General features: G+C 45.9%; 1 protein-coding gene, 1 long non-coding RNA gene, 1 other non-coding gene and 1 pseudogene across 8 annotated transcripts; 2 read left to right on the top strand and 2 right to left on the bottom strand.

Moving 5' to 3' along the window:
• Positions 1-1786: 1786 nt before the first annotated feature.
• Positions 1787-34847, bottom strand: LAS1L (LAS1 like ribosome biogenesis factor). 6 transcript variants are annotated; one of them, XM_059679607.1, is made up of 14 exons: positions 34355-34847; positions 33401-33526; positions 32134-32203; positions 31250-31331; positions 30162-30443; positions 29837-29883; positions 28887-28996; positions 27073-27158; positions 26678-26728; positions 26185-26391; positions 25692-25839; positions 16079-16587; positions 11215-11365; positions 1787-8013 (listed from the first exon to the last, which is right to left on the bottom strand). In XM_059679607.1, exons 1-14 carry the CDS (start codon positions 34594-34596, stop codon positions 7911-7913), a joined length of 2214 nt encoding a protein of 737 aa, XP_059535590.1. In that variant the 5' UTR covers positions 34597-34847; the 3' UTR covers positions 1787-7910. The 6 variants fall into 6 exon arrangements, with proteins under 6 accessions (XP_059535590.1, XP_059535589.1, XP_059535593.1 ...); XM_059679606.1 differs by lacking the exon at positions 1787-8013 and adding an exon at positions 8223-8510 and having other exon boundaries at positions 34355-34832; XM_059679609.1 differs by lacking the exon at positions 1787-8013 and adding an exon at positions 8474-8610 and having other exon boundaries at positions 34355-34838.
• A 2998-nt stretch (positions 34848-37845) lies between these two features.
• Positions 37846-43804, top strand: LOC132224414 (uncharacterized). The gene is made up of 2 exons (XR_009450675.1): positions 37846-42545; positions 43038-43804. It is a non-coding gene; the product is annotated as an uncharacterized LOC132224414 (long non-coding RNA).
• A 6149-nt stretch (positions 43805-49953) lies between these two features.
• On the bottom strand, positions 49954-53271 carry LOC132224412 (cyclin-dependent kinases regulatory subunit 2-like; annotated as a pseudogene).
• On the top strand, positions 52330-52493 carry LOC132225452 (U1 spliceosomal RNA). The gene has a single exon (XR_009450949.1). It is a non-coding gene; the product is annotated as a U1 spliceosomal RNA (small nuclear RNA).
• Positions 53272-61057: the final 7786 nt, after the last annotated feature.

Below are 61057 nucleotides of genomic sequence, written 5' to 3'. Positions count from 1 at the left end.
TTCAGAGTTTCAACTCACTTTTAAAGTGAAATTACATGCTAATATTTGAACACTGCTTTCTTAGGCAACAGAGCAAACTATTTCCTTTGCACTTTTTTACTTATCAACATTTATTAAGAGTTGTTAGCTTTTAAATCTCTTCACCTCAGCAATTTAGGGATCAGATTGCTGCCATCTTCTGCAGAATAGCTGATTGATAAGCTCAAGTTTCAAGCATAGTAAGTGTGTTCTAGACAAGCACAAAAGAGTTTGACCAGGGCTAAGGAATTTACTACCAGAAAGATGGCCAAACTCATGTGGCATTAAATGATGAACACAAAAGCTGCACTCAAGAAGGGTCTAATGGATGAGCTTTGGACTTCTGATCTATGCAGTATTCAACATCACAGAATAAAATGTAATGGAGGACAGTGCACAGCCATGTAATCCACTTTCTCCTACTGTCCACTCTTTGGGCAATGAAGTTGAACATTGGTGGAGCAGAATTTCTTTAAGAAACACAACCAGGGGATTTTCTAGATAGAAAAAGTAGCTTCCAAAAGGGATGCTACATCTTTTCTAATATCTGGCTCAGTTATGCACTTCAAATACATGTCAAGAGAGCAAACTTGCCCTTAGATAATTCTTAGATGCATTACTAAAGAAGGCAGGACTTTGGGTTGAGTGGCATCATTTGCACAATTTGTTATCTTGCTCAGGGTGGGAACCTTTATAGCTAAATGCCTCTAAAAGAGGCATTTTTAGTTTTTCTTTTTTTAAAGCTGCACTAAATGAACCCCCTTTTTGAATCTATTGTATAGTTCAGCATTTTGAACCATGACTAGCTCACTATTTCATGAGCTGGATCTTAATAATTTCTATGGTCGTTTTTTCATAAAAGTTAAGAAGGCCTGGCCTTGGCCTTTTGTTTCTTCATGAGAAGGTGTGACACTGCCTATAAATGTTTCTTACTCTGAAACACTCTGAATGTGAGGCTGTAGTCAGGGTTGTTTCTGGTGGTTTGATAATGGCTTGCATGCTCTTTATTGGCTTTCCATAACTGTCCTAGTTGATCAAAAATGTATAAACCAGTGTTTCCCTTCTGTTAACCATAGCTTCACATTCATGTCCTACCCTCTGATTTTTCCATTCCCCAGCATATTGAGATGTAAAAGTATTTTCTGCCATGTAGGTCCATAGAGAGTAACAGCTGCCACTGAAGTGCTTCCTATTTCACACAACCACCATTTCATACTTTCAACTTCTTGCACCTTCTAAATCTGTCCTGTCTAAATCAGGGTATTTGACAATTTTAGAGGACTCTATTGCCTTTGTGCCAGTAAATTCATCTTCCTACCAAAATCATCAATGGCACCACAGTGTCCACTACCTGCACAATTTACCAGGAAGCACAAGATTAATCTTGTCAGCTGCAATTCATCTTGAACATGTTCATGTTTAGTAATAAAAAAAAGTATTAGCTCCTCCCAATGCAGGAAAAATTTTTAAGGCAGAATATGTATTTATTTCCTAAAAACAATTGTCATTCTCTTCTCATAAAATGTGTATGAACCAAAGCTGCTAGGAGCAATGCCTAAAATAACCAGAAATGACCTTTTGTTGATACAAATTGTATCTCTTTTTTTCCTGATTGTATAGTAACACATGTACAAAACTCATCTTAAACTAGGTTTGGTACTGACTTTCACCATGATGTTTGTGGCACTGTGTGTCACAGGGAAGTAGCCCAGGAGACATGAGAGAGCTTTTATTTCCAAAGGGCAGTAGTAGTTCATAGACAAAGACAGTTTTTCAAGGCCTCTTTATTACTATGTGCACATTGTATATACAGTTTCAAGCATTATATTGCAATAAATTCTCCTTAGCCTATTAAATTTAATATGTCCTTGCAAAAGGAATTTCGTATACCAAGTGTCAGTATTAGTGAATCATTTGCAAGAATTGGTAAGTAGAGCTATACAATTATGAATGCATAAATCCAGCTTGTTTCTTAGTGACGTTATTAGAGAAACATTTTCTTTACATTGAGGCCTACACACTTCTTGACTTTTCCATTGTGTCTGTAATTATAAAACAGCAAATTCAAAGAAGCATTGGAACCCCCTTGGCTTCCTTGATAATGAAATCAAGCTTCCTTCATGGACCTAAGTGGGTGTGCTTCAGGATATTTACCTCAAAGCACTCAGCAGGGGTTACTGCACAGTGTTTTGTGTGGTTTTCAAGCAGTAGTACATTTTGCAAGAGGTGCTTTGCAATTTTAATTCTTCCTCTGAGTTTCTGAACTCATGGAAAGTCTACGCTTGTTTAGACCTTAGATTTTGTAGATTTTGTTGTTGTTGTTATGTTTTATTTCAACCTGAGGAAGTGTGACTCTGGAGTGGCATGTTCAATCCAGGGAACCTTTTCAAAGGTAGCATACAGCCACTACACTCTCTCTTAAGGTGTAAGGTATGGAAGGGAGAATGACAGATGCCTTATGGAAATGGCCTACAAACTTTTCTTCTAAGTAATTATTTCTGTCCCTCTCTCTCTCCCTCTCTCTGCTAGTTTCCAGGAGAATACTTCTAAATCCCACTTTTTCTATTTTAGAATAAATTGTCTTTATACAATATTCAAACATTGATACCATTAACCTTTGACACTGGGTTTTCTTCTAATATAAAAAAATTTGAGATACCATTCTATTTATGCTATACAAATGCCCCTTTTGAGGGCCAATTTCTTTCTTCTTTCTTTCCCTTTCTTTCTTTCTTTCTTTCTTTCTTTCTTTCTTTCTTTCTTTCTTTCTTTCTTTCTTTCTTTCTGGAGGATATGTTTTTATTAATTTGAGAGATAGAGAGATAGATAGATGAGAGAGAGAGAGAGAGAGAGAGAGAGAGAGAGAGAGAGAGAGAGAGAGAGAGAAATATTGATGTGAGAGAGAAACATCTATTCGTTGCCTCCCGTACATGCCCCGGCCGGGGCTCAAAACTGCAACCTGGGTATGTGTCCTGACCGGGAATCAAACCCATGACCCTTTGGGGCACAGGGAGATGCTCCAACCAACTGAGCCACACTGGCCAGGGCTGAGGGCCAATTTTAATACACTTTGTTTTACTCTGTGAACCAGGTCTGGAACTACACAGGGAAAGTAATGTTAAGCTGTCCAAAGAGTCCTGCTCAGGTCTCCTGCTAACCCTTCTCTGCCTTCCCCTAGTTTGCTTCTCCTCAGTTCTGACACTGAGGAGTATATAGTCTTCAAATGAAATGACGTTAGTTCTCATTGTAAACCAAACCAGTATATTTTGGGAACCTGCTTGTCTAAAGTAGTCAATGCCTTTGAAAAGACTCAGAATGTTCACTATCTATTATATTGTAGCTAGCTATATATATAGGCAGATTGACTATTTTCCATCCTGGTTTGTGAATCATTGAGCTATAGTAGTTTGCTTTATCTATTTGTAGGATTAAACAATACTGTTTAATGGTTGTAAACTTTTATAAAATCTCTTTGGGTTTTTTGTTTGACCCAAACACAATGTAAGTCTCAATGACAAAATATACAAAGCTAACCAGAGGTGAGTGAAAACATATTCTACCCCATTTTGTCTGACTCTATAATGCATGTGCAATGCTTTGCAATATGTACTTACTAGCATGAATGTCTATGACTATGAGGTTTTAATTTGTTTTGCCTATAATAGTGATGGAAAATGGTGTATACTTGACAACAATGAACTGTAACTACACTTATTTACTGCATAAACTATTTGTCTACTAACCAGTAATGGCTTTGTTTCTTTAAGAACAACACCAAAAGTCATACCACACCTACATATATACACACTCTGGTTTGCTCCTAAAATGATTAAATTTCTGTCCTTGGAACTGGCATCTTGACATAAGGTATAAGGAGGGGGATCTTCCCAAATGAGTTCAACTGAATTTTATCACAGTAGCAGTTTTTGTCTACTAACACAGCTCTAAATGCTAGTCAACTGGAGATTCCCTCAGGCTTGAGTGGGGCAAGGCATCCACTGGTGGTTCAGAACAAGGTGGAGAACTCAGATTTGAGGCTTATTTCTGTAAAGAACCTATAGTTTATCCCCTGAATAGCCTCAGTGTCACAGAGGCATCATCTGCTGGGCCTTAGAGCTAGAAGCCTCCTGGCACTCTATACTTCACAGAAAAGTCACTCGGGGAGTACTCAGCAGCATCAACTCTATCAGGTTATAGGTGTGGGAACTGAGATTCCAAAAAATGAAGTAATTTGACCAAAGCTGAACAGGGAGTTAGTGGCAAAGCCATGAATGAAACCCTGACCTCATTGCTCCAGGCCAGTGAGCCCTTTATCACAGGGGTGTCTGCTCTTCCCTCAGTCCTCTCTGGAGCCTCCTACTCAGTCCATTCCTGACACTCCAGGCCAGTCTCATTATAAAGGCAGAGGTGGCCACAGCTGCAGAGCTCAGCCTAGAAGCCTTTGGGAGGGGCTATTCGTGAATCTGAGAATATCTTTTCTTTTTTCTTTCATCATCTTTCTTGAGATTAAGAGTGCTCATCTCTCCCCACCCTCTTCCTCTCTGTGTCCTTCCCCTTGCTGCCTTCTCACACATTTCTCAGGCATACTTATGGCAAGGTCTTACCGAGTACCAAATAGGGGCCTGGCCTATACTGGGCTAGAGAGAAATGAAGAGGAGGAAACAGTTCCTGTTTTCTGGAACTTGCGCTCTATTGAGGGAATGAAGTACACTTAGAGTAATAAATGAATAAAGACTTTCATTGTTATAGGATTGTACACCTGAAACTTATATAATGTCATTAACTGATGTTATCCTAATACATTTAATTTTTTATTGATGAGAGATTTGTTGTTCCACTTATTTATGCATTCATTGGCTGATTCTTGTATGTGCCCAGACAAGGGATCAAACCTGCAACCTTGGTTTATGGAACGATGCTCTAACCAACTGAGTTACTTGGCCAGGGCTAATACATTTAATTTTCTAAAAAAAAGACTTTCTTGGAGGGCAGTAGCAGCATGAGGGTAGGGGAAGTAATAAAAATAGAATTTCAGGAAGGAACAATTCAGTGTTCAATGCCTCTCCCTAATCATAGGTGGAAAATCAACTAGTCTGACCATAACCCATTGTATGTAGCTTACCTCTCTGGACTCAGGACCTACATTTTCTTCACATAACGCATGTTCCAATCATCCTGAACCCTTCACAGGTGCCCCAACATGCCATGCTCTTTCTTATCCCCTCCAGACTTTTGCCTTCTTTCTAATCCTTGTTGTGACTAGTACTCTATTGACTTTGAAGACACACTGCTAACATCAACTCCTCTATTAAGCTGTCCCACCTCCTTGTCCAAATATTGTTAGTCCTCCCTCCAGTGGGCCTTGCAAGTATCTTGAACAATACCTCTATTTTAGTACATGTCACTCTGTTATAATTGTGTTGGCACAGCAGACTCCCCCACAAAACAGGAAGTTCCTTGGGGGCAGGAATCATGAAAGAGTGAATCTCAATTAGTGTTGTTAAATAATATAATCTATGCTCCCTTTCCTTGACTCCCAACTCTGTTCCCTGTTAAATGTGTGTAGCTGAAAGACTTTCTAACCAATCTCTAGTCAGAAGGAAGAGGTCCAAGGACATTGGGCTAATGTCCTTCCTGGCTGGTCCTTCCCCACCCACCCCCCACTCAACCCCATCCCTGCTATCTGAAGCAGCCCACCCAGGAACCTGGCTCCACAAATCCCAGGTTTTAGGAGGATTTCAGCCAACAATGACCCTTGCCTCTTACTCTCCTTTGACCTGGACTAAAAATGAGCTCAGATAGCCTGCCCCTCATCTTTAGGTCAGTCTTTGAAGGCCAGGAGAAAGCACTTTGTCCAAGGATATATGAAGACCTGAGTCCTGAGATCAAGACCCACCAACTCTGGTATGAATATATATCATTCATATATACAAAGCTTTATATCATAAGCTTTATAGAGCACTTTCATGTTATCTTTTTTGATCCTTGCAACAAGCCTATGAGGCAAACAGTATTCTCCTTCTACATATGAAGAAACTGTAGCATTATTTGCCCCGGGTTGTTCTCATTAAGTGATAGAACTTGCCTGGAACATAGGTCTTTGGGTAGCTTTCTACTCAGTGCATCTCAAACTTTACCATGCATCAGAATCATGTGAAGGGCTTGTTAAACTAGATTGCTGCCCATCTCAACCTTTCTGATTCTGGTTAGAAGTGGGGTTAAACATTTGTATTTCTAACAAGTACCCAGGTGATGCTGATTTTGCAAGAAATGTGGATCTATACCAAGCTATTAAATTGTTCTGTGCCCTTAGGCTAATTCCTTCCCTTTTTGTCTGCCTCAGTGTCTCAATGCCTAAAATGAGGGGTCTAGATTAAAACTATGATCTCCAGGCCCTGGCCAGGTAGCTCAGTTGGTTAGAGCTTTATCTCAATACACCAAGTTTGTGGGTCCAATACCCAGTCAGGGCCCATACAAGAATCAACCAATGAATGCATAAATAAGTGGAAAACAAATCGATGTCTCTCTATCTCAATGCATAAATTAGTAGAACAACAAACTGATGTTTCTCTCTCTCTCAAATCAGTAAAGGAAAAAAACTGATTTCCCAACTTTTTAGCCACCAAACCCATTTTACAAAAAATTTAAAAATCCTATGTAGAATACCAATACATACATAGTAGATAAAATTCAGGCTGCTTTAGAGAAGTGGTGGAGGGAAACCAAGAACTTGCAGCACCACCTTCTCGTGGAGCAGGTGCTGAGCTATCTCCCAGAGTACTTTTGCAAGTCTCTTGACCAGATATGGCCTAGATGCTTGAGGGCTCCTGCAGCTCTGACATTTCAGGATGCAAAAAGACAGCATTTGTCATTGTGGCAGGAGAGGGAAGATTAAGAGAAAAACTGACAGTAATCAGTGCAGGAGACTGCTTGGCCCGTGCTTAATGCTTAGGTCCACACAGCACAGGAAATCTTAACCCCGTTGGGCTGCTGACCTCATGGACCCCTTTAATAATTGGATTCGATCTGTGGACCAGCCCTAGAAAAATTATATACACATAGCCACAGAGACATTCAGGATATCCTTTAAAAGGTGTTGAGCAGTCCCTAGAGGTCCTAACTCAAGTTAAAACCCTTGACAGAAGGCTCTAGCATAACATTTTCATTAAATTCCTCCTTGGCATTTTTTAAATTGATTTCATAGAGGAAAGGAGGAGAAAGAAAGAAACATCACTGATGAGAGAGAATCATTGATTGGCTGCCTCCTGCACGCCCCCCACTGGGGATTGAGCCCGCAACCGGGTGTGTGCCCATGACTAGAATCAAACCTGGGACCCTGCAGTCCGCAGGCCAACACTCTAACCACTGAGTCAAACCAGCTAGGGTCCTCCTTGGCATTTTCATAGCATAATCCTTCTCCATTGTTCCTTGGCTCAGCCACTTCTTGGACCAGCTTCTTGACTGGAGAGTTGCCTGGTTCTGTCCCTTGCTCCCCTCCTCAGGGCCCAAACTTGGCCCCACAGAGACGCTCACTGTCTCACACAGTTAATTACTCTCCCCAGACTTGGGGCAGGAGATACTATAGCTAGACTTGACCTCAGTCAACCACCACCCTGGAAATTTCACCCTGAGAAAAACTTGGGGTAGCATACCACAATCCCTTATGGCACTTATTGGTGACTGTTCTTTCTTACTGGGAAGAGGGCTCTAAGGAGTGAGAACATGGTTTATCCATCCCTGTCTCTCAGTGCTCACCACAAGGAAGTTCATTCCATATTTTCTAGGCCAAAGGAGTGAGAAAGTAACGAAAAAAGGTTACTCTCACTTTTAACTGCTGTTTGGTCCCCAGTGAGGGCAGGCAGGGAAATGAGTCAGAAGCCTGCTGGGTAACATCAGTAAGGTTGGGTCTTCCTGCTGTCTGGGAGGTTCTGAGCAGATTTCCCTGATGCTGGCTGGCCTGTATGTCCAGCAATGCCTCTCTTCTGGGGCCTACAACTGAGAGCAAAAATGATTTGAGTCAGGAAGAAGGTATGAATGGAACCTTGTGATAGAAACAATCAGGGGTGATGAGTCCAAGGGGCCCCAGGACCCAGCTCCTGCTCAAAGCCCCATTATGATCCCGCTTTCTCTGGAGCCCACAGAATAAAGGGAAAACTATATTGGTCTGCCCAAGCACATATCTCTCATCTCATAAACACCAAAACAACAGTTGCCTGTTTATTGTTTTTCAAAAGACAACAAAAACAATCAAAATGACATTGTGGTAAACGCTGAGCTGATGTGGCTGCCAAAGACTGTCTCCCAGGTTGTTTCATGGAACATCAGGTGCACTGAGGGGTGGGCTCCTGCCCCAACAGAGGTGGTACTCGGGTGGACATCAGAAGAGCTGCAGACCAGTTTTGAGCCTGTGCAGCTGACCTTGGCTCCAGAGAAGGCCCTCCAAGTTGTTGCTGCCGTTGCTACTACCGATGCCACAGCTCAGGCCCAGGGTGCTACGAAGAGGTAGCACAGTCAGGGAAGGAGGCAGCTCTAGGCTCTAGAAGGCCTAAGGGTGCTTGATTGTGTATCTATGGGAGTGGCCCACCATCCTGACTGAATTTACAAAGAAGAGACTAGAGCAAATCTAAACCACTTCAGATAACCCCCAGAAGTGGCTCTGTCCTCCCCTCACTTGAGGAAGGGGAGGAACAGAACTTTTCAAGTGAAATTTTATGCAGAGCCCCAGTATATAAACCAGACTAAAGCAGAGATATTTGGGTTGAGGTAGGATGGGGGACCAGCACTACCCCACCCACAGGAAGATATTAAAAGTGCCTACCATAACAGGCCTCTTCCAAGGCTCTACAGCTTGGAGGCCCAGAGAACCCTAGGCTGGATCCCTCCCACCCCAACAGCTAATTAAGGGGCCCAAGGCCAGGTATAAGCTATAGGACTAGGCCCAGCTCCCAAGCCAGGATTTTAACATTGCTTTAGGGAGATACTGCACCCTCCCCTTCCCTGGCCCTGCTCAGAAACTCTGGCTTCCCCTGCTTCCTGCAGGTCAAAGGACCTTCCAGGTAGATGAGGACAGCTGAGAGCAAAGCCATCATCCTCTCCTCAGGCAGATCCATGGTTACACTAGAGCATCTAAAAAAAAGTTACAGATGATTTAGTCCCATCCCCGCCCATTACCCACCAATTTACAGACAAGGGAATTGAGGCCCAGAAATGAAAAGGGACTTGCCTAAGCCACAAAGCCTTGGGGAAAACCTGGTACAATGGAAGAAGCCTCCCTACTATAGGGGGTGTGGGAGCTGGCCCAAATTAGCTCCCTTCTGGAATTAGTTCTACCTTCCCACACTTCACCTTTAGTACCCTGGTGTTCATCAAGCCAGTATTACCCAAGGGGAGAGGAGATCTCTCTCCGACGTGTGGACCCCACTCTCAGCTACACACTATGTGGCTTCCCCAGCTGCCTCCTCCACTCTCTCCAAGTAGCCTGCTATCTCCTAGCCTCGGACAGTGAGTTCATGACACTGCCTTGGGCCTGGCTGGCTGCTGGCCTCTGAGTTCTATAGCCCTCTCCCCAAATGTCTAGAGGAAGAGGGGTTCATCTCCCAGGGAGTGGGCAGGCAGCACAAAAATAGACTCTTAGTTTCAGGGGCCCACAAAGGTCTCTCTCTGGTACTCACAGGAATCCCCCAGTCACAATGGCCCTGCATTCTGGAATATACAAGCCCATGGGATGGGCTTCTTTGTGTGACCACCAGCAGAGCCCCTCAGTAAGGGCTGCGTGTTCCTGCCTCCCTGATGACCCAAGAGTTCCCACACCTGTGATACAGAGGTGAGTCTCGAGGGAGAACATGAAGCTCTGTGCAGGCCTTGCTACCAAGATGCCTTTACAGTGTGGGAAGGTCTACTGATTACTCTGTGCACCTTCGGACAAATCCCTTCCCCTTTCTGGGCCTTAGTGTTCTCCTCAGAACATGAGGAAATTGGATTAGAGTATCCATTCTTGACCTTTTGGGAGTGGTTGACACTTTAGAGCAAGCATGTCAAACTCGTGGCCTGCAATGCAGCCCAAAACGAATATTTTTGTGGCCCAGCCAATATAACGTTATGTAAGAAACGTTTTAATAAAAATTTCGTAACTTAATTTTTACAATATCCTGTTATATATAATTATTAATAATGAACTACAATGTTTGTTAATGACTGATTACTATAATTATGTTGCATTCATTTCCTTTACATGCTTATGCGCAGGCTCACCATGTCTCTCGCTAATACTAGCAGCGAATATTTTAGCAGCTGATTGCCATGCCATTAGTCTTGTACTGACTTGTTTGGTGTGCGCAACAGGAAATATTTTGCTTTCAGAAAACAAGAGAAATATTAATGTTATGCTTTTTAATTTGTGCAGTTATTCAGTGTCTGTTAAGTTAATGTTCAAGAAAAAATACTTTTATTAAAATGTTATTTTATGTTAACAATTACTCAATTATTTCAGTCTTTGTATTCAGCATGTCTCTATCAAAATAAACCTATGTTTTGCCATAACCGGTTTGGCTCAGTGGATAGAGCATTGGCCTGCAGTCTGAAGGGTCCCAGGTTCGATTCCGGTCAAGGGCATGTACCTTAGTTGCAGGCACCTACCCAGTAGGGAGTGTGCAGGAGGCAGCTGATCAATGTTTCTAACTCTCTATCCCTCTCCCTTCCGCTCTGTAAAAAATCAATAAAATATAGTTTTAAAAAATAAATAAAAATAAATCAATTAACCTATGTTTCTATGAAAATTGAAGCTTTTGTTTTTTTGCAGCCCACATAAACTTAAACCTTGTTTATTTGGCTCGTGTAGCCTTTGAGTTTGACATGCTTGCTTTAGAGAATCTGCTGAAAGCTTCAGAGCTCTCTCCTCCCAAAATGCTCGTGTGTGCGCACACACGCACACATTTACATATGGACAAAAATTTGATGCAATCTGAGAGAGGAGCCAAGCCAGTTCTATGTGGCTGATTCACTGGCTCCCCTCACTGGGAGCTGGGAGCCCTTACAAGGGCCCAGGAAGAGACTGGAACTATACTTAATTCATTTAGGCCCTGACTGGGGACTGGTACCTTCCCACTCACCCCACTTTGTGTCTTCTCCCTCCCTTCTTCCTGTCTCCCGCTTGCAGGAGACAAAGGGGTGAGAAATCCTGCTGTTATGGACACTTACCCTATCTTGCATGTTGGAGGTTCCAGCCGCTGCTCTAGCACAGGCTGGTCCAAAAGATACATGGTGTCATAATTCTCCAGCATAAGCTCTGCTGGGTCCTCAGTCTGACCTGGCATTCGGCCGATGGGGAAGATGCCCCACTGCACATCTTCTATGGAGCAAAGGGAGGAGACAAGTGCAGGTTGATTAGTTAGTTCTCAGACTGGTGCACAGGCCTACCTCCCCAATCTACCCACCCATCTCAGTGAGTCCACTCAGCATAGGCTCTGTGTATCTCTAGCCTCATTCCTTTCTACATCACTTCTCCTGAGCTCCTCTCCACTTTAGCACCTCCCACCCCTTCCACACTCCCCCATACACCCTTTATGGTCCTTCTTCCTCTTTGTGTTCACACACACACACATCACCTCCACCGACCCCCGCCACTCACACAACATGCACATAACTACAGACACTTTTGTTCCTCTCCACTCTTCGCTTACGTCTGCAGGAATGTCCCTACACACAACATCTTCAGATCTGGCTATATCACTATGTAAACCTCTCATCCTCACCCCTATTTCCACACACACACAAATCCTGGAATCTAGATGCCCCAGAATTTCCGCCACATCTCCTCCCCAAACCCACAGACACCTCAGAGCATCTGAATGATCTGGATTTCCTACATATGTACACACAAACTCGCTGACCTGCTTGAAGGCCACACCACTTCTTAGGCCTTGCCTTGTGACATTTACACACCACCTCAGCATGGACTCCCTCTCAGAGATATTATGCTCCCCCTGCTCCCTGCAAGATCTTACTTCCCCCAGCTGCACACACAAAGAACACCCCGTCTCTAGGGAAGGGCTGTCTCACTGCATATCCCAGCCCCCACCACCACCTAAGTACACACAAATACCCAGACCAAGTCCTCTGTTCAACAAATGTTCTGTTTCACTCCCTGCCTCCTACACCTCTCATGCACAGGCACACAACCCAGAATATTTTTAAAAAGATTTTTTATAGGTTTTTATTGATTTTAGAAAGAGGAAGGGAGAGGGAGAGATAGAAACATTGATGAGAAACATTGATTGGCTGCCTCCTGCACGCCCCCAGTCTGCAACCCTGGGAATCGAACCATGTCCTCCTGGTTCATAGGTCAACACTCAACCACTTAGCCACACCTGCCGGGCACAACCCAAAAATCTTTTTTTAAAAATATATTTTATTGAGTTTTTACAGAGAGGAAAGGAGAGAGATAGAGAGTTAGAAACATCGATGAGAGAGAAACATCGACCAGCTGCCTCCTGAGCACTCCCCACTGGGGATGTGCCCGCAACCAAGGTACATGCCCTTGACCGGAATCGAACCTGGAACCTTTCAGTCCGCAGGCCGACGCTCTATCCACTGAGCCAAACCAGTTTCAGCCCAAAAATCTTAATGTCACTGCATCCCCACATGTGTATGCACATAGAACAAGCAATGGCAAAAGTGAGAGGGAAAAGTTTTAATGTTCTAGCCTTTCCATGTTCACAAACTATTACTTACCTCCCCTACCCCACATGCTCCACAGAAAATGGACTATGTCAGGCTCTCTCCACCCACTCTGCTCTATCACTTACATACCCTCTACATAATATTATACTAAATCCCTGTCCCCATCCTTATAAAGGGTGTCCCAAAATTCACGCAAGAAGTAATTTTGATAGAAAACACAGGTTTATAATTAAAAATTGTAAATTTTTTATTGATTCATAAAGTATACAGTATAGGGTTATGTATGGAATAGCAAACTGTATTATCATGTCGCGATAGCGAGCACCATTAACTGTTATTGCCTGAGCAGCCGCATTTTTGAAGAATGGTCCGATGATGCCTCCAGCCCAAAATCCGCACCTAACAGTGACACGTTGTGGATGCATTTGTTTCTCAACAATCACTCGTGGATTTTCTGAACCCCAAATGCGACAATTTTGTTGATTAACCAAGCCATCAAGATGAAAACGAGCCTCATCGCTGAAGATGATTTTGTTCGAAAAATCAGCATCCACTTGTTGTTGTTCCATAATCCATTCAACGAACGCTATTCGCTGTGCGTGGTCAGTGGGCTTCAGTTTTTGAGTCAATTGAACTTTTTAAGCATGAAGATGCAAATCTTTCATGAGAATACGCTGTAGAGAGCTTCTTGAAATGTCCAATTCTTGACCACAGTGCTGAATTTGATGTCCCTGGACTCTTAGCAACACTCTCAAAAACTGCTTCGATGCGGCTGCTCAGGCAATAACAGTTAATGGTGCTCGCTATCGCGACATGATAATCCATTTTGCTATTCTATACATAACCCAATACTGTATACTTTATGAATCAATAAAAAAATTACAATTTTTAATTATAAACCTGTGTTTTCTATCAAAATTACTTCTTGCGTGAATTTTGGGACACCCTTTATCAGTACATCCAGTGTTTTCAAGCGAAGCTTTTAATAGTGAGCTTCTCCAAGTAGATCCAGTTTCTGCCTTCTGGGTTTCCCTGGTACCCAAAGAATTTTCCCTGTCACAATGCTCCTAACATTCTGGAAAGTACCAACCCTGGACTAGCTTTTTCTAAAATTTATATTTTTATTGATTTTAGATTTTAGAACAGGGGTCCTCAAACTATGGCCTGCGGGCCACATGCAGCCCGCCGAAAACATTTATCTGGCCCGCCGGGTGTTTTTGCCGCCGCTGTGTGCATAGGAATTTGTTCATAGTTTTTTTTTGGGGGGGGTTTTTTTATATTTTATTGATTTTTTACAGAGAGGAAGGGAGAGGGATAGAGAGTTAGAAAAATCGATGAGAGAGAAACATCGATCAGCTGCCTCCTGCACACTCCCCACTGGGGACGTGCCCGCAACCAAGGTACATGCCCTTGACCGGAATTGAACCCGGGACCCTTGAGTCCGAAGGCCGACGCTCTATCCGCTGAGCCAAACCGGTTAGGGCCATAGTTTTTTTTTTTTTAAACTATAGTCCGGCCCTCCAACGGTCTGAGGGACAGTGAACTGGCCCCCTGTTTAAAAAGTTTGAGGACCCCTGTTTTAGGGAGAAAGGAAGGGAGAGGAAAAGAGAGATAGAAACATCCATGAAAGAGAAACAGTAACACTGATTGATTGGCTGCCTCCAGCACGCCCCCTGCTGGGGATTGAGCCCACAACCTGGGTATGTGTCCTGAGCAGAAAGCAAACTGGTAACCTCTTGGTGCATGGGTTGACACTCAACCACTGAGCTATACAGGCGGGGCTGGACTAGCCTTTTATGTTACCCATAGAAGCCCCTCAGAAAGGGCTATTCCCCTGCCTGCCTATTTCCCCACCCCTGGCTCTTTTACAGGAAGGAAGTTATGTCTGTCTTGATGCCCTACATTGCCCTATGCATACAAAGATACCTTTGTATACAGGGACCCTACCCGCATGTCATTGACATGACGATCCTTCCTCCCCATCACTAACATCCGCAACCATGTCTACGTCACTACCCCTGCCTCTGTAGTCTAACACCCTTACACATATTCCTTCAGTGACAGCATGAACATACACAGGTGATCTCTGGATGGCTGTCTCACTGCCTGTTCTCATGCCTTTCCATATACTCCACCTCATTGCTGCCACTTCTCTGCCTCATACAGATACCTCCTGGCAACCCTGCCTCCTCTTCCAAAAACATGCATGACTATGTGTGCATATATACACAGAAGCATATGATCTCTTTTCACAGCCTTTCTCACACACACACACACACACACTTCCTGCTTCAATTCTCCTCACTTTTGATATTTACAAAGACCCACAAACACAGACCTCCTTCCCCTGAGATATTTGTCACTCTGCCTTGGTTTGTCCAGCACATGCAGGCACACAGCCATTCACACACACATAGACATAAACATATTCTTTCACCCCTACCATTCAAAGCCTTTATGCCCCAGCCCTTCCATGCACGTCCACACAAGGGCAAAGGTTCCACTTTTCCCCTACGTTTCTTCACTGCCTCCCCTCTCTCTCCCTGTTGTTTCCCACCATGCCCACCCTACGCCACCCCAGTCCCAGTTGTTTTCCCTCCCTCCCTCAGTCTCCATAACAAGACTTTGTCCCACATCTATGTATGTATGCATACACACATGCCCCCACACACACACCAGACTGTTCATTCCTTTGGGATCTCCCTGCTTTAAGATTCCTGCTCCCTAACCTAAATGAGGGCACTCAAAACACCACCCTCAGGAGAAACAGATTCATGTTCCCCCACTTTATCACACAATTCTCCCTGCCTTCTCCATGTTTTGTTTAACTAGCTTGTGTACTCATCTAAAAACCATGTCACTCCTTATTTCACTATTCTGATCTTACTTCTACTTCCTGACTTAATGCCTCTGGGTCCCTCCTTTCTCATACACACAGCAAAATCCTGTCTCATCACCATCCAGCCTCCATGTGTACATACACATTCCCATATACACAAAAAGCACTCCTTTGTCTCTCTGTCCCTGCACTACTGCATGACGTGAAAAACACATGCAGAATCAGACATATATCTACCCTCTACCTCTCACTTTCTCCTCTATGTTTTGCTGCACAGGGCCATACCCATACCATCCCCTCTGAATGTGCTCTTTGCATGAAGTAGCTGGCAACATGACAGGGCTTAGGTACCTGGCACCTACATACTGTCCTAAGGGGGAGGGAAGCCAGCTGTCAACTATATACTAGGCTGCCTCCAAGGCTTGCCTCACACGAGCTACCTTCTGCTACTTTCCATTTCTTCTCTAGGATGGAGAAAAGCCTCAAGAGGCAGACTGAGAGAACAGATGGGTGTGGGGACAAAGTGTATATCAGGCTTCTTACCCGAGCTAACTTGCCATGCAGAACCCTGCAGAGCTCCTCTTTTCTGAGCCAGGAGCCTGGCATTCTCGACAGTGGGGGACTCTTCCTCCAAAGAGAAAGTACCCAACTCCATTCTGTCTTCCTCATCATCATCTTCATCATCTTCATCATCATCGTCATCTTCATCCTCCTCCTCCTCCTCCCACTTCTCTTGGTAATCATTTTCCTCTTCCTCCTCTTCTATCTGGTCTTCTAAGACCTCATTCTCCTCCATCTCATCTTCCTTGACATCATTAAGGTTTCCCTTCTCCTCCTGCTGCTGGGCTTCTCCTTCAGGCCTGGAGTCGGGGCCAGAGGGTTTGAGGCTCCAATACAGGCTGTCCACTGTGTATGCAGACTTTCCAATAGGGGAGGCCTCTGAGCCATCCTCCACCAGGCTGTTTTTTCCATTCTGTGTATAAATGGAACAGATATGCAGCAGCTTCTTCTGATCCTCATCTGGCAGGACCTGCCCCATGGCTTTGAAGATGCTAAGCAAAGGAAGGGATGGGATAAAAATGATTCAGAACCTCAAGTCACTACATACCCACTACTCCAGAGTTTGAACTTGTCTCTGAGCTTCCACATTTGCCTCTAAAAGGCAGTGTAATAGAGCGAAAACAAGACTATGGACCCTGAAAAAGATTTGTGATTCATCTGTGTGGCTCACTTCCATTCTCAATAAAATGAGGACAATAATGGCACCTGACTGATAGAATGCCTGGCACAGTGCTTGGCACATAGTGGGCATGCAATAACTTGTGGACTGAAAGGTCCCAGGTTCAATTCCAGTCAAGGGCATGTATCTTGGTTGCGGGCACATCTCCAGTAGGAGGTGTGCAGGAGGCAGCTGATTGATGTTTCTCTCTCATCGATGTTTCTAACTTTCTATCCCTCTCCCTTCCTCTCTGTAAAAAATCAATAAAATATATTTTTTAAAAAATGCTATGTAAATATACAAACTAGCCAATAGGCCTATAGGCCTGGACATAAGAATGACATATCTTCTGGTCTATCTAAGCAATCTGTCCTGAAATCCAAAAATATGCCTGTAAGTGTGCTAGGCTCCTTCTGAGTGGAACAAAAGTGTGATCCCTCTGTGGGAACAACTACAGCCAGCCTGGAATGGCTAAAAAGAAAAAAAAAAGCAGCAGTTGACAAGACAAATCAGGAATGGAAGGGATGCCAGATGAGCACTGCGGATCTCTGGCACTACTGGAGCTTGGGGGAGGATGAAAGCACAAGGACAGCAGGAGAGATCAAGGGAGGACTTCATGCAGAGACAAAAGTGAGCACACTGTGCTGTGTGCATGTGGGGAGACAAGCCTGGTTCAAAGGGGAAGGGCTGTGCCGAGGAGCTGCGTGAGAACGGGCTGCAAAGGTTAAGTGTGTGTATTGGGTGGAAAGGGTCACCTGATAACTAAGCACAGGTGAAGGCTGCGTTTTTGAAGATCACTATGGTGCCTGTGTGGAGGATGGCCACATGGAGGATGGCCACATGGGACAGCCTGGAGGCAGCGAAACCAGGGAGAGTTGGTGAGGGCTGACGGAGGGCACTGGCAGTGGAAGTGGGAGGGAGAGAAGCTTTGAGGACAAATAGACAGAGAGCAGGGCTTGATTACCATCTGGCAGGAGTCAGGGGAGAGTTAAAGATGATGACATGGTTCATACAAAGGATGGTGCTAACAGCAAAACAACAAGCAGACAGACCCACTGGGAAGGAGAGCTCTTGGTGAGGAAGAGGGTGAGCACCCCTTGCAGAACCTCACATAGAACCAGGCACCTGGTCACTGATGGAGGCATGGGTGGGTGGAAGATGGATAGTTTCTTCTAGGTGCATCAAGTTTGAACTGTGAGCCATTCATGGAAGGGCCATATAGTCTGAGGGGGCTGTTCTTTCTCTGCACCCCACAGGCAGACATATGAGTGGTCTCTGGTCACTGGTCACAGGGGGCAGGGCTGGAGGTTAGTGACTCTACTGGGAAACTGGGGACCTTCTCTGCAGGGCTAATTTCATGTTGTAAGGGGACACTGGCTCAAATTGAATTGATATTGGCTGGCTGGGGGAAGCTCTTGAAAAGCTTCCAGCCCTATTAGAGGAAAGGTCAGAGAGAAACTCTTTCCTCTCACGGTGGCCCATTAGTATGATTAATAATAAACATTCCCAGGTACTTGACATTGCTGTATCACTGCTGTTTATTATTAGCTACCTGATATCTCGAGCTGTCTAGTCTGACCACAGAGGTGCAAGGGTGGTATGAATCTTAAAATGCATCTCCTTTCTCGGGTTTGCCAGTCATAGGTCAGGTTGGTGGAAAGGTGGTGGACTTTGGACTCATGAGACATGTGTCCAAATCTCTGCCCCCAAATCAACAAACCATGTGACTTTGGATAAGTCATTTTGCTCCTCAGAGCCTCAATGTCTTTGTTATCTGTGAAATAAGGATATTATACCTCCACCTTCAAAGACTGCTATGTCAAATGAAGTAACTTTTACAAAAAACACAGCACCATGCCTGACAACTAATTGCCACTGGTATCTTTTATTTTTCCTCTGGGGAAAACAAAAGCCAAATTTTTTATGTATCTAATTACACATGCATTTTTGCAATATTGCTATCTAATGGAACACTGTAGAAAGAGCACAGGAATAAAGACAGTTTATCTGGATTTTGGCCTCAGCTATGACTTGCAGACTTGCTACTGACTTGTAGCATAACACCTGGGTAAATCCTGTTTCCCGATCTGTGTAATGAGGTGACTTGGACTACATTCATTAATTAACTGGGAAAAGCAGGACCTCTGCACAAGAAACCACACCTAAGTGAGCCACTATTACTGCTGGCATGTGTATGTTTTGGTTGGGAGATCTCTATGGTCCAGACTTTTCCCAGACCAGCAGCTTCCACTCTGCAGGTATTTAGGATTGAAAAGTACCTTGAAGGTCACCTATTCAAACCTTTCCATGCTACTCTTTTCACAGCCTCCCTCCATTACATACACATGCTGTGTTCCCTCTGGCTTTGAAACTTCCTTTATTCTTTTCTGTGCTCAAATTGCTCCAACGCCTCATCTGTGATGCTTTCCTGATGCTTCTAGGCCTTTTTGGTTCTCCTCCCAGTTTCCCACCCATCCAAATCACTTCCAGTCTGGAGCACACATACCTGGAGATTTGGCTCTTTGGTTCAGTCCCATCTCCTACAGGTCTTGCCCTGGCTGACTTTCTATACAGGCTTTTTTCTCTTATAAGCTACTACTTATCCTATCTAATAATAGACAAACATGGTAATTAACCGTACCTCTGACATGCTTCCCATTGGCTAATCAGGGCGATATGCAAATTAACTGCCAACCAAGATGGCGGCCAGCAACCAGACAGCTGAAGCAAACAGGAGGCTTGCTTGCGCCAGTGATGGAGGAAGCCAAGGTTCCCCGCCTGCCTTGCTGGCCTCTGAGCTTGCACTCTAAGCAACTATGTTGCAATTATAGAACCTAAACAAACCCCATGCTTTCAGCCAGCTGGCTGAACTGGAGTTGCAACAGTGTTTCAATTATAGAAGCCAAACAAACAAACCCTAGATTCATGCTTTCAGCAGCCGAGGCCTCAAGCTGGAGCTGGCTCTCAGCACCAGTGACAGCCATAGAAAGTAAATAAATCCCAGAATAAAAGAAAAAAAGAAACAAAGGAGAGGTTGGGAGCTTCAGTCGCCTGCCTGCCTGAAAACGGCCCTCAGCCCCTCACCCAGACTGGCCAGGCACCCCAGTGGGGACCCCCACCCTGAAGGGGGTGTGACCAGCTGCAAACAGCCATCATCCCTTCACTCAGGCTGGCCAGGCACCCAAGTGGGACCCACCCTGAAGGGGGTGCGACCAGCTGCAAACAGCCATCATCCCTTCACTCAGGTTGGCCAGGCACCTCAGTGGGGACCCCCACTCTGAAGGGGGTGCAACCAGCTGCAAACAGCCATCAGCCCCTCAGCAAGGCTGGCCAGGCACCCAAGCGGGACCCCCACCCTGATCCGGGACACCCTTCAGGGCAAACCAGCCGGCCCCCACCCGTGCACCAGGCCTCTATCCTATATAGTAAAAGGGTAATATGCCTCCCAGCACCGGGATCAGCGGAGCCGCAAGGCCTCCTGAACCCGGGATCAGTGGAGCCGCAAGGCCTCACGCCCCGGGATCAGTGGAGCCGCAAGGCCTCACGCCCCGGGATCAGTGGAGCCGCAAGGCCTCCCGAACCAGGGATCAGCGGAGCCACGAGGCCTCCTGGCACCAGGATCAGCGGAGCTGCAAGGCCTCCTGGCACCGGGATCAGCGGAGCCGCGAGGCCTCCCAGCACTGGGATCAGCAGAGCAGCGGGGCCTCACTGCCCCTGTGTCAAGCAGAGCTGTGAGGCCTCCTAGCACCGGGATCAGAAGAGCAGCGAGGCCTCACTGCCCCTTTGTCAAGCAGAGCTGTGAGGCCTCCTAGCACCAGGATCAGCTGAGCAGCGAGGCCTCACTGCCCCGGTGTCAAGCGGAGCCGCGAGGCTTCCCAGCACTGGGATCAGCAGAGCCACAAGGCCTCCTGGCCCCTGGAGCAGCGTGACAGGGGGCAGCACCCAAACCCGCTGATCTCCCTGTGGCTCTGTGTGTGACAGGGGGTGGGGCCACAACCTCTCTATCTGCCCTGCTCTGTTCATGACAGGGGAAGGAGCCCCAACCCCTTGATCGGCCCTGCTCTGTGCCTGATAGGGGGGAGCTCCCCAATCCCCTGATCGGCCCTGCTGTGTGTGTGACAGGGTGCAGCGCCCCAACCCCCCCATGGGCCCTGCTCTGTGTGTGACGGGGTGGAGCCGCAACCTCTCCATCGGCCCTGCCCTGAGTGTGACAGGGGGCAGTGCCCCAACCCCCTGATCAGCCCTGCTCTGTGGGTGACAGGGGGCGGTGCCCCAACCCCCTGATCGGCCCTGCTCTGTGGGTGACAGGGGGCGGTGCCCCAACCCCCTGATCGGCCCTGCTCTGTGTGTGACAGGGGGCGGTGCCCCAACTCCCCTATCGGCCCTACTCTGTGCGTGACAGGGGGGAGCTCCCCAACTCCCTGATTTGCCCTGCTCTGTGCATGACAGGGGGGAGCTCCCCAACCCCCTGATTGGCCCTGCTCTGTACGTGACAGGGGGTGGCGCCGCAACCTCCCCATCGACCCTGCCTTGAGTGTGACAGGGGGCAGCGCCCCAACCCCCCAATCGGCCCTACCCTGAGCGTGCCTAGGGGTGGCATCGCAACCTCCCGATCCACCCTGCTCTGTGAATGACAGGGGGCGGTGCCCCAACTCCCCAGTCGGCCCTGCTCTGAGCCCGACCAGGGGCTGCACCTAGGGATTGGGCCTACCCTCTGCCACCCGGGAGCGGGCCTAAGCCAGCAGGTCGTTATCTCCCGAGGGGTCCCAGACTGCGAGAGGGCACAGGCCGGGCTGAGGGACCCCCCGCCCCGTGTGCACAAATTTTTGTGCACCGGGCCTCTAGTCTTATCTAATAAAAGAGAAACATGCAAATTGACCATAACTTCGCTACACTCATAAGCCACGCCCACCAGCCAATCAGAATGACTATATGCAAATTAACCCAACCAAGATGGCAGCCGGCAGCCACGAAGCTGGAGCAAGCAGGAGGCTTGGTTGTCCCGGCGATGGAGGAAGCCAAGCTTGGCCAGCTGTGGGCTCCGCTCAGGGCAACAAAGTTTCAATTATAGAAGATAAATAAATCCCAGATACCGGCTTCCAGCCGGCCTCCACTGGGAGGTTAGGTGGCTGGGGGCTGTGGCCAGCCTACAAACAGCCATCAGCCCCTCACCCAGTCTGGTCAGGCACCCCAGCGGGGACCCCCACCCTGAAGGGGCTGTGGCCAGCCTGCAAACAGCCACCAGCCCCTCACCCAGGCTGGCCAGGCACCCCATCGGGGATCCCCATCCTGAAGGGGCTGTGGCCAGCCTGCAAAGAGCCATCAGCCCCTCACCCAGGCTGGCCAGGCACCCCAGCAGGGACCCCTACCCTGAAGGGGCTGTGGCCAACCTGCAAAAAGCCATCAGCCCCTCACCCAGGCTGGCCACACCCTCATGGGGTGAGGGGCTGGTGGCTGTATGCAGGCTGGCCACAGCCCCTTCAGTGTGAGGGTCCCCACTGGGGGGCTTGGCCAGCCTGCAAACAGCCATCAGCCCCTCAACTGGGCTGGCCAGGCACCTCAGCAGGGACCCCCACCCTGAAGGGGCTGTGGCCAGCCTGCAAACAGCCACCAGCCCCTCACCCAGGCTGGCCCGGCACCCCAGCAGGACCCCCCTCCCTGAAGAGGGTGTGTCAAGCCTGAAAATGGCCCTCAGCCCCTCACCCAGGCTGGCCAGGCACCCCAGCAGGACCCCCACCTTCATCCGGGACACCCTTCAGAGCAAACCAGCCGGCCACCAACCGTGCACCAGGCCTCTATCCTATATAATAAAAGGGAATATGCAAATGGACCCTAACAGCAGAACGACTGGGAATGACTGGTCACTATGATACACACTGACCACCAGGGGGCAGACGCTCAATGCAGGAGCTGTCCACTGGTGGTAAGTGCACTCCCACAGAGGGAGCTCTGCTCAGCCACAGCCAGGCTGACGGCTGCCAGTACAGCGGTGGTGGTGGGAGCCTCTCCCACCTCCTCAGTAGCACTAAGGATGTCCAACTGCAGCTTAGGCCTGCTCCCCGCTGGCAAGTGGACATCCCCTGAGGGCTCCCGGGTTGCCAGAGCAATGTCTGACTGCCAGCTTAGGCCCAATTCCCCCAGGGAGCAGGCCTAAGCCAGCAGGTGGACATCCCCTGAGGGGTCCCAGACTGCGAGAGGGCACAGGCCGGGCTGAGGGGACCACCCCCCCACCCACCGAGTGCACAAATTTTTGTGCACCGGGCCTCTAGCAATAATAAAAGCAACTACTGAGCCCCAAAAGGCAACAGAGCTCAAGAAAGACTGTCTGGCCCTAGTTAGTTTGGCTCAGTGAATAGAGCATTGGCTCGTGGACTGAAGGGTCCAGGGTTCAATTCTGGTCAAGGGCATGTATCTCAGTTGCAGGCTTGATTCCCAGCCCTGGTTGGGGCACGTGCAGGAGGCAACTAATCAGTGTGTGTCTCTTACATTGATGTTTCTCTCTCTGTCTTTCCCCATCCCTTCCACTCTGTCTAAAAAAAAAATTTATGGAAAAAATATCCTCCAGTGAAAATTAACAAAACAAAAGACTTTCTGACTCTATTGGGGGCATCAGGGGACTAAGAGGGTCGTGGCATCCAGATTCCCACTTCACTCATTTCCCAGGCATGGAGTTATCTCCCACAAAAGATAGCACTGTTGGCAAAGTCAGCAAAGTATAGTTTAGTTCAGCAACATTTACTGAGACCTATTTGGGGCCTAGATGTGTGTGGTGTGCTGGGGCACAGATGGCTAATGCAGAGCCCTTGCCCTTAAAAGGCATAGTCTGATAGAGGGAAAGAGACATTAGGAGAAAGAGACATGGCAACACAAAATCTCAGATTTGGGAAGTACTTGAGAGTCAACATGACAGAGTAGATAGTGCTGGTACCAAATGAGATAGGGAGCAGAAAAGGAAGACCCCTTTGGGGTTGGGGTAGGGAGTGAGATGATCAATTTTCTTTTGGTCAGAGTAAGGTGCCTGTGGGCCATCCAAGAGGAGATGTCTGACATGCTGTCAAATATAGGAGGTTGAACCTTGGGTGAAAGGCCTGGGCTAGACAAAGATTTGGGCCTCGGAACTTTATAGGAACTAGCAAAAAAGCACAGGCATTTCAAGGAGGGACTGGTAAACAGCATCAATGCAGCAGACACAGCAAGGAACAAGGGCCCACTGGATTTGGTAATTAGGAGGTCAAAGAAGCTCTGGGGGTGAAAGCCCAATTGTGACTGGTTGAAGAGTAAGAGGACAGTAAGGAAATCAAGATTTGTTTAATGCAGATTATTCTTTTGAGATGTTCTGACAGGAGAGGAAGGAGTGACAAGCTGGTGATAACCCAACAGAGGGATGCAGGGTCAAATGGAGGTTTTGCTTGAGTTGTTATTGTTTTCTTTTAAGATGAGAAACACTCAGGCACAATTATAGGTTGAAGAACAAGAGCCAGCAGAGCAAAGGAGAGACTGGGATGAGGACCCAACAATGCTGGCAGAGGTGGCTCCAAAGCACACATGGAGGGGCACACTCTGAGGCAGGGGAAGGCCACCTCATCCTGGAACTGGCAAGTAGGTTGAGTGTAGCCTAAGATCAGTTTACGAGGACTAGACCTTGGGTCGAGGGGGCCCTGCAGGATGCCTCCATGTGGTCAAGGAAGGTAGGGTGAAAGGGGGAGGGGCCTGAGGTGAATGGTAAGGATTTAAAACAGTCAGGAAAGAGAAAATTGGGCAGAAAACAAATACAAGTTCAGATAAGCAGAACTGAGGTTTGGCCTGAGATTAAAAAAATCATACCCCTGCAGTGGTAGCAATCTGCAGGGCTATGTGGTTTTCTCCAGCAGAGCTCAGCTCCCTGGGCTGAGGAGTGAGTGAAGCAGAGTGGATATCAATTCCAGCTTGGAGGTTTGCAAGTCAGATACACCAAAGAATGAGCAGAGCCAAGAGTGCTGATGAATAGCTGAAGTGATCAACACAGGATTGAGGGGAAGCAAGGTCAAGGGAGGTAGGAAATGGAGGGATGGAGGTTGGATGCAGGCAAAGAGCAGATGCCATGGAATGCGAGGATGAGGGCCAGAAATAAGGACATGAGGTGGTGGTCACTGACTGGGATACTGTGATGTCAGCTTTCAGAGACTGAACAGCTCTGAGTGATGGAAATGGGTTGCTGAGTGTCATGGAGAATGAAGATCACTGGAGTTGAGGAGCTGCAGAGAGTCAGATGGGTGACTCAAATGAAACAGATATTGCTCCAGAAAGAAGGAAGAGAATCAGGTGCTAAAGCCTCCCATGAGTGTGAGGGAAATGGCTCAGGGTGAGGAAGCGACAGAGAAAAGGGAAGAGAGACAACCACAGGTGTTTATAGGAACCAGTACAATATCCAGTTTGACTATAGTCCCCAGGGTGAATGGGTAAAGGGGAATCACATGAGGTGGGGTTACCATGATAGGTTGGGGCAGAAAGATCTTTGAACGTCATCTAAGAAACCTAGATGTCATCAGGAAGGCAATACAGAGCCACTGAAGGTTGCAGAGCACCTATGGGAGGTATACTTTGGGAAAACAATAGAGGAGACAGCACTAAGCTTAGAGTCAGAAGAATGGGTTCAATAATAAACAACAGCTACCATTTATTGTACACTTACTCTGTACAGGCCACTGGCTAACCACTCTAAGGGGGTTGTCTCATCCATTCTTATATTGGACTCAGCCAGGTCCTAAACTGTGTGACCTTAGACAAGAATACCCTACTCCTCTCCAAACTGGGACTCAGTTCTCCCATCAATTAGCAGGAGGGAGATGGGACTAGGTATCCTTGCAAGGGCTGGTCTGACTCTGCCATTCTAAGGTTGTGAGGCCCTGAGGCCTGCAGTGCCTCACCCTCTTAACAGATGGAATTCAAGAGACTTACAGCTGGAGGAGATGGGGGCTGGCCCAGCAAGGTGAACCCAAGCAGGACTCAACCACCCAGGGCCAGTCAAGGGTTGCAGAGCAGTTGAATAACCGCCAGCTCTTTCTTGCTTCCCACTGGACTGCAGAAAATCGGCGGGCATTCCGTCCTAAGAGAGAAGAGAGGACCTGAGAAGAAGGGACCAGTAAGCCCCTATCCAACCTTAAACTTTAAAAAGCTTGACTTTGTCCTCCCCACCCCACCCCCAGACTGCCCACTCTATACTGCTCAAAGCATTCAGGAGGCCCTTTGCTTCCAGCTCAGTTTAGTTGGCTCTGAGAAGAAAATAGGTGAAGGGAGATTTGTCCACTATTGCCACAAGGCCCTCTTAGAAAAACCTAAACCTCTAACAAAGGATGTGTCCACCTGGTGCTATTTAGCAGTGCTGAGAACAGTAGCAGATACTCTTGTCAGGGGTGGGTTAGGCCCTGGGGCTAGGACTAGTCTCCCTCACCAGTCTTGGTGTTAGCCACGATCAGTTCAACCGTCCATCTGAGGATGTAGGTGGGCCGGATCCCACTGTTCCCCAAGGCTGGCAGTTCGGAGAACATCCTCTCTAGCAGGGCCTGCATGAAGGTCTGGGAGTGCAGGCCCCTAAGCAGAGGCTGCCAGAATTGAGAGAACGGCTTTGGTACCAGGATATCATTGAAGTCCACGTTTTCTGGTTGTAAGGGTCACGCGTTGAAAGAGAAAGCGGAGGTGGGGGTGCAAAGGGAGACAGGAAGGGAGGAGGCAGAGGGAAGAAGAGAAGGAAGGGGAGGAGAGAGGAAAAAGAGAGGGGGCCCCAGCACCAACAAAAACAGAGATGCCATTGCAGAACAGGAGGAAAGAGAAGAGCAGAGCAGCAGGGAGAGAAACTAGTTAGTATCAGACAAGGAACAACTGACTCAAAACAGTATAAAAGAAGAAGAGCTCTGGTTCTAGCTTCAGCTCTGTCAATAACTCACTGTGTGACTCTGGGTCAGTACCTTCCCCTCTCGGGACCTCAGTCTGCCCATCTGTAACATGAGGATGTTGAACTAGATGACCCTTCCAGTTCTGCTGTTCTAGCTCTCTAGCAAGTGACTAAATCACAATTAAGACAGCACAATAATGGCATTGAGATTCCCCCAACCCAACCCAACCACACCTCACCCCACACAATTCCAGGCCACCTAAGAAAAGCCCTATAAGGGCTTATAAGTGAGGCTACCTGTTCTGCTCAGCCCAGTGGGGCTTCCAGAGGCTATGGAATGGCAGGAAACAACCTTTCACCCCCAGCCCAGGGCCACCCAGCCCACCCCTGATGTTACTACCCAAAAAACACAGGTCCCTAGGCAGTAGTGAGCCCCTAAGACCCTACCTTCATACTCTATCTGCAAAGCTGCCAACTGCTCAAATGTGGGGATGAGAAAGCCATCATCTAGAAAAGCATCCAGCACAGCTTCCCTGGAGAAAGATGACACTCAATTAAACAAACTGAAACCAGGCAGATAACCCTCTCCTACCCCCTATCTACTCCCAAAGCAGCTAGCTAATGCCTCTGGCTCAAGTGGCTAAAGCAGCATGGGGTGGGGGGGTGGAGAAGATAGTTGACAGTTGGATCTCAGGCTTCAGCCTCCTGGGGTAGGGGCTGGGCCAGAGACTGAGATCAGTGGGTTCTGAACAAGTGTTTACCAAGCACATGCTGACCTAAGGCCCAAAATAAGGGCAGCAGTGACTGAGCAAGCCTGAAAGCACAGATGGAGAAAAGTCTAAGGTCCACAGAGGAGTTAAACGTCTGGAGTAAAAGGGTCAAGGGATTTCACACATTAGTTCCTGTTCAGACTATGTCTCTGGACAGTGCTCCAGTCTCCTACCTCTCCACTTTTCCCGAGTTGCTCTCTTTCAGATCCTAGAAGCAGAAACTTTGGGGACTTCATTGCTAGACTGAATATGATCCTTATTCCTAGGGACCCCAAGAACCCAGAGCTAAGTTATAGAGGTTGAAAGTGTAGGCAGTAGGAGTAATTCCTCACCCCTATCTAGCTCCAACTGAAACCAGCACTAGCCAGCGATCTCCTCCAGAGCTAGCAGTTTCCCAAGAGAGGCTCTACTAGCTGAACAGGCCTAGAGGGGAAACAAGAGTTCCCAAAGTGTCTCAATACCTGGAGAGTTGTCATGCTCAGATCCCACCCTCCACCAAGCTAAAGAAGGAAATAGTTGTCTGTCTTTCCATCCATCTCCGATCTCCTCAGGTCATTATTCAGGAAGAGCACATAAAGCAGCCTACCAGCTGCCTACACAGCACAACCAGGCAGATACTACAGTATAGTGGCACAAGGATAGATTTCCCAACTGCTGAGGGGGCCAGCCAAGAAGCCCAGGCTGAGCAAACATTGATTAAACATGTTTGGACCTAGCAGTATCCTGGAAGTGAAGAAGACTCCAAGGGCAACCCCAACCTTCACTGCAGGATCCCACCCAGGCCTACTCTGCCACTTACATCCCACCTTCCTACCTTCTCTGCTCCATCCCAGATTCATTTGTCTCTCTAGCTGGGAAGGTATAGCACTTCTTCCGCAGGTTCTCAGTGGAAGGTTACCCAAACTTCTTTCTAGTTAAATTTAGGTAGAAAGCCCCCAAGAGCTAGGAAGGAGAGAAATGGATAGACACTGTCTGAACACTACTGGGGCAGGGGGAGTTGGTGGCCATACTGAATAGGGAGGGACTTAGTCTTTTGATGAGCCAGGCCCTGGGAAGGCCCCTCCTGTTTCCCCAACCACAACTATCCAGGGGTTGCTGATACTCTGATAGAATTTCAAAAGAAAAGACCAGCAATGCCCATCACATATCTTTTACCTCAAATTTGGACAAGGGCTAGGCAGCAAAATGGTAAGGATTAAGGCCTTTCCCTAGTTGCCAAGAGCTCCACAACCACTGGACAGAGAAGGCAGACCTACCTAGGAGATGGATAACAGTAGACCTCCTGCCTCTGGCCATTTAAGTGATTTAGTAGCTGCCAGGGCAGAAGAAAAAAGGTCATGCAGAAAGCAGGGTCACCCTATGGGGAATCAGAATTATCACTGAGATTTCCTACAGCAGAGGTTGGCAAGCTGAGATACAGAAACTCATTTCAGTGAGGCTGCTACACTCTACCCTAGAGAGTAGGCAGCCCCTGATTACTTAATTACACACCTGTTCTCGCATGTAATGCCTTTGAGTTCTGCCAGGATACAGTCTACAGGCGGGGGCAGTTGATTCCACACCTTAACAGCCTGAGGTAAATACCTAAATTTCTCCAGTACCTGCCAGCAAAGAGGGTCCTATCAGAAGGCTGGGTTAGCCAGGCAACCCGCCCCCAACCCCTCCATGATCCCTTCCCATAAGACCTCTCAGCACTTTCCTTAAGGGGCCAAGGCAGGACATACAGGAATGGGCTTACCTCTCCTCTATGGGACCTGAAACTAAAAATATCCTGAACCTCAAATACCAGATATTCTCCCCTTCCTCCTCCTCCTCCCACTCCTGAATTCCCTGTGGCTCCCAATCACCATATACCCTAATACTGAGTTGTTCATTAGGGGCATTTGGCTGGAGTTGGGCCAAGGGGTGAGGGAAATCAATGGAAGAAAGGTAATCTGGAGACACAAATTCCAATCCTGGTTCCATCGCTAACTGCATGTGACCTTGGGCCAATCCACTTATCCATGGATTCAATTTCTTCATCGGAGGAAAGGCAGGGTTAAGCTAAATGATTTCTAAGCTACCTCCCTTCCTGCTAAAAAAACGGCACCCCTCAAGCTTACCAGATCTAGTAAAGTTCTTGGGCACCATCTGCTGATCAGTTGCAGTACTGCAGGGCTATGCAATCACCTATGCCCAATTGCTCCCTACCACTCAGTGGGACAGATAGATTATCCACAAACTTCCATCATCTGCTCCCTTCCATCGGTGTAGGGGATCAGCCAACTGGACTCTGCTCCTCTTGTCTCCTTCCTAGTCCCCCACTCTCTTACCAAGAAGTTCCCTCAAGCTTTGCCATTTTTCTTTCAAATTCTTTCTCAGGACTTCTCTCAGGTAGCTGGCAAAAGGGAAGAAGTGGCTGGGGCAGGTGAAAATATGCCAAGTCAAGGGCACTTTCTTACCTTAAACTGCTCCTCTTCATATGATACCAGTAGTTCTCGGGCTCTTTCTGAAAACAAAAGAGGGAACAGATAGGACAGCCAGCCTAGCACCTTCTACTGATAGGGGATTCTGAGCCTTTCTCACATCATTTGTTGAGTAACTAGAATTCTTGCCTCTCCTACCTCATAGGACTCAAGGAAGATGGTTTGTGTCTACAATTCTTTTAAGCTAAGACTCACCACAACCCCAGACGAAATGCTGAGCATGGAAAATAACCAGTATTAACCCTACACCTGAGTCTTCCAGGTTCATGGATCCCTCTCTGCCTCACCTAAGGAAACTTACCATACAGCTCTTTATGTCTCTGAGCCTTCTCCCAATGTGCATCAATCTCTTTGTCACCTGTGCTGTCTCCATCAACCCTGACATCCAGCTCTGCACTTTTCTCTTCATCCATAGGCTTTGGTTTCTGTTCTGGGATGTCATCAACAATGTTGTTTGATTCCTCTTGGTTGTCTTCATCTGTCTCTTCCTTGTCCTCCTCCAACTCCCAGGTCTCTCTCAGGCTGTTCTCCAGTTGGCGGCACCAGTAGGTTTTCTGGAGCCAATCCAGAACAAAATAGCAACCTAAAAGAGGGGAGGAAGGAAGGCAGTGCCCTAGGAGCAGCCACATGAAAGTTCCTAGCAGGCCCCCAGCTCATTTTGCAAGCACTATCGGAAGGCCAAATAGAAAAGGTTTGGCTCCAAGAAGGCACAAATCTTAAACATCCAGAAGCAGACCTTCTTCCTCTCAGTAATCCCCATCCTTTGCTTTCTCCTGCTTACTATCACCTTTCCTAGAAAAAAAACTAATACCAGATTTACATACAGGAAGCCAAAAATGGTGCAGGGCTATCAAGTGGGAGAACAGGAACAGCCTACTAGGTAGTTAAATGGCCTTGGCCAAGTTTCCCCAACATGAAGGGGCTAGGCTGAATCGGGGGTTCTTACTTGGAATGGAGTGTCCAAAGAACTGCTGAGTTCCTACACTTGATGGTTCACACCTCTCAACCCACTCCCATTCACCTCCTCCTCAGGCATAAAATTTAAGGGGAAGCCAGAAAAACTCAATTCAGATCAGAACAGTGCTCTGCCAACCCATATTGGAGTCTAAAGCAAAAGAATAACTCAATAACATTAATCCTGTCTTCATTTTAAAATGTTGGTATTTTGTTCATTATGGGTTTTTCCACATTGAAATGTTATCTATCATGATTACTGAGCTTTTCAAGTTTGCACCCAAGATGAGTGCCTCACTTGCCTCACCTTAGTCCAGGCTCTGACCCCAGGTGAAGGCCTCCCTCCCTCTCCCTCTCCTTCTCCCTCTATCTCTCCCCCCAGTGCCACCCAACCCAGGATCCCGGGCTCATGATAGACATTCCTTAGGGATTCACCTCTACGGCAGTCATTTATATGAGGCATTTTCTTGTGGGTCAACTCATGGCGAAGTTCAACAATCCAATCCGGGATGTTCACCTGATTGTGAGGGAGGGTGTAAGTGCAGAAATTAGAAAATGTTAAAGCTGGAGGAGACCACAGAAATTAATTAGCTTGGCCTCCCCCCCATTTTACAGATAGAGAAACTGAGGTAGGAGGTTTCAGTCTTTCTGGCAGAGCCAAGATGATAAACCAGGTCTCCTGATTCTTTTTACCGTTCTGAGGAGGTAAACTAGAAAATAAAACGATAACTTGCATCCCCCAACCACCAACCACATTCCTCCAACAAAGAGATTCCTATAAATGAGCATCAAAAACCACCTTCTCCAGACTTCCTCTCTCTTGCCTGTACCAGTCTCTCTCCCTGGGTACCCTTACTTTCCTCCCTCCCTCCCACCCTTCCTCCAGGAAGCTTCACTTGATGGCTGAGAATCCTCCTGCCCTCTACGTACCTCACATACTCAGGGCAGGAATACCTGGTATTTTCATGCTGCCTGGCTGAGCTTATCTTCTCCCTCAAACTGTCAGCTCCCAGAGGGCAGGTGCTGTGATGGCAACCTCTTTCCTGGCCCCACCCAGTAATGCATTCCATTTGGGCATCTTGGCTTCACTGGGCTACTCCCAGAAAGATGGGAAGGCCAAGCCCACTGAAGATAGCACTCATAAATAAGGGAGGAAGTTGGCTTCTTTCAAGCTGAAGGCTGAGTCTCTGGGGTTCTTGCCTGGCTGGCTGGCAGTGATGGAATGAACTAGCCTTACTGTGTGCCCACATCACCCCATGCCCCATTTATGAGCTCTCCTGGGGAGAGAGAATTGAGCAAGACCACTTTATCATACGCACCTCCTGAGCCAGGAACCTGAGGGGGAGCCTGACAGACTTTGTCTTCCTCTCCGAGATAAGATTCACAAACCTGGGGTTAGGGGAGAAATGAGTGGCACAGCCCAAGTAACTGTTTTACTCAAACCAGTAGGGCTTCAAAACACCTTGCTGAATTACTGACAGCTTGCATTTCCACAACCTTTCCACTGACTGTTCTGTCCTGTTCTTATGGTTGGTGTCAGCCAGAGCAAGGATGGTTCCATACAATCCAACATTTACTGAGAGTCTGCCCTGTACTAAAGCCATATAGATGAATAAGACACTGGAAGAGTTCAGTCTAGGATAAATAGTCATGACATAATATAACATGTTCATGCTAGAACATTCTAGGTTTTAAGTGTTAGAACAAAGGACTGCCCGGCTGGTGTGGCTCAGTGGTTGAGTGTCAACCTATGAACCAGGAGGTCACGGTTCGATTCCGAGGCATGTACTCAATCCCCAATAGGGAACGTGCAGGACATAGCAGATCGATGATTCTCTCTCATCATTGATGTTTCTATCTCTCTCTCCCTCTCCCTTCCTCTCTGAAATCAATAAAACTAGATTTTTTTAAAAAGAGAGTAGGTCAAATGATATGGGGAGCACAGCTAAACAATGGAGAAGGTACGAAGAGCTAGGAATGACCTCAAGTCAGACAAGGGGAATAGGATGAGATGAACAAAATCTTTGAGATGAGAAAACTCAGTAGCAGCCTTTTCCCCAATGTTCATGAGACAGCTAGAACCACTCTGAGTCACTCTGTAAGTCAGGAACTCCCAGCCCATGTCTCCACTTCCACAACTCAGCAATCTTTCAGAGAAAGGTAAAGGGTAGTGCTAGGTTTAGATGAGGTAGGGTTGGAGAATCCACATTAAATCATGGCCAGGACACTGAACCATTCAGAAAAGTTCCTCTGGGTGAAAGACTTAAAGAGGAAAGAAAGAAATCAACGTGTCAAAGCTGGAAGAGACCTACAGGGATCACTAGTCTGAACTACCCCACATTCTAAGAAAGAGAAGGAAAGAAAAATGGAAGAGAGAAGGCTCTCAGGAGAAGAAAAAAAGGAATGTGTGTTGACAGGGAATAACAAAATCTGTCAAGTCAAGCAATCACAGGGTGACCCATACACATGGACACACAGGGCTTTTTCCTTCAGGTATCACCTGAAGCCAAGATTTGTTTGTCACATGCTACCCCACCCCATCTCTGCCCCCAAACCACCCTCCACCCCTACCCATGTAGGTCTTACCTGACCAATGCCATGCCATAGAGCAGTCTAAGTTCATCAGTGCCCAAGCCACCAGTTACATCCAAGAGCTTACAGCGTACCAGGTCAGCAGTAGAAGCCACTGCCAGGGGCAGTTCGTTGCCTAACCTAAAGAGCCACAGTCCAGCACCATCATAAAGGTCCCTTAACACTGGTCCACCCTCCACCTCAGAACCTAGGTTGCTGTAGATTATTCCAAATACAGGGATGTGCAAAAGTAGGTTTACATTCTGAGTATCCAAACCACAGTTTATTCCTGTATTATTATTTATTTGTTACTGTATTTATTTGTATTATAACTGTAAATCTACTTTTGCCCATCCTTGCATATACTGGCTCAAGTGTACATGAACAGACATAAATCAAGACGGTGGGAAGAGGAAGGGTAATGACCCTGGGATCCAATAATATACAGGGAATGAGAGGTTGGCTAGGTTACACAGACAACATCTAACTGCTATGCAATCAACCAACAATTCAGCATGGACACAACCCCTTCTTTCCCCTTAAACCCTCAACTCATTCTGCTAGAGAAGACTCTTATTTCCTTGAGACTTTTATACCTTGTCTGCTTCCAAATAAATCTTACCAACTGGACTGAGGCGCCCCATTCAAAAATGGTTTTGCAGGCAAGCTCTCCCGGAACCTACCTAATTCAAATCGGAAATACACCCTAGGATACTAACCTACTCCTTAAGCCCTGGCTCTCTGACACCCTCCCCAAGATGAGGAAAGGTAAAAGGTCGCAGATTTAACAAGAAGGTTGCTGAGGCAACACCCCTTTCTTTCCTCAAATAGGATTAGTGCAAGAGCTTGGCTGCGACTTTCCCACAGGCACTTGAGAGAAGCAACTCCCAAGCCACTCATAGGGAAAATAGGGCCTTATAGGAATTCCACAAAGGAAGGTGCCAGCAGCATGCAGGCAGGTTGCCTTACCTGCTCCTCCATGCTGTGATGCGGTTCAGCGCGTACCGCTGCAATTTATGGTCATTACAGAACAGATACACCGTCACCTGATCCCACTCGGCCTTACTGAGCCAGGCCACTACGATGCGCTGGGCCCAGAGGGGCGACAAGCTTTTATCTTTGACGAACTTCCCACACCACGCACTCCACACCAGATCCATCCCCCCGGAAGGCCCAGACCTGACCCGGCCCTGGTCCTGGATTCCCCCCATACACTCGGCTAAACGCTAAGCCTTGGGCCACGACACTCCTCAGAAACTTCAGCTCAACACGCTAGCCTCACTTCAAACCGCCACCGCGCCAGCAGCCAATGGGACAGTGTGACCTCCAACGCAAGCCCTCCTCCCAGCGTTAGCGTGACAAATCGGAACGTGAGAGCTGGGTACCAGCTGAACCACAAATTGAGGGTAAGTCTTCGTCAGCCGGAAGTGTTCTTTCTCAAAGTAGCTGTACCAACAACAAGCCTTCGGCCTCTAGGTTCCGCTGATTTCCTGGTTGCTAACAGGTCTCTCCATCCCAGATCCGGACAGAAGTCTGGAATGCAGGAGGAATGTTAGTTTGCGCCCCCTTGCGGGAAAGAGAGAAATTGTGACTGTCCCATGTACTGGAAATGTGCTTATGAAGCAAAACTACAGAATATCTAATCTTAATATATAAAGAGGTAATATGCAAATTAGCAAATTAGGCCCGAAAGGGGACAACCGTTCACGGGTGGGCGTGGCTGTAGGGCCGGAGTGGCACTCCGGTCTAAGCGCCATTTCGTCCTGCCCAGGCAGATTCCCCCGTGACCCTCAGCCAATCCCAAAGCCAACCTGGGGCTTACTATTTTGCTGGAGCTGCTCCCCACACCCCCACCCCCTGCACCAGGACCGCGCTGCCCGCAGCAAGGCGCCCTGACAGCGTCCTGACAGGCGGGCTGCCTGGGAGAGCGGAGCGGGGGCTGCAGGAGCCACGGAGGGGCAGGGCCGCCGGAGCCAAGCTCCCGGGGGTCTGAGGAGAGGCCTGAAGGAAGAGGAAGCTTTGGCAAAGCGGCCGGCCAGGAGCCGCGGTCAGGGGGTCTGCTGGCGCGAGGACAGGCCTCCGCCTGAGGGGCAGCTCCTGGGTGAGAGCTGCGGCTTCCTTGAAGAGGCCGGCAAGGAGGCGGGGGGCCCAAGGGGCGCAGAGCGGCACCGAGGCGGGGTGCACCGAAGGGGACTGGGGACAGGGGGCCTGCGGGCGGGGATCTGCCTCGCCCGTGGAGAGCGAGGTTCTGCAGTGGCCCCAAGACCCGGGAAACAAGAGGCGATGACTGCCGGCATGGAAAGATGCCCGGGGGGAGTGGCGCGGACCCGCAGCCCTGAGGTGGGGGTTATGGGGCGGCGCCACCTCAGTGCAGGGGCCCGCACTGCCGGGTACCCCACTGCGGCGGTTCGGTGAAGCTCCCGGCGCTAACCGGGCCTCGCTGCGGCCTGGGCACTGGAGAGCCTGGGACGCCTGCTCCCGCCTAGGCCCAAAAGCAAGCCGAGCCCGCCCCGCCCCGCCCCACTGAGGCCCGGTGCCTGCGAGGTGAGTGCAAGACTACCACCTGCTCCCCAGAAGAGGGGTGGGCAGTAAAGAATGGGGGCGGGGTGGGGGCGGGGGAGAGGACAGAATGTGGAGCATCCATGATGAAGAGGTGCTTGAGAACGAGGCTCGGAAGCCTCATGGGGAGATTTGTTCTGTTTGTCCCCCAGCAGCCCCTTAGGAAAGGCAGAGGGCATGGCTGTGAGGGCTCCCTGCACTGAGTCCAGTTCCATAGGCAACTGGAATTGGCCTCAGTTTCCTGGTCTGTAAAATGGGTTAAGCGTGTCCCAGTGCCTTCACTGAGCTTTGAGGGCCAATTGAGATACTATATAAAGAAAATGAGAGAAGGCCTGAGAAAGAAAAGGAAGGGCGGGCAACACAAAAGAAAGATTGGAAGGAACCTGTAAACCTATTGTCACTTAAATAGGGAATAGAGTCAATAGTGTAATGACGGTATGAAGCCAGGTGGGTACTGGAAATATCAGGGAACACTTTGTAAAGTATATGATTGCCTAACCACTATTCTGTAACTAATATAAAACCTGAAACTAATACAAAATAATATTGAATGTAAATAAATGAAAATAGGAGTGAAATTTTTATAAATTTCAAAGTTTAAATAAAGGCTGTAAAGGAAGGAAGGGGGAGATTAAAAGTGTTTTTCATTTTATCCCTTTATTGTCTTTTCAGTACATGAAAAAGACAGTTGTCTTTATATGGTGCCTTTATACTTTTCTAAGTCATTATCTCATTTGATGTTCAGGACAACTTAAAGACAAGATAATTATTCCCTTCACTATTCAAAGAAAGGAAATCTTGGTGCCTGGCCCCAATGATTCAATCATCAAGCCCTTATTGTAAAGCAGGGTTAGTGAAATTTTCTGTGAAGGGTCATATCTATACTAATAAAAGCCTTGGGGGTGATCTGGCCAGCAGGGGAGGGCAGTTGGGGGTGATCAGGCCGTCAGGGGAGCGGTTAGGAGCCAGTGGTCCCAGATTGTGAGAGGGACGTCTGACTGCCAGGTCCAAGATTGGAGAGGGTGCAGGCTGGGCTGAGGGACCCCCCACCCCCAACCCCCATGCATGAATTTTGTACACCAGGCCACTAGTATGTATCTATCCAAAGTTGAGTTGAAAAATCTGCTGGGTTTTCTCATCTGTACAATGAAGGGTTTAGGATGGGTGATCTAGGTTCTCTTTCATAGCTGAAAGTTGTAAGGATTTTATTCTGCCAGCATTCCACTGCTATGTTGGTTTCACCATCCACAAAGGTATACTTAGTTTTTCTAGATAATTCCTTGGAATTCTGCAGTTCTGAGAGGGAAGCAATTTTATGTACACCTTCTGATTTTACAGGTTGGCTAAAATGTGTTCAGGACTCTGTCCCAATCCTCACAGAAGTTTTTTTCCAATCTAATATTGGAGAGAGAACTATTGTTAGCAATCTGAATATCACTGCTCTAAGTAGGCTCTTTTTTTTTCACTTTGCAGCAACAAATTCCAATCTATTCTCTATATGTACTTCTTCAGCTAGATTCTCCTAAAATGTAGTCTGTCCATGGTTCTTGAATGATGGTTACTCTGTTCTGAGTAATCATGCCAACAAGTTAGCCAGGTATCTGCCAGAAACCAGATACCCTTTCACCTTCAGAATCTCACATTTCTGGAAGTCAGAAGTCCAAACTCTGTATTATTTGGCTAAAATCAAGATGCTGGCAGGGATATAGTCCCTCTAGCTGCTCTAGAGGAGAATCTGTTTCTTGTCTTTTCCAGCTGTGACAGGGGATCATTCTTCTAAGGCAGCCGTGGGCAAACTACGGCCCACGGGCTGGATCCAGGCCTTTTCGGCCCGTTTGAAATGAATAAAACTAAAAAAAAAAAAAGACCGTACCGTTTTATGTAATGATGTTTACTTTGAATTTATATTAGTTCACACAAACACTCCATCCATGCTTTTGTTCCGGCCCTCCGGTCCAGCTTAAGAACCCATTGTGGCCCTCGAGTCAAAAAGTTTGCCCACCCCTGCTCTAAGGGGTCTATCGGCATTTCTCTAAGGCAGTAGATTTCGCACATTTCTGGATTCAGACACATTGTAAGAAATGCTTTCTATTTCATTATTCATTTCACGTGTACATATGTCTAACTGAAATAAAATTTCCACAAAACAATACTTACTGCATGCAATTCAACTCTAGTTTATTTAGTTGTTTTTTTTTAATGGTGGCCATCACCATCATGGAAGGGGGTCATGGATATATGCCATTAGCACTTGAGAAACAAAACCTTCTATCCCCATACTTAGCCTGGTCATGGAGAACTGAAAACATGCCTTACTGTATACACTAATATGATTTTGCTATTTCACTGTCTTCATCAGCATGACTTTACTTTTCCAGGACTCCCTGCTCAGGGAAATGGTTCATTACCAGAACACCCTAAAAAACCCAACAACTAACTCTTCAGTGGAAAGCATCAACAGAGGTTTTGAAATGCCCTAGGATTCTTTAAATCCCTCACTTCAAAAACAGCAAGCTATTTCCACCAATGCTGGACTGTTGTATTATGATCCCTGCCTAATTCTAATCAAGTCTTTCCATTGAAACACCTATCTCGAACCAAACTTCCAATTCTCAAGTTCTAACCTTGCCTTCCCTCCCTCTGAGACACCATGGCTGAAGCTTTGCAAAGATGGTATTCTCCTTTACCCAGTAAACAAGAAACACAACTTGTTCATATCAACAAGCTATATTGGTAATATTTGGGGATCTAGCTTTCCACATGCGGCAGGGTGCAATTACAATATGGGGTTTATTGAGGGAAAACTTACAGGCAAGCCGAGAAGTAGAGAGCAGAGTCCCAATCTCTCCTTGTTCCATGGCATAAGCAGTCACAGTTGTTCTGTGTGCACTAAAGCCAAAGTCACAGCAAAGAGGAGCTGCTTGGACAGCAGGCTGACTGTTCCACAGCTAGCACTAAAAGAGAACAGGAACTCTGTGTACACACTGGGAAAAGGGATAAGTTGATACCTAGTTTCTCTAAGTAACAAGAAATGTATCAATGATCTCTCATATCAGGAACAATGTAAGGGAGTGTGCATGATCAGGGCCAAAGTCTGCATACCCAGGGCCCTAGGAAGAATCTTGCTTATCAGAAATGCTGACATTAGCCAAAGGACTTGTCTTTCCACAGCTGGCTCAGTATAGCATAGCCAACTCTCAGCTAAGCTACTGAAAAAGAGAATGAAATGAAGCTCGAGAGATATCCAGATTTGTCTCTCATCAATCACCCTAAAAGATTCCCCAAATAACTATTGTGTTGCAACCTGCAGTTCACAAAACACTCTTCTGGCTTCCCTCCCTCCCTAGCTGAAGCCAAGGATGCCAATAAAAACTGCTACTGTGCATAACCTAAGCCTTACTGGGAAACAGTAAACCTAAATAGATACAATCAGCAGCTTTTTCTACATTGTGGCCAAGGCTCCATAGAGTCACATGGTAGCTGCCAATGAAACTGAAGCTGCATCTCAACAATAGCAGTATGTTAATGATGTCATATTTCTCCACATTTACATCCCAAACCTCCTTTGTCCCTTATTACCCAAGCAGGCAAGCACTGTTATTGTGCAGAGGAGGACCTCAAAGTTTAGAGGGGTAAAAACCCCCAGAAAAACAAACAAACAAAAAACACTGTTCTGTCCTGGCCAATGTGAGCATCGTACTGTGCACCAAAAGGTGGCAGGTTCGATCTCCGGTTAGGGTTAGGGCATGTGCACGAGGCAACAGGTCAATGTTTCATCTCTCTCTCTCTCTCTCTCTCTCTCTCTCTCTCTCTCTCTCCCTATCTCCTTCCTTCCATCCCCCCTCTCTCCCCCTTCCTCTCTCTGAAATCAATTTAAAAAACAAAAACACTGTTCTCATGGGATGATTAAGATGTTCATTATATTGATTGTGGCCATGGCTTCAAGAATGTATTCATATACCAAAACTCATCAAATTTTACACCTTCAACACATGCAGTGTATTGTGTAAAAGTATATCCCATTAAAGCTGTGAAAATTAATAAAAGGAATAAGTGGAGTAGAGGGTATAGATGCAACAAGAATAGTTATATGTTGATAATTGTTAAAGCTACTTTTGCTTGTTTTTGAAAATTTCTTAAATAATTTTAAAATGAATTTTACCATACAGATATGAAAACAATTCAAAAACACACACCAAAGAACCTGTTCTGAACCATGGTTGCACAGTTATTATAAGGAGAGTGGAAAGTGAAAGTAGCTCCAAAGTTCATGCAGAAACAAATTCCTTGAGAGGCTTCTGTTACCTTGGTGAAATAATTTCTAACATCCTAAGGGCAAAGAAGAAATATGGGGACTAAGTGGTATTAATGTATTCACTAATTCATTGAAGAAATATTAATTGAGCACCCATATGTCCCAGGCACTCTTCTAGATACTGGGAATGCAACAGTGAATGAGCAAGTCCTGGCCCTCATGGAGCCTACTACATTCCAATGTAAGGAGAGAGATAACCTACAATAAAACAAATACTGGCTGATATAATTTCAGGTAATGATAAGGGCTATATTAAAAATAAATAAGTACAGGGATAAGAGAGTATCAAGGAGTTCAGGGAAGACCTCTTCAAAAAAGGCTCAATCTAGAGTTGGGAGGGAAACACTGGAAATGGAGACAGAGGAAGGAACAGGAAAAGAGGGTTAAATATTAGAAATGAATGTACTTACTGGATATTAGAAGAAAAGTGCTAAAGATAAGGGAGATATGGCTCAAGTAAAATGTGTTAGAGCATCTGCTCTTACCCCTACTAAGAGAAGTGAATAAATACAGGGCTTTGGGAGACTATGTCCTAAAGGATTGGGGCTCAGGAGTCTCGTCCCAGCACAGGCCTGAGACCCTTAGGGAGTACCCAGATCTCTTCATTCTGGGCTGGTTCTGTTAGAGTTGAAATAGCACGTCTGGTTTCTGGTTGGTCACCTTTCTGTGTGTCATTTTTCATCTGTTCAATAACAGCTGTGCCCTATGTTGCTCAGCAGTTGATCTGTATATTAGGTCAGAAAGCCAGAGCTTAGGGGCTTGGCATTAAGGAACTGAGTTCTTTACTGACTGACCATGATTAAGGCACTGCTCCACTTGTGGGAGTGTGACCTTAGATGGGTCCTCGATACTATTGCCATGCCTACTACTATCTTAACACCTGCTAATTTTATATCATTTTAATTATATTCTTCCAAACAGGTTTCTATTTACAGATTATGTAAATTGTCATTAACTATGTAAATCTGACCGTATAAATATTGAGATATTTTGAATAGTCCTTTTTGTGGTAATCATCCTTCCCATCATTCTCATAATGTGTGTTGATATGCTATTATATGTCTTTTCCTGCACATAACCAAATATTCCTATGCATAGATGTACATATTATTTATTTTCTGAAATGGGATCATGAAGACTTTTTTACATATTCTCTTCAATAATATTGCATTAAAACCCCTTCAAGTCATCTAGTAAAGCTGCAGTTATTTCTTTTTAACGCTGCATAATATTCCCTTGTGAGTTGATACTGTTATTTTATTTTTTTCAGTACTGTAATTTTTTCAACTGCCCCTTGTCACTGGTGTGGGAGTACAGCTACTCAGACACCAGGTATTAGACAAAGACATGAGAAGTCTCAGGCATGTACTAGTACAGAAGAGACTTTATTGTAGACTGAGTAGCCATTACTACTATAGGAGCCATCAGACAAAGTCGTTCTTCAAAGTAGCCGCACAAAAGCAGCCATGCAACATGGCCTAGCCACCTGGCTGGTCAGTGGCAACTTATATACATGCTCAAACAAAAGAGTCCTCGATGCCAATTAGTGATACACACTGAAACAGAAGAGGCCTTGTGCCAATTCATGCCACTTGTGCTACTAGTACATTGACATAAACAGGTTACATCCTCGCCTGCACACATGGGTATGGCAAATAGGCCTTTATCATCTGGCATATTCTGATTAGGTTCCCACAACTGGTCATTCACTTTGTTACCAATTTTTTGCCACTAAGAACTATGATGCAAGAACATTCTTGTACAGATTTGCTGGAGAAGCAGTACTGCAGTACGTAACTCACACAGCTGTCCCTGGTAGCCCTGCTAGGAAGGGGAGACAGATTCTAGATAAAAACAAACAAACCCTGACATGTACTGTTTGTTGATTTACATGCTTTAAATATTTTCTTCATAGCTAATTTCAAGCTACCAATGTGAAATCACTGAATGCAGAGTTGGGAAGAGATGTACACAACTGGCTCCAACTTGTATAAACAAGCTCCAGGACATCATCGTGATGACTAACAAGAAATGTGGAGTTCTTTACTTGGTTTTTATTTGTTAACTTCTTTTCATGGCAGGAAGAAAAACCACATCCTTACTAGTAGTGTAGATTTCTACACTGCACAAATCTACATGGCACCATTCACATCTACATACAGAAAGTTGTACAAAGTGCAACTGTTCTCAGGTGGTCCTGAGGCAGATTAGTAAAAAACTAGGAAAATTCCCTGGCAAGTGGAAGGAGGACACAGAGACAAATGGCTGAACAAACAACCACAACAGGTGAGTAATTAAAAGCCAGCTAATAAATCAACAGACCCTGTCCTCCCTAACTGAAGATACCTAAAAACAGATGGTTTCAATCACCATATTCAGGATGGTAGATTAAAAAAAAAACAATTAGAGCCAGACTAATCCAAGATAGAGGTGAAAGTAACCAGAGAACGATGCATCATTGTAATGAAAACTGACACCACAAGTAGAAGTGGGTGGGGCTCAGGGGTTTGAACACCATGACAGTTGTGGAACAGACCATATTAGGAACAAGACCCCCTCCCAACCAGAAGGCAGTCAGAATTTGGGGCCAAGCTTGGAGACAACCCCCTCTTGGAAGCACGTAAAATCTTAAGTATTAACTGACCACGTGCACAACTCACTTGTGAGATGGCCCACATCCATTCAAGTGCATACTATTTGCTTCTTTCACAGCTTATGTCCTCCCTGACCTCTTTCTTTTTCTCTACTTGAATAAAACTTGCTTTTCTTCTCACTCAGACTCATCCTTAAAATTTTTCCTGCTTAAGTCAAGAACCTGGAGGTCGCCTGACACCAAAGGTCCCAGACCTTGCAAGGTGTGGACAAAAGGGGCCACCTGCTAACCTGACAAGCTCAGGGGAGGCCTGCATGGCAGTCTTGCAAACTCGGAAACCTAAAATAACCACAAAGGATGGTCTGTAATTAAACTTTAACTAAAAGCAGTTATGGTGGGCAGTTACATCCTAGGCCAGTATCTTCACTGACAAGGTTGACCTTTACCTTAACTGAGCCTATCTGTCTTTTTGCATCTATGATAACATACCCTTTAAGTGTCTGGGTAACTTGTAACTTCCCTTTTTCTGGACCCCTTGGGGCACAACCAAATGTACTGGGCGCCAGGACAGATAATGTGATGGGCATACACGCTTAGCGTCATATAGTGAAATGGGTATAGATATGTAACCTTTAATTGACATAAAGAAAATTTTGTAACTTCTTTGTACCCTATGTATCAGGAACTTGATGTTAATCTGTACTTCTTGGAGGCCCGGACATGCTCCAGCCAGGTGTGACACCAATTTCCATTGAGCTTGTTAAAGGAATAGGTTGTGGTTAAATGCTCCAGCCAGGTGTGACACCACACCGGTTTCCATTGATGGTTAACACCCTTAAATAGGCTCCAAGAGAAAGGCTCGGGGCTGCAGCAGGGTGGGGCTTCCTATGGGGGCACCTGTGGCAGTCGCTGGCCAGCTTTCAATAAATCCTCGCTTGCTGCTAAGACCTAATTGGAGTTGGTGGTCTTATTCTTGCAAATGTTGGTCCATAACAATGCCACAAATTCCTTCATTATCATGTTAATTGTTCCTGCACCCACCTAAGTATGTGTCCATTATTTTACTTTTTATCCAATCCCAGGGGTTTCCCCTGCCTCTCTAATCTATCACCACTGAATTTCATGTAACCCACCTACGTCCCTTCCTTTGATTGCAATGTATAAATACAGATGTAACCTTCCATTCTCTGGAGCATTATCTCAATTTGTTGAGGTTCTGCTTGCCGGCATAGTCAACAGTTTGGCTCAAATAAACTCACAAACATTCTTTACAGGTTTCAATGGTTGTTGTTTTTTTATGTTAACAAAGGTCATGGCCAGCCCCTGGCATGGAAGCAGTCTGGTAATAGACATACTTCCTAGTATTCCTAAAATGATATGATTTGGCTTCTTTGTAAGCTAGCCTACGGGTACAGGACAGAATGTCTCCAAGTTTAGCTTGTAGCAGAATTACCAGGGGTACTGGTTAAAAGTTAAAACCAAGATTACTGGGTTTCACCCCCATGGTCTTTAACACTGTAGGTCTGGGGTGGGGCCTGATATTTTGCATTTCTAACAAGTGGTGACATTATTGATTTAGGGACAACCTTTCAAGAACCACTCTATATACTAAACTAGGTGTTTTCTCTGTGAGCAGGATTTACATGTCTGGAATACTCAATTAGACTACCTGCCTTAGGGAATAAGGGCTCAGGGTAAAGTGGGGTACCAAACTCAGATGCTTATTAGGCCTGGCAGGTAACCGAAGTATATGTAAGGGCTAGCTTGGGTGTAGAAAATGTTACATTTAGGATTAATTCATTTGCTTTGAGGTTTAGTTGTGTTAAAGACAAAAATCCATTGAGTAAATTTGAAGATCTAATTGGCTTTATTAAATAATTCCTGAATCAGCCTGGCCGGCATGGCTCAGTGGTTGAACATCAACCTATGAACCAGGTGGTCATAGTTTGATTCCTGATCAGGGCAAATGCCCAGGCTGTGGGATCAATCCCTAGTGTGGGGCATGCAGGAGGCAGCCGATCAGTGATTCTCTCTCATCATTGATGTTTCTATCTTTTTCTCCCTCTCCTTTCCTCTCTGAAATCAATAAAAATATATTTAAAAATATAATTCATGCATTGAACAACATCCTGTCAACTTGAAATTTCCAAACCTGTAAGAATGTTTATGAATTTATTTAAGCCAAACTGATGACAATTGCCGGGAAGCAAAATCTCAATTTATTGAGAAATTGCGCCAGAGTATGGCAGTTTGCACCTTATTTCATACATTACAATCAAAGGAGGATGCATAAAGGGCCTGGAAAAAGGAAGTTACCCTGACATTCCAAAGTTATCTTATCTTAGGTGCAAAAAGACTATAGACAGGCTCAGTTAAGGTAAAGATTGACCTTTGTCAAGGAAGCTACGAGTCAAGGACAACTACCCACCATGACTACCTTTTAATTAAGAAGTTTAAATTTCAGAACATCCTATGTGGTTACTTTTGGTCTCTGCATTTGTAAAGCCACCATGCAGGCCTCTTCTGAGCTTGTTAGGTTTAGTATTTGGCCCCTTTTTTTGTCCACAATCCCAGCTAGCAATTAAAAGTGCTCTCTAAAGGTATTGTACTAAATCAAGGGTGGGGAACCTTTTTCTACCAAGGGCCATTTGGATATTTATAACATCATTCTCAGGCCATATAAAATTATCAAGTTAAAATTAGCCTGCTATATTTGGTCAAACATTTAATTAACTCACCCCTAGTGCCTTGGTAGGACCAGACCAAATGATTTCTCGGGCCTTATATGGCTTGCAGGCTGGACATTCCCCACACCTGTACTAAATGGAAGGTTTCTATAGGAAGAAGTATGTGGCAGGAGAGTTATTAACAAAATAAAATAAAGGATTATTTTTAGACCGGGACTTCACCTAGGGAGGAAGGGAACAGCAAGGGTTTGATCATGCAGAATGCTTCTTCTTTCTTTGGGAGGGAGAAGTGGAAAGGGCCCATGTGATAGATTATACCTTTGGTGTTGACCAGAAAATTCCAGACTGGTTGGTTAAGATTTTACACTTCTGGTTTTGGTCACATAAGGACAGGAAAAAGGCCTTTCTTTTTCTTTGCTGTGGCCTTCCACAATTTATGAGAAGCACCTAGTAATTAAACCCCAAGATTTTTGGCTTCTCTGTTCAAACTGTAGGACAAGATAAGCTACTGTCAAGGCTACATTCTGTCAAGGCTACATTATTTTTATTGATTTCAGAGAGGAAGGGAGAGGGAGAGACAGAAACATCAATGATGAGAGAGTCATTGATTGGCTGCCTCATGCATGCCCCCTTCTGGGGACCAAGCTTACAACCCAAGCATGTGCCCAGATCAGGAATCAAACTGCGACCTCCTGGTTCATAGGTCAATAATCAACCACTGAGCCACACTGCCTGGGCTCAAGGCTACATTCTTGCATTCCTTTCCTCCCTGCTGTTTTCACAACTCAGGGATAATTCTCACCAAAGAGTCTCTAGTTAATAGAAAGCACCCCCCCACCCCACCCCCACGCCCGCCTCCCCTTCAAACAAGCCTCTTTTGAACTCTTCATAACTTTTGCTCTAAGCACATTTTACAGGCTTGGGAAAAATACTGATAAGACATCGCCCTAGGACATCTGCTGGACTGTATCCCGGAAAGCAAACAAACTGTAACTTTTCAAGACAGCCCTTGGTATCTGTTCAACACAACCCAAATCCCTTCCTTTCCTTGTTGCTTGGCAACAGCCACTATTTAAAAGAACAGGCCACCTCTTTGTTTCCAGCCCTGTATTGATTAGCAATACACTGGCCCTTTCCTCCCTTGGAAAGTAAAATAAACTTCCTCTCTGCATCTCTTCTTTTAGTTGTGAATTCTTTCACACCCTAACAGATAAAAACTTCAGTTAGGTCAAGTATTAAGTCTAGGTTTGGTATCATAGGCTTTAGTACAAGTGATACCATTTGGGGCCTATAGTTTTCTGTTTAACAGGAGCTTTAGAAAGAACAAATTGACCAAAGTCAAAGGCATTAGGGGAATGGGAGCTAAATAGTGAAGCCAGGAGATGGGGTTGAGGTGAGAGAGTCAACAGCCTAGGACCACATTGCAAAAGATATGTCAAAAGGGAGAGAGGGCCCTGGTGGGTGTGACTCAGTGATTAGAGCATCGGCCTACACACCAAAGGGTCTCAGATTCAAGTCCTGGTCAAGGGCACATATCTTGCTTGTGGGTTCACTCCCACCCCTGGTTGGGGCACGTGTGGGAGGCACCAGTCAATGTGTCTCTTTCACATCAATGTTTCTCTCTCTGTCTCTTCCTCTCCCTCCTTCCCTTCCACTCTCTCTGAAAAGTAATGGGGGGAAAAAAAATCCTCAGGTGAGGATAACAAAAATAGGGGGGAGGGAAAGTCTATAGCTTCCTTCCTTTCTAATACTCCTCCACCTCCATACCCTAACATCTGCCTCAGTATCCTCAAATTCCAGGGTATTAAAAGAGCCTGCTGGGTGAGGTGGTGTATTGGTTTGTATCTAGCACTAAAGTGGAAGGGCCTGCTTGGCCTACAAGTCTGATTCCAGAGACTGCAGTGACATGACATATGCACTAGGTGGCAGGATACCCTAGTGTTTCTGTCTCTTCCTCCCCAAGGCAATGAGCCAGGCCCTTATCTGGATTTCTGTTATCTATAAAATGAGAGCTTTGGGTCGATTGCATCAACAGTTCACTCCTATGAACTCCACAGTGCAAGATGCGGCCCATCTTGAGAGCAGTTTTGGAATCGAGAGCTGGAGACATTCTTGTGGATGTCGAGAAGCATAAAGTGGGCCTTCTAAGAGTATACTACTCTACATTGGCAAAATCATCTTCAAGGGTAAATGAAGATAATGAGAAAAGGGGGAGTCCCAGGAAGATGCATCTACAAGATTGTCTTGGCTCCTTTTGGAGGTATTGCCCTTGAGTATGTTATTGGAAAGGGGACTTAGCCCTGAGGAGGTCTGCCTAGGGCCAGCTGGTAGGGCATGGATTCTTTTTATAAAAAATATATTTGTATTGATTTCAGAGAGGGAAGAAGGGGAAGAAAGAGATAGAAACATCAATGATGAAAATCATTGATCCGCCGCCTCCTGTGAGCTCCCTACTGGGGATTGAGCCCACTACCCCGGGGCATATGCCTTGAGTGGGAATCGAACCGTGACCTCCTGGTTCATAGGTCGATGCTCAAACACTGAGCCATTCTGGCCAGACAACATCATTGTTATGGGTCCTGGTGTTCTGCTAAAAGCACCGGGACCTCTAGGTCTGTTGCAGCCACTTGAATGGGAAGCAGTACACCATCTCCATAAGCCCCGTTCTCTTTTGTACTCCAAAACCAGTTTGGACTGTGGCTAGACTAAAGGGAAGCATAGCTATTAAATGCCCTTGCCCACTTTGCTAATATCTCAATCTCTGCTTTTTTATTGTTTTATAATTTTCTGTTTATGTCATGTGACTTTCCATCTGGACTTAAATGAGATTAAAAAAACTGTCTTAATTATTTCTGATCCCTCAGGGACCAGCATTAAACTTACATTAGAACAATGCTCATGGAGTAATTAAATAAAATAACAAATGAATACCCAGGTACTAAGGACTGAGCATTCAAGCTATATTTTATTGTTAAAGCACCTAGCTCTCTCCTTAAATCATCATCTGTATGCCCAGAGTCCCATTGTTGTTGTTTTTTGTAAGAAGTTTTGCTTCCAAGCTATTTGAGAAGCTTCCCCCTACACACACACACACACAGACACCCCCCCCCCACACACACACACACCATTGGAGTTTACTTCTTGGTCCTCTCTGTGCACACAAAATTTTCCATCTTTATTCTGAAACTTAACATAGTCTCATAGTGTGTCATACATTTTAGTTCAGTCTCAAAGTGGCAACTCCTGAAGAGTGGGTTTGGCTTTGGAATCAGAGAGATCTGGAAGTGGCTTAATCTCTTGAGCCCAGTATCTGTAATTGTAAAATTATATAAATTATTTGTAAAAATTTTATCTAATCCTTGTGACAATCCTATGGAAGGGGTATAGAATTGTCACAAGGATTAAATAAGATAAAGTATGCAAATTGTCCAACATAGTGTTTGGCACATAGTAGATATTCAATTAATATTAGCTTATCATTTGTTTATGAAAAATAACAATGTCATTACAGAAAAAAAAGTGTGAAAAATAGAGAAAAGAACAATTATTCATAGTTCTGCTATTTTAACTTAACAATGTTTGTCTTTGTCTTCAGGGAACCTGTCTTATTCACTTTTGTATTCTCCACAGTGCCTGGCACATAGTGGACACTTAATGTGTTCTATTCAAGTGACTTAGGAGGGAGAAGTTAATAAATGGCAAACATATGTAGAGACCTTGACAGCTTACAAAATCCATGTCTACTACACATCTGTTGCCCACAGTTATACTTCAAGGCTAATAGATTGTCATTCCTTTAATTTTACTGAGGAAGAAATTGAAACTCAAAGACTTACAAGTGATTTGCCTGAGTCCAAAACAGCAATAACTAAATGGCAGTGTTAATGGTGAAACAGCATTAGGTATTAGACATTGGGCCTTGAGTTCAGCTAAGAAAATAATCCAGAGGCCTGGCCAGGTAGTTCAGTTTGTTAGAGCATTGTCCAGATATGTCAGGTTTGCTCTCCAGTCAGGGCACATACAGGAATAGGACAATGGGTGTATAAATGGGTGGAACAACAGATGGATGTTTCTCTCTCTCTCTCTCTCTCTCTCTCTCTCTCTCTCTCTCTCTCTCTCATCAGTTGAGTTAAACTAGGACTCAAAAGAAGCCTCCTCTCCCCCATACATCAAGCCCAGGTTCCAACTACTTCAGGAAGCTGACCCACATACCTGTGAGGCCATTTCTAGCCTACCTTGATCCCTGAGATGTAAGTATATTTTTACAGATTCATGAAATGTCCCTGCAGATGCTCATGGAGACAAATGAGATGACAGAACTCCAGCAGGAGTACAGCTCTACCAGAAAGTCCTTAAAGAAGGGTGAGTTGGATGTGTCAGGAGTGGGGGTTGGAGATGCATGGCCATACTCACCTGCCTCCAGTCTGCTGGGTGTGATGATTTACCTTTCTGGGTCTCAAATGCCACCTGAGTTTGAAGAAAAGAACTCGCAGAATGTTCAAATTTGGACGCACTTTAGAGGTTTTATCCCATCTGAGACCCAGACACTTGTCAAAGGTAAGTTAATGTCAGAGCAGAGATCTGAACCCGAGGAACAATGCCAAGACAATACCTAGCACAGAGTGGGAATTCAGATGTTCATCCCCTTTTTTCTTCCTGACTTTCCGGCCAGGGTTCTTTCTATGGTGACAAACCAACTTGTCCTAGTTTCCCAGGGATTTTTCTAGTTTTAGCTTTGAAATTCCTGAGTCCTAGGTACACCCCTCAGACTGGGCAGACCAGAACTTTTGGTCACCCTACTTCTCTTACTGCTTTTCTCTCACCACCCTGCTTCCCTTTGGGAACTTCAAACTTGCAGGCAGAGTTGAAATGATTTCTTGAGAAAATAGAATCTGAAATTTGGTGTGTGTGTGTGTGTGTGTGTGTGTGTGTGTGTGTTTAACCTGAAATTGACATGTTTCATCAGCATTGTGTCTTTAGTTTTATAGAAAACTTTATGGTTTTTAAAGGTATTTATAGGCATTATCTGGTTTAATATTCCCTCTAGCTCTGGGAGGAAGATCATTATTAATCTATTTTACAGATCAGTTATATACATGGCTCTCGTGGGTTAATTAGCTTGCCTAAGGTCATATAGCATGTCTGTGGTGCCGAGGTCAGGGTGGATAATCAAATCTAGGGCTTCTGACATTGCCTATTGCCCCTAAAAATTGGACTTGTGACTGCATTCTCTTTGCATTTTGCGGGGGGGGGGGGGGCTCTTCTCTAGGTCTGTGCACCCAATTTTTCCTCAGCCAGAGTGCTGCCTACCCACCTGGTGTTTTTGTGTATGGTAGTGGCCTGATCAATTGAAAAGGGCTGGCATCTTACTGGTCCTGAGAATTTGTAGAATGTCTCATCCTGCAAGTCTCCAGGAGCCTTGAGATCCTTCTCTGTCTGCTGGCAGCCTGTTCCTCTCCACCCCCATTGCCCAAGGCTCATGTTACAATTCTAGTATTTTTTTTAGGTTAACCTTTGCATGTACTGTGAGGGTGTCAGGTAATGTGCACCTATTGTAGCAGCACATAAGCAGCTGGCTGGACATGACTCGGTAATAAGTGTTCCAGTGGAAAGTGAATATTCAGGTAAGGAGTTGAGAGACTACAACCTATTGTACCCTTCAAATACCTCTGTACCTCCACTGGGCTTGAGGGTTGGGAGAAAAGGCTGACAGGGTACAAAAAGCATGGGCTTGGGAGTCAATAGAACAGAGATGGAACCTAGCTCCATCTCCCAATTGCTGCATGTCTTTGGGTAAGCCACTTTGCCTTTTGGGGGGTCAGTTTGTGTCTCCGTATAATGCAAGAACTGACTGACCCACAAAGTTCCTGAGGTCTCTGTCAGCATTAAAATTTTGTCATCCTTTGGTGATGAGAAAGAGGGGTCTATGGAAAGTAACCTCACAGGGTGATCTGATCATAATTTCTTAACTGGGCAGGTCATGATAGGTAGTCATGGCCCAGGTATGTGTATAATAACTTCTTTTTAAAATTTATTTCATTTTTATTTTTTAAGCTTTTATAAATGAGGTTTAACACATACCAATTTAGGGGACTGTTAGTACAAGTGTGCACACCTACGCACAACCACACTGAAGGCCACAGCAGCGGACAGGCCTCGCACCTTTAGTCATATTCACATTTGAAAAACATGAATGTTTCTTGTCTACATGTTTACAGTCACAGGCAACTACTTCCCAGACTCCATGCTTCACTTCTCTCTCCTGTCAGATCCAGTTTACATGGCACCTGGATAGGTTTTAGGCATTAGAAGAGAGGCAATAAGGCTGCTTTATCACGGTGACAACCAAGATCAAGGCCAGAGTATTGATCCCCAAGAATTAGAGAACGTGGATGCTATCTCTTCCTATCAAGAAGAGGTGTAGGTGAAGGAATAGTCCTCATCCTAAGCATTCCATACAAACGTAAAAAGAGAGAGGTACCATTAAGCAGGTATGAAGAACTGCCACTGCTCTTGCCAACTACCTCATGGCAAAGTATTTCACATAAAATAACCTCTTTACTAAAAGGCTTATCTTTGCCTTGAGCAGCAAGACTTGTCTGTTGTTTGTGAATATAGGTTAACATACCTTTGAATAAACCCTAATCACTCTCAAGGGAGCACATAATCTTGTGAAATATCCTGTAATCCAAACCCTGCCGAGCTTTCTTTCTCTTTCATGTAACCTTCCTTGGTTTCATACTTTTTAAAAATGCAGCATACAAACTTTATTTAACAAAAATAACAGGGAATCCTTACCTGGCAGGGGAGATAGCCTCATCAGGAAGGTGGTTTTCGCAGGGTGAGGCTTATCCATTGTACTCCGGATGTGCTGACCCCTGTGATTTCCCCAAATGTGGGAAACTCGACTACATAATTTGTAGTAGTGGGGGACTGTGTTCACACTCTCCCCTTGCCAAAAAAATAAAATAAAAACGGTAACAGGTAAAGTCAAACAGCCACTTATATTAAGAGAAAAAGTAACTAGAAGAAATTTCATCTTAAGCATCTTAAAGTAACCTACTTGCAGTTGCCTTTAATTGAGTTTCTGTTGATGTGAAGAAAGCTCATGCATAGGTATGGAAGAATGATTTGTACATTTTTCCAGTATTCACTGAAAACTGCCTTATATACACATATACATTAAATTTGAAAAAGATTTAATTGACGATCCCCAGATATACTTCATTTTTGTTGATCTTTTGGAAAAGTTCTTATAATAAAAGGATATGTGGTTCTGGCTCATTAATCACTTAATGAACCCAGCATAGACTCTGTTGGACACCAAGTCTCCTCCATTCCTCTTTTCACATTGGATGGGTTTGGGGTACTTGTTTGGAAAGTTATCTGGGTAACATGACATGCCATTACTCATAGTGCTCTTTGAAGTATTTGTCTGAGCAGTAGACCTGCTTGTTGGCCATCCTGCCAGCAGGTGAGTGTTGTGGAGGGGGAGAATTAGGGAGGGGGAATGGGTGAAGCATACCAACCATCTGTGGAAGGCCAAGGCAATGACTGAACTACCCTAGTTCCATATGTAACCTCAAATGCATAAAATAAATTGTAAAACTGTCATTCTCTGGAGATTTGAGATCTTGCTTCCTGGCATATGTCAGTTTGGCTCAAACAAATTTTCATAAGAATTCTCTACAGGTTTGGACATTTCTTATATCGACACAGACACATTCTAGTCTCTGAGTTTAGGTTCGCTGGGACTCTGCCTCTTTATAAATTAGTATGATTGTTAAGAGTAATAACTGGATATTCACCAAACCAGCAGAACAGATAAGAGCTTGGGCTTGAGAGAGCATTTGAGATCTGAAAATGTTGTCAATTTGGCTCAAATAAACTCTTATAAAAATAAAAAATAGCGTGGCTCAGTGGTTGAGCGTCGATCTATGAACCAAAAGATTAGGGTTCAATTTCCAGTTAAGGCACATGCCCGGGTTGTGGGCTCAATCCCCAGTGAGAGGTGTGCAGGAGACAATCAATCAATGATTCTCATCATTAATGTTTCTATCTCTCTATTTCTCTCCCTTCCTCTCTGAGATAAATAAAAATATTTTTTAAAAAGAGCTTGGGCTCTGGAGCCAGATGGTCTGGACTGGAATCCAGCTCTGTCACTTGTTAGTTGTGTGACCTTGGGCAAGTGACTTAACCTCTCTCAATTTTTCTGATTTGTAGCTTGAGAAAAGTAAGTGCTGAGCACAAGTGCCTGGCACTTAAGAAGTTAGATATCCTATATAATAAAAGCCTAATATGCAAATTGTCCCTTCGACCAGGAGTTCAACCAGGGGGTGGGGCCAGCCGGCCAACCGCCTGGGGCCCCTCTTCCCCAGCTGGCCAGGCCCAATCAGCCCTGATTGGGGGAGGTGGGGGGGCTGGCCAGACCCCATCCATGCATGAATTCGTGCACTGGGCTTCTAGTTATTATATAGGTTACCATTTATTCCTAACAACACTATGAGGTAGGGACTATAATTATAACCATTTTACAAATAGAAAAATGAGGCTAAAGCAGTTATACAATTTTGCCAAAATCACACAGCAAGTCTCAACAGTGGGCTTCAAACCCAGGCAGTGTGATTCCAGAGCCTTCTCTCTTACCTACTGTGCTATGCAGTTTAAAATCTCCCAATTGCCCCCTCTACATGATAACAATATGAGTTTATAAGCATATTATAATTTTCATATGTGTACACTGCTTTAGCTGTTTACACAGTACATTCTCACATACCTCTCTTGATCTCCACAACTATCCTGGGCAGAAAAGCTTCATTCCCATTTTACAGCTGAGGAAACAGAGGCTCAGTGATTTGCCCAAGTTAATACCATTGGACAGACCTAGTTCCAAAACACAGGCAGGTTGCCTCTTGTTCTACCATGAGAGGCATGAAGGAAGAGTGAACCAAAATTTAACTAGTTTTGCTTTCCTAATATCTAAAGACTAGAGGCCCAGTGCATGAGCGGGGGGGGGGGGGTCCCCCTCAGTGCAGCCTGCACCCTCTCCAATCTGATTTAGGCTGGCAGTCTAACATCCCTCTCACAATCCAGGACCACTGGTTCCTAACTGCTCACCTGCCTGCCTGCCTGATTGCCCCTAACTGCCCCCCCTGCCAGCCTGGTCACCCCTAACTGCCCACTCCACCGGCCTGGTTGCCCCTTACTGTCCCCTTGCCAGCCTGGTTGCCCCCAACTGCCCCCTATGCTGGCCTTGTTGCCCCCCATTTCCCCCCCTGCAGGCCTGTTCACCCCTCACTGCCCCCCTCTGTCAGCCTGGTTGCCCCTCACTGACTCCCCTGCCGGCCTGGTTGCCCCACGTAGCCTGTTGCTCGGTTGTTTGGTCATCCCTCACTAATCCCCCTACTGGCCTAGTCCCCCCATGTAGCCTGTTTGGTCCATTTGGTTGTGATGGTCGCTTAGGCGTCTATATATATAGATAATTGTAATTTTACAGGGCTACTGTGAAGATTTAAAATTCCTGTAAACTTTTCAAGTACAGACATATAAGTGGGGCATATTGATTCATTCAGTAATTCCACAGATACTTATAAAGTGCCCTTTAAGTTACAAACACCCTGGGGACAAACTACTAAATAAGCAGGGAAGGTCTGAGGGAGAGTTGGAGGAGCTATTCTGTGGCAAGTCCTAGGTTTCCTTAAAACATTTTGTTTTAGCTTAAGGATTCATGAAGAACTTCTCCAAAATATTCTGTTTAACATATATATATATACTAGAGGCCCGGTGCACAAAAATTTGTGCACTCGGGGGAAGGGGGGGTCCCTCAGCCCGGCCTGTGCCCTCTCGCAGTCTGGGACCACTCGGGAGATAATGACCTGCTGGCTTAGGCCTGCTCCTGGGTGCCAGAGGGCAGGCCCAATCCCTAGGTGCATCCCCTGGTCGGGCTCAGAGCAGAGCCAATTGGGGAGTTGGGGTGCCTCCCCCTGTCATGCACAGAGCAGGGAGGATCGGGAGGTTGCGATGCCACCCTCAGTCACGCTCAGGGTAGGGCCGATTGGGGGGTTGGGGCACCGCCCCTTGTCACACTCAAGGCAGGGTCGATGGGGAGTTTGCTGCGCCACCCCCTGTCACGCACAGAGCAGGGCCAATCAGGGGGGTTGGGGCTCCGTACCGTCACGCACATAGCAGGGCCCATCAGGGGGTTGGGGAGCTCCCCCCTGTCACTCACAGAGTAGGGCCGATAGGGGAGTTGGGGCACCGTCCCCTGTCACACACAGAGCCAGATCAGCTCCCACCACCCCAATCAACTCATGGCCCCTCCCCCCAGCCAGCTCCACCCATGGCCCCTCCCCCAGGCTGCTGACCCCGATCAGCCCCCATACCCCATTCAGGGGCGGGGCCAGCTGGCCCACTGCCCACAGCCCCTACTCATGGCCATCCCCACCACCCTGATCAGCCCAGAGCCCCTCCCCACTGCTAGCTCTGCCCCTGATTGGCTCCCCCACACCAATCAGGGGTGGGGCTGACAGGCCAACCTCCCATGGCCCCTCCCCTGGCTGCTGACCCCCGATTGGCCCCCCACCCCAATTGGAGGTGGGGCCCACCAGCCAATCTCCCATGGCCCCTCTCCCCAGCTGGCCCAGCCCACCTCCCACCATCTCCTCCTTTCAACAGGGCTGGCTCCGATCTGCCCCAATTGGGGCCGGGCCGGCCGGACCCCACCCATGAATGAATTCATGCACTGGGCCTCTAGTATTAAAATAATATGTTAGTATTATTTACCATTGTGAATGAAAAAAGAGCAACATAGCAAACCTGGCAAGCTCAGGGGAAGCCTGCGTGGGCCTTACAAACTCAGAGACCAAAAGTAACTACATTGGATGGTCTAAAATGAAAACTTCTAACTAAAAGCAGTTTGTGGTATGTAGTCATTGTCCTAGGCTAGAATATTCCCTGAAAAAGGTCAACCTTTATCTTAATTGTTTCTGCCTACTTTTTTTTTCATCTATGATAACATAAGAGTGTCACTGTAATTTTCTTTTTCCAGACCCCTCAGGGCACAATCTCCCACCAGAACAGAATACAAAACCCCTCATTGTCATTGTTATTGTATTGTTAACTGTTAACTATCTTATACCTACTAATGTAAAAGAAGTATCTGTTTTATTTTTTATTTAATGCAGAGATTTTTCTCCTTTGCTTTCTCCCACCTCCCTAATTTATCACCAACGGATTTTATGTAAGTCCTTTTTGCCTCCCCCTTTGATTGTAATGTATAAAATAAGGTGCAAAACTACCATTCTCTGGAGCACTTTCTCAATCCATTGAGATTTTGATTCCCAGCAATTGGCATTAGTTTGGCTCAAATAAACTCATAGAAATTCTTACAGTTTTGACTTTTTTTTTTTTTTTTTTGGTGCCCTTGACCAGAATTGAACCTGGGACCCTTCAGTCCACAGGCCAACGCTCTATCCACTGAGCCAAACCAGTCAGGGCTTGACACTTCTTATGTCAACATTTTCTTGGCATAGTCAGCAGGATTCTGAAGAAGCCCACCCAGGACCACCTTGCAGAGCCAAACTTGTGCTTGGTATCAGCAGGGACCCATTGTGCCTCACTCTGGCTCCTTGATTTGCATCTGTTGAACTTGGGTGAGTATTTCTTGGAATTCTGGACCTTTCTGTTTTAAGGTAAGACGTCCAAATTTATTTGAGCTGTTCTTTGTGTTTTAATCCTTAAGGTGGAGCTAAAGGTTCAGAGTTGAGAGAACCCAGGCTAAAGATGAGAGTTAAGAACTCAGGATAAGAGAAAAAAAATGGCTGGCTGGTTTTTATCATTGGCTTTTCAATTGGAGTTGCTTTCTGAGAGTCTGAACAAAACGTTTTTGCTGAATAAATGAGAGCCTGAACTCTTTCATCTCCAAAGATAAGGGACACTTCCTCCCTCCATCTTGACTTTTGGGTATTCTTAGGTGACTAAGAATCTTTAGGGAGGTATCAAGGGGTATCCCTCATGACATGCAGGAGCACCATAGGAAATTCTAACTGTAATTTAAAAATTGACTTGTTCACCCTAACCGGTTTGGCTGAGTGGATAGAGCATCGGCCTGTGGACTCAAGGGTCCCAGGTTCGATTCCGGTCAAGGGCATGTACCTTGGTTGCGGGCACATCCCCAGTGGGGAGTGTGCAGGAGGCAGCTGATCGATGTTTCTCTCTCATCGATGTTTCTAACTCTCTATCCCTCTCCCTCCCTCTCTGTAAAATATCAATAAAATATATTTAAAACAAAATAAAATAAAAATTGACTTGTTCAAGGCCACACACATTAAATGTTGGTTACCTAGCACTCCGAGTCCTCATGGCTACATTAGATAGCCCATGAGAGAAAACAATATATGTAAGAGGGATGAGCTGACTGCGGAAAGCCACCACTTGCCAATACTGTCAGTGCACCAAGAAACACAGAAGGCTGATGGACCTTGGACGTTAGCAGGGCTGACACTAAGCACCAATTGTTGAGATAGTGGTGGTTCAAGGAAATTCGCTAACCTGATAATCCTTTTACTGTTTATCAAACTTTACCTTTGATATGCCTGTATGCATTGCTAGAGGGCAAGATGTGTATCTAAAACTGAATAAAAAGCAGACGGGACCTAGTCTGGGTGTATGTGTGTGTGTGTGTGCTTCTTCAAGAAAGAGGTCTCCACCTGGCCACCATGCCTTCTAAATTCATATTTCTTATATAGCATTTTCATTTGTGTGTCGGCCCCTCCTTCAGATCCTGAACCCCACCCTGAAGGTTTCGGCATCTTGTGCCATGAACAAGGACTGGAGGAGAAGATTCACCTGAATGAAAAATGAAGTGAAAAAGGAAAAGTGGAAATTCACTGGTAAGGTGGGAAGTTCAAAACATACAAAGCCCATGCCAGCTTTGGACTCCTGAGCGTTAAGTGGAGGGGGATATCTTTTTTTTTTTTTTTTTTTTATTTTATTGATTTTTTACAGAGAGGAAGAGAGAGAGATAGTTAGAAACATCGATGAGAGAGAAACATCGATCAGCTGCCTCCTGCACATCTCCCACTGGGGATATGCTCACAACCCAGGTACATGCCCTAGACCGGAATCGAACCCGGGACCCTTCAGTCCGCAGGCCGACGCTCTATCCACTGAGCCAAACCGGTTTCGGCGAGGGGGATATCTTTAATCAGCCAGGTTATAATGGGGAAGAATTTGAGTAAAGGGCAAAAACATCATTGTAAATTTTTAGCTTGCATGCTCAAGGATAAGGGAATTAAGGTGTCAAAAGGTACTCTCTTAAATCAGGCTCAAGAAAAACGAGGGCCTTTGTCATCTTTAACTATGTGGGCTCTTGTTCGAACTGCATTATGCCCACTTCATATTGGGAATCAAAAGTCTGTAACACCTAAGGGCTTCCATAACAAAACACCACAGGCTAGGTGGCTTAAACAATGGTCTGAAGGTTAGAAGTCCTGAGGTTTGGTTTCTTCTGAAGCCTCTCTCCTTGGCTTGCAAATGGCCACCATGGGTGCTTACATGGTTTTTTCTCTGTGCATATGCATCCCTGTGTGTTCAGGTTTCCTCTTATAAGGACACCAATTAGATTAGATCAGGGCCCACCCTTACCACCTCATTTTAACTTAATTACCTCTCCAAATATTCTGACTTTCTGGGGTACTGGATATTTCAATTTTTCTTTTATTTTTTTTATTAAATCTTTATTATTCAGATTATTACATTTGTTCCTCTTTTTCCCCCCCCATATCTCCCCTCCTCCCAGTTCCCGCCCCACCCTCCGCCCTCACTCCCCACCCACTGTCCTCATCCATAGGTGCACGATTTTTGTCCATTCTCTTCCTCCCCCCCCCAAGAATAGTCAGTCCATTCCCTTTCTATGTCCCTGATTCTATTATAATCACCAGTTCATTCTGTTCATCAGATTATTTATTCATTTGATTCTTAGATTCACTTGTTGATAGATGCATATTTGTTGTTCATAATTTGTATCTTTACCTTTTTTCTTCCTCTTCCTCTTCTTAAAGGATACCTTTCAGCATTTCATATAATCCTGGTTTGGTGGTGATGAACTCCTTTAGCTTTTCCTTATCTGTGAAGCTCTTTATCTGACCTTCAATTCTGAATGATAGCTTTGCTGGATAAAGTAATCTTGGTTGTAGGTTCTTGGTATTCATCACTTTGAATATTTCTTGCCATTCCCTTCTGGCCTGCAAAGTTTCTGTTGAGAAATCAGCTGACAGTCGTATGGGTATTCCCTTGTAGGTAACTGGGTTTCTTTCTCTTGCTACTTTTAAGATTCTCTCTTTGTCTTTTGCTCTTGGCAATTTAATTATGATGTGTCTTGGTGTGGTCCTCTTTGGATTCCTTTTGTTTGGGGTTCTCTGCGCTTCTTGGACCTGTAAGTCCATTTCTTTCACCAGGTGGGGGAAGTTTTCTGTCATTATTTCTTCAAATAGGTTTTCAATATCTTGGTCTCTCTCATCTTCTGGCACCCCTATAATTCTGATGTTGGTACGCTTGAAGCTGTCCCAGAGGCTCCTTACACTATTCTCGCATTTTTGGATTCTTTTTTCATTTTGCTTTTCCAGTTGGGTGTTTTTTGCTTCCTCGCATTTCAAATCATTGACTTGATTCTTGCGCTCCTCTGGTCTGCTGTCGGGAGTCTGTATATTATTCGTTATTTCAGTCCGTGTATGCTTAATTTGTAGTTGGTTCCCCAATATAGCATCGAGGGTCTCATTAGTTTTCTTGTAGATCTCATAAAGTTTATCGGCGGCTTCTAAACAGCTCTTGAGAGACCTTAAAAGTGTGGTTCTGAACTCTATATCTTCCATTGACAATTTTGTCCTGTTTCTTTGTCTCCGCATTTTGTTATGCTTCCTTGGTGCACCCCCTAGTGGTCTTTGTTCGCAGTCTTATAGTTAAACCTTGATTGTTGTAGCTAATCCCAGGGAGGGTTTGACCTCCAGGCCAAGTGGCTATGAGAATCAGCTGTGTCAGCAGTGAGAGAACTTCTGTCCTCTAGGGAGGTGCTAATCTAGCCTTTGCCTGAGGCTATCCGGCAAATGCCTCTGTGCAGGGCTTGGGCGGGGCGGGTCGCACAGGATCAACAGGGTGGGCCGGAGAGAGCAGTTATGGCGGCTCTCAGTCCTGTCCCCAGGGGCTCTGCCTCTCTGAGTCCCAGCACCCGCTGCAAAGCTGGGAGAGAAAGCTGCACTCGCTCTGACCGAAGCCAGACAGTTCCGCTTCTCCCGTTTGAGTCTGGGTCCCTAAAGACTCGCCTGTATCTGGAGCTCAGAGTCTGCGACTCCCTCCCGATTGAAAACAACAACCGCGCCCTCCGCCGCCAGCCCGCTCCTCGCACTCCGCACCTCAGAATTTGACTTCAGCACTGCGCCTCCTCTGAGTGTCCGTATGCGTTTCTCTTTCCTCCTAGTTGTAAGACTTCCACTCAGCCAGTGCCCCTGTGGTTCTGGGTGATG

Source organism: Myotis daubentonii, chromosome X (assembly GCF_963259705.1).
Source record: "Myotis daubentonii chromosome X, mMyoDau2.1, whole genome shotgun sequence".
Taxonomy (NCBI): Eukaryota; Metazoa; Chordata; class Mammalia; order Chiroptera; family Vespertilionidae; genus Myotis; species Myotis daubentonii.
The sequence above is the reverse complement of the archived record's forward strand: the minus strand, read 5'-3'. Positions and strand labels throughout refer to the sequence as shown.

Coding starts and splice junctions, on each gene's coding strand:
- LAS1L (XM_059679606.1), bottom strand. CDS start 34,596: ATGGGGGGAATCCAGGACCAGGGCCGGGTCAGGTCTGGGCCTTCCGGG. Junction 31,332..32,133: donor TCAGGTTCCTGGCTCAGGAG/GTGCGTATGATA, acceptor CCTCACAATCAG/GTGAACATCCCGGATTGGAT. Junction 28,997..29,836: donor ATGAAGAGGAGCAGTTTAAG/GTAAGAAAGTGC, acceptor CTTTGCTGGCAG/GTACTGGAGAAATTTAGGTA.